A 72089-nucleotide genomic window follows, 5' to 3' on the forward strand; every position below is an offset into this window, starting at 1 on the left:
AGACATTCTGATTTTAGGCATCCAAGGCTCAATCTCATTCTCTTTTATTTCAGTTGTATTTCTCTCCGTTTGGGATTGTATCTTAGGTTCCAGCATCTCCAGATTGATATGCTCAGAGCTCCAAGTATAACAGAATGAAGGAATGTCTTTTTCCCCCAAAAGAGTGACTTTTCACCACAGAAAACATCTCCGCTAAAATGTAAGCTCCATGAGTACAGGGCCTCTTTCTGTTTGTTTTCACTACTGTTCCTGAGAACCTATGGTTCCTGTCACTGAGTGGAGTTGCTCAATGTTGATTGAATGAATAACTGAGCTCAGATTGAGCTAATTAGGTAACTTGCCTTCCTTGAACCAATCACTGAGGCCAGAGGGATGGAAAAATACTGTGTGGTTCACATGACCACCCTATTGGACCATCCCAAATCTCCCAGAGAGGAGCTAGCATAGACAGTTGTGCTGTTATCAGAATAAGGAGCTACGGATGCTGGAAGACTAGAGAAGAATGGATATTCATCTGCATAAGTTTTCCATTTCTCAAGATCATCCTGGAAGCTCAGAACTATTCCTTAGTATTATTTTCTGAATTACAAAAATGCAAACACTTCTAAGATGAAATGAAAGAACATTAATGGATGAGCAATTAAGACTTTATCCCAATGCAATTACATAAGGGATTTAGATAGATAAAATGTAATTATCTGAGTAGTAAATTGGCAAGATATCAGATTTTTAGAGATCTTATCACAAGGATACTGATTTGTTGCTAAATTAGCAAAAGGGGGCTCACCTGTAGGATTAGTAGTGCCGTCTATACAATACTCTTCCATTTGTCAAAACTGAAATAACTAGAAGGTGAAAATCACCAGGATGGTCTTTGTACACAGTACAATGTAGCTATTTTCATAAATACACATCTGAATCATCGAAAGGGTCTGAGGCTATTCTGAGGCAGAAGAGACATTACATTCTATTCAAATCTCTTAAAATTGTTTTGGCCAATGAATGCTCTAAAGACAGAAACTTAAATTAGCCAATACTTTTCAATCAATGCTTTTGTTTGCTGTGCATGGTTTTATTTAATATTACATTTTAGAGATGCATTTTGTTATATATAATTTATGTACATAGTTTATATATTTATATATGATATCTATATGTTTTATGCAACAAGAAATAAGTAAAATTATAGGATTTAGTATACATCTTTATCATATGTAATCATATATCCTCTATTATTTCTAAGTAGATTACAAACAATGTGAAGTCCAGGACCAGTCAATAAATTATGCCTCCATAGCACTTTAATACTATACAAAGAACACATTATATAGTTACTATGTACATTCTGAACTGAACAGATATTTTCACCACTAAAAACCCTTTTAATACATTTAGCCTAAACAATCGTTTGAAAGTTGTAGTTTCAGGACAAATAAATTATTATATAATTTGTTTTCCCATTTTTAATTGCTCAAATATATTTATATTTGACAGAAGCTTTCTTGCTACACCCATCTCATACCTTCACCGCTCCCCCATACTGATCAGTGGGAGAAGAAATGGTTTAATCTTTGCTTAAGTGTGCAAACGATTTCTTTTGGGGTTTTTGAAATACTGGGAAGTGCCCACTCTCTTGACCACCATTGAGAACCTAAGGTTGGAAACTGCTGATATAATAGGGCCTTCTCTTAGAGAAGGAAGGCAAATTTCCCTAATCAACATAATAGCTGGCCTAGCGTTTTTTAGTCAAGTGTGCTTTTTGGTGCTGATCCAGAGCTAGGAAGCTCAAGAAATATTCATTTCACAAGTATTTAGGTACCAGGCTCTGCTCTTGACTCTAGAGAACCAGACATATACAAAACACAAACAATCCTTGACCTTGTAGAGCCTACATTCAGATGAGAGAGACAGAAAAAAAACATGACCAGTCAATAAAAATATATGTTAGATGGTGATAATACATTGTAATTTTAAACAAATTATCTATTTTTTTCTCATCTGAAAAAGTAGTTTTATTTACACAGGGAATGTCAACTTGGCCAATATTTTTTAAAAATAGTACATTTAAAACAAATATTTTATTCTAGTCTATAAAATGTTTTTTTTTTCACTTTTAGTCAGTTGCCCAAGGAAAATCTAACTGAAATTATTACATTTTGATAAAGACTGAAAAATGTAAGGAAATCAGATATAAGGAAGAATAGCAAGTGCAAAAATGTGGAGGCAAAGGTATTCTACACACATGTGAGGAATAAGTAACAAGGCCAACACCATCCACTGGATTGCTCAAGTTTCAAGTTGAGGTTTAAGATGACTCTTAAAATCAAATTTTGTGAATTCTCTTTTTTTCTTACCAGTCATCACTGAATTATACAGTGGCCTTGGAGGGCAGGGCTAAAACCAATAAAATTCATTTGGACCCTCTGGATTAGATTACAATTTCGAGAATAATCTTGAAACCTAGACGCAAGCATAGTGCAAAGGAAAAAACAAATGTTTAATGAATTCTTTCTGGAAAAGGGGTTATGCAACATGATTGCATTTGATGCTTATGAATTAGAACGGCAAAGCAGCATAATTTTTAATCATCACATCAATTGTAAAATTATTTACTTTAACCAAAGAGCATGAGATAAATTTTGCCACAAAGAATTTGCTTAAATGTTGTTGGTAAATCTATATCTATAAGAATGTTGATTGCAGAATTATAATATCAAGAAAAAACAATTCTGTAGGAAAAGAAAATAACCAAAGAAAAGACACAGTCTTTAAAAGGGCATGTACAATGAGAATATATAAACATAGAGATAAATAGACACATATACATACACATTTATACAATATATATTTCCACCTGCTTGTGAAATTAGAAAAATAGTACTTTCTTCTTAATATAGTAACATGGTTTGGTTACCAGTTTCCTTATTTCATTTTTAGAAATTTTCAAAATAAAAAAGGATGGAGATATAGTCAGGACATAGAATTTTACATAATAGCCTATTTAAACTAGAGAAGTAACAGTTAGTGGTCTTAGCAGAAACAAGGGTAGAAAAGATTTATCCATTTGACACTATTGAAGGTCCAGAGTGGAAGAATCTGATTCCGAAGAGATAAAATGTAGAAGTAAATTATGGTGTATAATGGGCTAGACTCATAAAACAGAGATAGCTCTGGGAGATGGGGAAACCTGAGGGCTCCCAGCCTAACAAAACAGGCCTTGGAGTATGAAATTCTGGTGACAGAGCTCAGAAATAGTTGGCCCTTGAAGGAAGGTAAAAATGAAAGGAATGTTTCAAGGGAGGGGAGGCCTCAGCACTGGAAAGTTTCAAAGGTGATTTCAGCCAATATCACCTTTTTTTTTTTTTAACCAAGACTGTTCTGGTCAAATTCCATAGAACATTTATATAGACATTTGAAAAATCATTGGCAGTCTCTATTCATGAAAAAGCTCACAAAGTTTACCACCTTAATGTCAATGCCTTTATTGTGAAATTGCCCCACCCTCTAACAAAGAACCTTTTATTACAAATGTGTTCTTCATTCACCGAATAGGTAAGACGCTTACAGACATGCCTTTTGGGTTTGGAAAGAGAAGAAACCAACAGGTAGAGGAACACAATGAACAGACAATTTCATTTTATCGTAAGACAAAGCCCGAAGGGAGTTTAAAAATTTAAACAATTATTCAGACAGGCATTTCCCACTTTTAGGAGCCAAGTATATTTTGGCAAAAGGGAATTTCCATATTGTTTTAACATGTTACAGTTATTCCAATTCTCTTTTAATTAGGATCTCTAATGAGCAAAAATTTTTTTTCTTTTTCTTTTTCTTCATTGGCATTATCCATGCCCCAATAATAAGACATCTCTTACAGGTAAACACATATATTCTTAATTGTTTTAAAATTTGAATTTAATTTTTTTATTTCTTAGATCAGATAAAACCTCATGAAGCAAAACTAGGTGAAGTGCTAAATTTCAAACTTGCAATGTCTCTATTTCCACTTGTTATTGTCATTTGAAAAGTCACATTTTTAATAAGGGCTGGAAATAATACTGATTAAGTTAACGTTATTTTCTGAAAACCCCCAGAAAGAAAGCAAAGAAACGGGGAGGGAGGGAATGTAGATATTACTTTGTTAATGTAAGTATTATAGGAAAAAATCACTCCTCAGTGGAAAACTATGCATTGTCTATGGGAGCTATTTTACAACTCCGTAAGTTGTACAAAACATTCACATTAGTGGACAAATTTTAACTTTGGTGAAATTTTCACATCTATTTACTTAATACTACTCATATTATCAAGACCAAAATTGGCTCTTTTTATCTTGGTATCCAAATTCCAAAAACATCTAGATTAAACCTGGGATACCATTAAAGGAAAAACCTAAGTGGGTAATTGCCCAGAGGCCAGGAATACTGTAATTCAGATTGAAAAAGACAGTGATATAGTCTCTCAAGTGAACTAATAAATTCTATCAGTCTAAGAAATAACATCATCTACCAAAACTCCTTTTGCTTGGAAAAAGATGGATAATGTGGATGAATGGAAGCTCTATAATCAGTTCCTCCAGAGTGGGATTTTTAATACCTCTTATCTTTATTCTAAGTGAATTAACAGAGTATCACAATCACTCACACATAAATCCAAGTAGAAAAATATCTGACAAATACACCATTAATCTAAGGTTATCATACAGATCATCTGAAAGCTATTTTTTTTTTAGCTTATTTAATGTGAATGTCTAAGAACCAAACCCTTAACAACAATAACAACAAAATACAGTGGCAATGCTAACAGATACATTCAAAGGTTATTAAAGATAAAGACCTTTTTGGAGTGTACCAAAGTACTCTCACTAGGCTTGTCTGAGCACAGATTTTCACTTGGAGTGCAAAATATTACAATGTGAAGGGAAATCCAATTGCTTGTAGAAAATATGATTGAGATCAGAATTTTTAGTTAACTCACTAAAAACTAGAATGGAATCCATGTGCATTGAATGCTATACAATTTGTGTAGCAAAAATCAAATCACGAAAACCTGGGAGCAAAAAATGTATTAAACGTAAGTCGAAATATGGAATTCTTAGGGACCAAAGCTAATTGTGAATCAGACCTGTCTTTCTACTAATAATTTATTATTACAAGTATTGCCATCCACTTTTTGCCATCACTGTATTAGACATTATGGAGGATTCAACTTAAAAAAAAATGTTACATGAATTTTCTATAAGTACTATAGCACTTAAAAGTTAGCAGTGTGCTCAGTAGCTAACTTTTTGTTTACTGGGATTTAAGAGTATAGAGCAGACTTGTAAACCAATGCCCAAAAAAGCCAGGCAAGGGGAAGTAGATTAATAAACACGATAAATATATATAATTTTATCTTTCAATTTAAAAGAAAAGAAAAAGAAATAAAAAGGAAATCTAAGCAAGATGGGGGAAGAAAGCAAACTGGGTATGAAGCTGTAGGTAATTGGTGGAGTATGTAGTTAAATGGAGGCTCTATAATCTCTCTAAAGGTGCTCAGTGGATATTGATCCTAGCTGGTTATTGCCACATAGGGATGCAGAACCGGTGTTGCTTGACTTGATTTTTCAAAAGAAGTTTGCATTCCAAGTTTCATGTAAAATCTCCAAATGTTGATGAGTGGTTCAAAAAACAATTTTGAGCCTGTTTAGGCCAAATCTGGCCATAAGACTAAAGTTTATAACCTCTGGTTAAGAAACCAGAGCGAATCCAAGGAAAGCACAAAAACATAATAGTACAGTAGATGGAAAATTAAGTGAATTAAGAAATCCAGGACCAGTTTGACACTCTTATGAAATATGGGATCAAATTTTCAGGCTTCAGAATCCCTTTTTGTCTTGTTCCTCACTGTATTTCCAGCAACTCGCCAGAATGTCTGTAGTTAATGGTTTATATATTTAATTAATTAGTAGTTTAGACTACATGATTTCTAAGTTTTCTTCTTGCTCCTAAAGTCCCTAAAACAATATGAATGCCTTCTATGAGGAAATATGGTAGAAATTGGTATGCATTTGACATTAAGAAGGGAAGTCAAAGGGTGACTTGGATCCTTAAATATTTTTGAAAAGCTGATGCAGAAGGAGCCAAGCACATTTTTTTTGTGTGTATGTGCATGTTCTTGTGTGTGTCTGTGTGTGTGTGTGTCCTGAGAAAGTTCAAAATAGAAGAATGGGGCTTAAATTACAATAGAATATTTGTTTAGCAAAGTAGAAGATTTTTTTGGCTCATAAGAGTAGGTCTGCTAAAAGATGGTAAAATTAGTGATCTTTAAAAGGATTTACACTAACGGGTACAATGTACACTATCTGAGTGATGGATACACTTACAACTTTGACTCAAACTGCACAGAAGTAATTGATGCAACCAAAACGTTTGTACCCCTGTAATATTCTGAAATAAAAAATAATATATCAACAAACATCTTCATTTGGCATTTAGCCATCAAATCAACCAATATGGTCTTGTTCTTCTTTAGAAATCTATAGTGGTTTTCAAACAATACTCCACTGTTAAATTGTATGCATCAAATCATATCAGCTAAAAAGTCATAGAATTATGGTATCTTGCAGGGGTGGCAATAGTGTGAAGGGAGGAACCACGAGGTTACAGAGATGGCTGAAAGGGAACAAGGAAAAGAAGCAGGGACTAGCAGATTAGGGAAATCGGTTACAGATAGGGATTGAGCAAATAAACCACCATATGGAGAAACCAACTTTCTCACGGTTGGCGCAAGGGTTTATAAATATGCAGGGGGAAAAGACCTTAGAGAAGTGACTGATCCGAAAGTTGAAGTATTAACAGGAAAAATGAAAGATGAGCCTGGAGTATCTAGTGCCAGAAATTTGTTAAATGCTCAGAGAATTAAATGTCAAATTGGCCCAGGAGTCAGCTTGTAGGGGCTTCCACTGAGCATAAACTGGGACTATTTGAGCATCAGAATAAATAATGATGGTAATCTATTACCATTGAATGAAAGAAAAGTTGATTCAAGGGTTCATATTTATATAACAAATTAAAAATAAGTAGGGGAGAAGAGAAATCTTTTATGGGAGAATGCCAAGTAATTAATGTAGAGGAAACAATAGAAATAGAAAACCATCATTTCATACCCAGCATTGTGGAGAGTATCCTTGGTTTGGTGAAATGCACACTGAAATTTTTAGATGTTATGGGGCATCCTATCTACAATTTGCTCTTGAAGTTCTTGTAACTTTTTGGTAAGTATGAAACTATTTAAATTAAATAAAAATTGCAGAACTAGAAGGTACTTCTAATGTACGAGAACATGAGATGGCATTAAGGGAAGGAAGTCTGTACTTCTATAAATTTAAATGTTTTCAAAGACAAAGAAGACAAATTTTTGTAATTTGACTTGGTATTTTTAGTTGTAACTATGTTGTTCCATTTATTATAGTAGAAAATATTCTGACTATTCATTCCCAAAATAGATCAACTAAGTGCAAAGCAGAAATGCCAAGATTGAGTTAACTTCAGCCTTTGTGAAAATTTTCCTCAACAAATTAAAATTTTCCATAGATACAGAATGCTCAGTCAGGACCACCTAAATGCAGCTTATGGAGACAAAAGTGTACGCACAAATATTCCTAAAGTAAATGATAAACACATGAATTTTACCAAGGGATATTTTCATGATGCTGTAACTTTAAGCTTCTTCATGTGTTGAGAAAATATCTTTTAAAAATAACTCTGGAACTGTTTAACATTGAAAAATGAGTGTGTTTATGTGCAGCATTTATGGAATGCTGGCCACCAAAGAGATATTTACAGCAATTGTAAATTGACTTCTGAGTGGATCTTCCATGACCCTGATATATTTTTATCCTTTGCTAGTTACCTTTTTTCTTTCTTAAATAATCTTGCCTTCTTTATATCACTTTACTATTATTGCATGTTTTTTTTCACCAAATGCAAAATTTTAAGTCCATTTTAAAAGGCAAAGAGACCGAGTAACTCTTACTTTGAACTTATATATGCTTTCCCACTATCTATTTATGTTCATTTTTGTCAGATTTTTCCCTACCTGATAGTTACTCTATTTAATTTAATTTAGGCAAATATCATGGGCTAGAAAGTCAAGATTATACCAGACGTGGGAATTGTCATAATTTAAGGTTTTGAGGCCACTAATGCCATGCTATTTTCAAGAATAACTAGACAAGACACAAAAGAATATCATTCTCACTGTTTCAGATGTCATCTCATGAAATTCCTACATTTGGTTCATTGGCCAGAATAATCTCAGGAATTTCTCAGTTGAGACTTAATTATGAATGAGACATGTCAGTGAGGCATTGACAGGAAATGAAATATTCCACTGATGTGAGTATCTAAATTAACTAAAATGTTTCCTCACTTAAGCTGAATTTTAAGAAATTTTTAGAAATTCAAGTATTATATTCCTAAATTGTACTCCTTGTCATTTATTTATATAATTTAGAATTATAATTATGAGTATCAGTGTGATGGACATTGCAAGTGTATCCCCTAAGATTGGTTTCTGCTTCTGTTGGTAAAGAGTCCATGTTTTGAGAGTTGTGTCTCCTAACCCTCTCTTCCTCAGCACTAGAGATTGGGGAGAGGATGTCTAAGGTATTGTGTATTATGCCTTGCTATAACCACACTTACCGGTTCATAGGTGGGCTTCTACTCCATTTGGGCCCATGAAACTGCAGAAGTTATTCACTTGGGACTTCTAAGAAAAAGCATCCTAAATCTTTCTGGATATGGTTGATGATGTCCCATGAGTTATCTACTAGGATATAGTAGCCACAGTTGAACCACAAGAGTAGCTAGATGAAACAGCCTTCGTACAGTGCCTACTGCAAAACTATAGAATAGAGCAAAGTGAAGATAACCAGCCTGTGATGACACCACTGAGTAGCTGAATCAAAAAATCCATGCAGTTTTTCCTTTCTCTGGGTTTCCAACTTGTGTCAGACAATATTGTTTGAGCTAAGTTATCTATCTTTCACTTGTAACTAAATGTATCCTATCAAGACAATAATTTATTCTATTTTATCGGTGATGCCTGCAGGGCCAATAACAGCATTTGCTTCATTACATAAGATGATTCAGAACTTTCTATGTTTTCTTGTTCATGTGTATATTTTATTTCTTCTGTTGTTAGTTATCACTCTATGGGCTAAGAAATTAATTACTAATAGGTGAGAATTGTCCACTAGTTTCCACACCTAATGTCCCAGAGCTAAACTAAATTATGCCTTTGGAAAAAAACAGGTGTGTGTGCGCACACACCCACACACACACACTCACATGAACATGCATACACAACAGTATAGAAAAGAAGAGAACTATTATGATTTTTCCTAAATATCTTTCCCAGATTAACTATTCTTAAGTTTCAAATCAAAATCTTTCATTATCCATATAGTTGTATCCTGGATATGGTTCAGTTGAAATCTCATACTATTTTACTCAGAAATGACAATATTCCAATCCTTGGTTTATTGGTACAAAAAAGAATACACTTCTCTCCTAACTTGTTCTGGTCACCCTACTTTTCCTAATGTAACAGAGGATACATTAAGGTAGATTTAAATGGGCACTAAGTAGGCTTCTCTGGCAGGAATGATAACTGAGGAATACAGACATAATCAGATATTAAAGTTGAGTATAAGATACAATTGAGAGCCACATATAGCCTGGGAAAAGTGCTCATATCTACAAAATAATCTGAGACTTCCAACTTCTCCAGGCAAGTAAATCTACCTTCTTTCAGATACATCATTGTTTTGACATTACTAAGTGTAATAACCAGGTGATGTAGTATGAGAAAGGAAACGAACAAACAAACAAACAAAAAAAAACATTGACTTCTTAAAGGATTTTATTCCCCCCAAAATTATGAATTTTTAGGATCTGATTCTCTCCAGATACACTTGTGGGAATGAAAGGCCAGCATTCACTTTCTAAAGGTCCCCAAAAGAGATAGTCAGTAAGAAGACAGGATGGGGAAGAAAGATCTGCTAATGAGCAGATAAACAAGCAATAGGTCCGGAACTGTGGGATGGAAGAAGAGTTCCCTAAATACAATAGTGATAAAGGTCTGTGAGTTTCTTGAGTGGTGGGGACCTATCCATATCTTTCCTGATAGCTACATCCAGCAATGGTCATAATATCTGAGTGTGATCTGTTTGATATTGATAGCTTAGGGCAATTTTAGCTATTAAACTATCTGGGCACAATGCAGCCTGAGGAGATAGCAGAACCTCAGGGAGCATGACAGTGCCATGCCTTGGGGGTAGCCAGACCAAAAGTTCCAGGGCTCCTAGCCAAGGCAAAACTCCTACACCTACTTCCATCCCCAAAGAAGCAGAGCCACTATCTTCAAAGGCTAAGCCAGCTTGGACGATGAGCATTTTGTCTTCGACTGCTGTGGGTAAAGACAGAGCTCCTCCATGAATGCCCTGGATTATTAAGAACTCTAGGTTTTCTAATAACCTTGGAGGATGAGAAGGTGGGGATACCCAATAATGGTGGTGGTTGAATTTCCTACCTGCTTAGTAGGAGGGAGGTATTAAAACAAATTAAATTTTATCTGGTGGAATAAAGAAATGGCATTCCTTACACCCCATATTGTATAGTAAAATTCAAATCTGATACATATTCTTAGAGGCAAGAATAAAGAAACTAGCGAGCAATTTTCTTGTAAGGAAGTTAGTTTGCTTACCCAAGATAATTAGGTGAGTAAAGCTGGGACTAGAATCCAGCTCCTGATGCCTGATGCAGTACTCTCCATCCTTTCTAATTATATTTGTTCTTAATTTTGACACTGGATTTTTAAAATTATTTTTAATGAATCAATGTTGAGGCTCAAAAAGTGGAGCTTGCCTAGCTCTCTGGGAGGCCGAGGCGGGCGGATTGTTTGAGCTCAGGAGTTCGAAACCAGCCTGAGGAAGAGCGAGACCCCGTCTCTACTAAAAATAGAAAGAAATTAATTGGACAACGAAAAATATATAGAAAATATTAGCTGGGCGTGGTGGCGCATGCCTGTAGTCCCAGCTACTCGCGAGGCTGAGGCAGGAGGATCGCTTGAGCCCAAGAGTTTGAGGTTGCTGTGAGCTAGGATGACGCCATGGCACTCACTCTAGCCCGGGCAAAAGAGTGAGACTCTGCCTCAAAAAAAAAAAAAAGTGGAGCTTGCTAGTGGTAAATGATTCAGTATTTTTATTGGATAAAATGTACACGTGATAGAAAATTGTATTCTGACAAAGAAAACAGATATATTCATAAAGACACTAAATAAATATTAATTTCAAAAACAAGTACTTATGCACAGGAACTTATACTAGGTTCTCTTACTAGGCACTGCTTGAAACAAAAAGATGAATAAGTTTCTATCTTTAAAATGTGTTTAAAATATGGAATGCCTGGGGCAAAAGAAAAAAAAGAAACAGAGAATAATTAATGGAAAGATATGTATCTTTAAACATTTAGTTCCAACATCAATATGCTAGGTTACACCAAGTGTGTATCTCCATGATAAAGATGCATGCATTTCTAAACTTACTCAATCACAAACCTCTTTTTCACAAATTTTCCACTAGGACTAATGTAGATGTATAATGAGTTGTCAAAATTCTCTTACATTAATCTTGTTAAATAACTTAGGGCTGTTCTTTGACCCTCCAAAAGTAAAACAATATCTTCCTAAAATAAAACAATTTTTCAATAAAATAGTGACAGAAGTGAAATTGCTTTGTTTTAACTTTGAGATAATCCATGATCACTTGACATGGTGAATTTAAATAAAATACCTCTTTAATATTGGTATTTTATCAATGTTAATAAATGTTAATAAAGAAACAAGAACAATTAGCTATAATTAAAATCTTATTATTTCAGTTATGTCAATAATAATTATTGACTGAACTGAGCTGCCCACTTTCATTAGTTATCAGTGCACATTAGTGATTCTGTTGCATTTGAATTTCCAAAAATATGTTTGAATTTGTATATTTGGACTTTCTAACATAGCCAAAATCTCTCAACAATATTACATGCTGACTGTTCATTCAAACAAACCTTCAACAAGTTGTTATTCAGTTCTTACTGAATGCAAAGTGGTTTTTTAAAGAAAATCATTTGCCCATTTAAACATAGAGCAATTATTTTTAGAAATAAAAATTCCCCAGATAAAATTTAAGAATATTAATGACACAGTGGTAGAATATAAGTCATTTTCTTATTTTTCTTGAACTGTCTCTAGAGGATGATGAGATCACCTGATCTCAACCACCCCAGAGCCTAGAATTAATCTCCCTTCGTACCCTAGACTGACATATTTAGAGTAATGAACGTAGTAATGAACCAGTGCAGATTGTCCTTGCAGCAGAAGCTAGAGGGTTGGAAAGGTGAGCAATTTTCTTGTAATCTGGTGGCTGATCTAAGAAGATAGAAGTTTGGTGGCAATTGGTGTCATTTGCTGGCAGTTGCCAACCAACTGTGCATTGTCTTGTGGAGGGAACAGTTCAGGATACTGGGAGAAGGGAGTGGCTTATATATAAAGCAAACTCTTATAACCCCAGGAGATCAAAGCCCGAACCACACAGGCGAGAATTGTTCTTAGAGGGTCGTCTATGGAAGAGCTATCAAGGGGAGTTACAAAGCTTGCTAATTCCATTTGAGATTCAACACTAACCAAGAAAAAAAAAATATAGAAACCAAGAGGTCTATTTTCAAACAGTTTAAGGGAATGTGTCACATTTGTCTTCCTTCTGCAGCAAGTACCACTATGTGACCACATTGCTTGATGAGACAGGCCTCTTGGCATTTTGTTTTATCAAAGAGGATGAGTTTCTAAGTAGAATGGAGGTAACGATAATTCGGAAAGGAAGTCAGGGAACCATGATTCTGATTGTGCAGTCAAGACTCCAAACCATTACAAAAAGACACTCAATAGAAGAATGTGATAAAGAATAAAAAAAGAAGGAGAAACCCAGTTTTCCTGTGGCAACTCAGAAGGTGTGCACAGAAGAGGGAGAAGACAAAGAAGTGGCCCCATTGGAGAGTCACTGGCAAATAAAGCATAACCAGAAGGAATAAATCTGACAACTCTCTTACAAAATCTACATGCAAAGTCACTCAAGGAACATTTGTTGAATTAATAAATGATTGGATTGATGAAGAAGAACCCTCCCTAAATTCTAAGAAACCTAGTATTCATCTGGGAAGAGTAACTATACTGAAGGTAGTTAATCCTGGCAATGAATGACCCGTAACTGAGATGTGGTCTGTTTGTGAAGCACATTTCCAGAATGTAACAGCCCCCAGAGACCACTGTTCACTCCTGATTTGACTGAGAAACAACAAAACCAACAGAAGAGGTCAGGGAGAAAATTTTAAAAATATTTAAAAGTATCCATTAACACATATAAGAAATAATGAATTTGGAAGAAGATTAGAAAGAACACAGATACTTATAATTTCAGATCTTTGTAAATCAATGCACACAGCACGGAAAGACAAAGTGACTTTGAGATTTATGATGCAGGATAATAAATGCTGGCTGGTAGGTAAGTCATTAGGATAAAACTTAAAATTAATCTAAGGTAATATTTTAAAAAGTGTGTATTCTTGAGTATCAACAGATCTTTTGGGGGAATAAAGAGAAAGAGAAAGAAGCAGACTGGTGCTAAATGTCTAAGATATTAATATATCTTATCTTATTTCTGATAAGATATTATACGAGGGATAAATGATGTCTAACATATGGTGGTGACTAATATATATTTGCTAAAAAGGTAAATGAGAAAAGAAAAGAATCAATAAAACAAGTGAAATTTTAAAATAAATGTAGAAAAGCCAGCTAGAGAAAAGTAGACAAAGATGAATGCAAAATGCAAAATGTTACATTAAAGATTAAATGAGAAAAACTTGGCAAAAAGTGACAAAATATTAAAAGTCAATGTAATTGGATATTGAAGAGAAACAAGAAACATTGACATACTATTAAGAAATACGATATCACCCAAAAGAAAATAAGTTTAAAAATATAGGATAATAGAAATTAAGAATTAAAAAAAAAGGACAGAAAAAAATAGCTAGCCACAGACAAGTCATGTGGGTCCACAGGGAATTTCTAGGGACAGTCAAACTTCCTGGACTAATAGTTTGCAGCTGAAGCAGCTGGCATGCATTCTTCCATGACAGGGAACAAAGGGGGAAAGAGCCATGTGTTATCCTTATGGTCTTCACCTTTATATTGGAGTATAAAATCTCACATCCCATCCATCACATTTCTGGCGACTTCATCCCTCTCTAGGAACCATTGCAGAAGACCTGGGGGTATTCTTCATTCCTACACTGGCACTGCTAAACAACAGGACAGCTGAGCCACCACCACCACTGCCATCATCATCATGACTGTCACGTCATGTCCTCCGAAAACTTCTCTGGTCTCTCAGATCTCTAAAAAAAATTAATACCCGCTATGTAGAAATTCATGACCAGGAAAGCTAAATTATATAGAAGGCCATCGAATAAAAAGAACAATAGGATTGATACACACTATATGACCACATAAAGGAAACTGATGCTATACTCGCTATAATATACAAGGTGCAGATTCTAACATTGGTACGGAGGAAAGAACCCGCAGCAATGGAGAACTCCAACTCAAGTTAAAATCAGCGTATCTAACAGGTTCTTATTATGCTTTCTTTTACCAGGGAAGGTACAAGGAGTAACAAGGAAACATGAAGCTGCTGTGCAAAAGGGAGTTTGTTTTAAAACTGAATGAGAAAAAGTGATCATGGTAGCATGACAGCATGGTAGCATGACAGCATGGTAGCATGACAGGAGTAGGGAAAAGGGACATAGATAGTTGATTGCAAAAACTTTGAAAAAAAATAAGCATGACTATATACCTAGAGATGCTAAAATGAAAGACAACTCAAGTAATGTTTAGAATTTTTACAGTGCAATAATAAATTATCTACAAGAGGAAGAAATCAGATGGGTACCTAAGAAAAAAATAATTTTAAAAAATAAGTTCAGAAATAAAAAATATATACAAAGATGAATTTTAGAAAATGCTCCTAACTTTAATAACTGAGTCACAAAAGCTGTGGATAATGGGGATAATGGCAAGATTTCCCCAATCTTGATACAATTAAGAAAAAGGCAGAATAATGAATGAGATAAGCCATTTGCAGGAAAAGCTCACTCTAATTGATAATTTGTAAATGGAACTGCTGACCTGAGTGCCCTTCAAGAAGGTGTGTCTGGAATGTGATCATAAGCAACAAAAGTTTAAACCTAATCAACTGTATACACTCTGGAGGAAAAAATGTGCTAACAGAAGGTGATGGTTGGTCTGCACAGAGCCTAAAATTTATAGACTTACATACCAAATGCTTTCCAATACATTCCTACTACTATCCTGCTATTATACAATGCCCTGCTCAGATCCAAGCATTCCATCTTCTTCATTTAATATTTCTTTCCAAGTCCCTTACCGTTTGTGTTCATGACTATTGCCAACCTGAATGTTCTTCTGAAATTTTGTATTTTGTAATTTAGTTGATGTAAAAATATCACCACCCTCAACATATGAGGATGCATAAATCCTTACTCTGCTAATTACCAACTTTGTGTCCCAGTGTTATGTTACTTAATCAACTGAAGGAATATGCATGAAAACATTTTGAAAACGCTAAAACATTATTCAGATGTCAAGCATTGTTGCTTAAATCTTTGTAACCTTCTGAGTTGGGTATCTATTACTTTAAAGGATTTTTTTTTTAACCCTTCACAGATGAAGTAGCTGAGAAACATGTTCCTGTGGTGTGAGCTATCCTCACAATGCATAATAACGGAGCTTTGCAGACTGAGTCATGCAAGGTGTGGTTGTCTGGCTGCTGCAACAAGGTGCTTTTGTGCCCATGTCTAAAAGGAACCTACCTGCAACACAGGTTGTCCTTCTCCAAAAATACCTCATCACTGAAAACTGGTACAAGCTGCTGAAATGGCTCTGTTTCATGAAAGACACACAGAACATAAGCTTACCTAATTAATAATTTTCAGGGTTGTTTTCCTTTTCCTCTTTGCAGCTGCTGAACAGAGTGGCTCTGATTAAGCCATACCACATTGTGAGAAACGTCGCTTTGCAAGGGTGCCACATTCTGTATTTCCCCCTACTTTGATCCCTGTTCATTGGCCCCTTTGATCTCTGAACAGGATGTACAAGGTTCACTAATCAATGCTTTCCCTTATTTTTGGTTCTTTGTCTGTGAAGTGTTTATATTTAAATCATTGACTAGAATAGGCGAATATGTATGACCTGTGTCTTTTTCTGTTTGGTGTTTGTGTTTTCAAAAGACAGAGGAAGAGAATGGTCTTCTAATTTTCAACCAAGTTTTCATTAAAAGCAGAGTTAAGTAGCAAATTATTTTTGGAGGATTGCAAATGGTGCTAATTTCTTCCTCTTTAAAAATTCGTATCACTTTTGGGGAGAATGAGAAGATGGTGGAATGGAAGAATCAGGCCCATTGTTGCCCATCCCAAACCCATGCAAAGTAGAACACAAGTCCCTTTAATCTCAGATGCCAAAGGAGACATATACCTACAGCAGGTTTAATGCCACCTTTTCTAAGCACTAAAGGGTCTCTTCCTCTCAACGATTCACTATACATGGAATGGTAAGAAGGCCACTGCTGAGAAAAGGACCAATGAAACAAAAAACTAAATACTATTTGACAAATGAGTAGTGCTAACAATAAGTACTTTTAAAGTTTAGAGAAAGGAGAGAAAACTTGAGAGTTGTGTAATCAGGAGAGACTTCTTAAAGAAAATAGGTTTTGTTAGGTCAAATTCATCCCACAGTGTGGGAACCGGGTGCAAAGTTGGAGAAATGGAAATGCATGAGGAGCAAGTCTTTGGCCTGGTTGGCCAGAGCAACTAATGAATTAGGAAAAGATTGGTACTGTCCAGCAGGTACTCCTAGAAATTGAATAATCAAATAATTAGAACTACTTTGGGTTCTACCCTTTAATTTCATTTTATTTTTAGCTAGTTATGGCAAAATAAACAAATTATTTTAACCACTGGGAGCTACAATTTTATTATGTCTAAGAATGGTGCTATTACCACAGACCTCTCAAAATTGTATATAGTAAATAAAACAATATAAGCTGTTACTTTTTTTCTCTCTCTCTCCTTTTTTTACTGAACTTAATTGTTTCAATAGTAATGATCTAGACCATGGCCCCCAACCTCGGCCATGGATTGGTACCAGTCCATGGCCTGTTAGGAACTGGGCCGCACAGCTGGAGGCGAGCAAGCAAAGCTTCATCTGTATTTACAGCTGCTCCCCATCACTCGCATCACCACATAAGCTCCACCTCCTGTCAGGACAGTGGTGGCATTAGATTTTCATAGGAACATGAACCCTAGTGTAAACTGTGCATGCGAGGTTGCGTGCTCCTTGTGAGAAACTATGCCCGATGCTCTGACATGGCGCTGAGGCCATGATGCTAGCCTTGGGAAACAGCTGCAAATACAGATTATCATTAGCAGAGAGGTTTGCACAACAAATGTAATGTACTTGAATCATACTGAAACCATCCCCCCACCCTGCACTTGTCCATGGAAAAAATTGTCTTCCATGACGTTGTTCCCTGGTGACAAAAATGTTGGGGACTGCTGGTCTAGACAATTGTCAAAAAAAAAGTCCAATATGTGCCGATATTTTTATACTACTCCTACCTCTTATGAACATGTAATGAATCAACCCTTGTTTGAAGGGGCTATATCTGTTGCTACCCATCAATCCTTTCATCCTCCAGTGTTTATTAGAAGAGAGAAAATGAGGGTAGATATCAATAGTACTGAATTATTCTATGAAGTGTCTGTTTCCCATATTACCCCAAAATCAGTATCTCATGCTCATACTAAGCCGTTTTCCCTCCAAGACAGCATAGCCACTTCGAAGGCAGTCTAAGGCATTAAGACTTGACCGAAGGGAAAAATAAATTCATATTTCAAATTCCAAAGTTCCATATGAAGTTTCTGTATCCAAAACTACTTAAATTTTTCACTTTCATAGAATCACAAAATTATAGGTTGTTGGATCTTAGAATATGACAACTAAATGACACATGAAACTGAGTGTGGTTAATTACATTAATTTTCAGATGAAGAGACTGGGTCTCAGAATGGGTACATGATTTGCTCAGAACTTCATGGCTAATTAAATCTTAGACATTTCATCCTGTGCTTTCCCCTGAATCAAGTTTTCTTCATTTATAGAAGAAATGAATTATATCTCTGAGGTTCTACCCACATCTAAATTCTATGATCTCCTTCTTTACAAATCTTGGAAAAAATCAAAGCCTCATAGGCAGATTACAACACTCTAATTTTGGTTCATGAAGGACCACACTAGACTGGCCTGCTGTGGTTCAAATGTTAAGTGCTAAATGGCAAAGCAAGTTAATGTCCTGGTTGTTTGCCGTTGGAGGTAAAAATATATCTGTAAGTCTCAGCCAAGTTCCTGTGGAGATTTGTCCACATCCCCAAAATACCACACATGCTTGGCAAGAATGGCAGATTATGGCCAAGCAAGGCCCAGATCTTGAATAGCAACAGTATTTCGAGTAAAGAACAACATAGCTCTCATTCTTAGGTATGCCGTTTATCTCCCTGAGGTTGTGTAATATTCTTTTCCTCTTTCCTTCTTTTGCCTCTCCCCACTCTGTTCCAAACTACAAAATTGCAAGAATGATTTTTATCTTAGGTTATACTTGAGATAGGATGATAATTACAATTAAACAGTTCATCCACTCATTGCTTTTTCTTCTTTCTCCTTTTCTATATTTTCCAATTTTTCTTTAGTGACAATATGTATTAATTATAGAATAAAAATAAACCTTATTATGCATAATTTATTCTAGATTAATAAGGGACTCACAGCTAGAATTTCAAAATTATCTCTCACAAGGCATTCACAATTTGTTTTCTTTTTTGTGTTTTATAGCCACTGCATTGCTATTTGTTTTCCTTACAAGTGGACTTGAATGAGATGCATGGCTTTGTTGTTGGCAGGGTTCTTTTGGAGAGAGGGGCATATTTTTGGAAGCAGGGAATACAACTTTAACATATTGATGAAAACAGAGACTGGATATTGCAGCTATCTGAGAAACATATTATCCTAAAAGGTTTAAATAAAACTTATTAAAATTGAACAAATCAGGGCCACCAGATATACTTATTGACTTGGATTGATGCCATTAACTCAGGATAAAAATTGAGTTGATATATAAATGTTTTCATTAAATTGATTGGCAAGATAGAATTGAAGACCAAATCCATTAAGAATTTCAGTGTCTTGAAGACATTCTCTAAAACTCATCAATGTTATAAGATTTTGATTGGTAAATTCTTTTTTAAAATTAAGAACACTGTGAACATATGTTGTTTAGCCTGCTTACTTATTTTAAAGATGAGCTGAATTAAGATTGTCAAATACCATTTAGCATGCATCAATATTTACCCTATTTCCAGGATTACTGGAGGTGCATCTCAGTAGTCATATTATGACTCTTGTGCCCTTAAAGAATGATGACAAGCGGGAAGATGTAAAGCATTTTAAAAGAATTCTTCAAATTTGATGAGAGTAGTCTAAAGACTCAAAATGACTCTGGTTTCTCTTCAAAGCGTATAAATTTTTCACCTTTTAAAGACTCAAAATTAAAGTGAAATTTATCAGATTAAAACCTTGGATCCTTTTCGCTTAAAAATCCCCATCACTTCTTATGATGAGGGTTGAATCATCAGTCACAAGAGACCTGTGCACCTCTCTTACTCCGTTGTATTCTATTTCCTATTAAATGGAAACCCGGCTTGTTTCTCATGCACTGCACTCTGCTCCCCCAAGATGTAACTCAAGTGAAAATAGCATTTGTAACATAAGCTAGCATTTATTAAGCACATTGTGCTGTGCTAGACCCTAGGCTAGATGCTTTCAGACCCTGTTTTCCTAAGTCCTCATGGTGAATGACCATCCTCACTTTACAGATAGTCCAACGAATATGCAGAGAGATTATTTACTAGGTATATGCAGAGAGATTATGCAGCGAGATTATTTACTAGGTATATTTACTAGGTATAAGTGCTTGATACACAGCTATGTAATGATAGAGTTATAAAGGGAATCTTTTAACCCTCTGTAGCTGCAGCCATAGTCTCTCCAATCTATCAGTGCCAATATTCTGGCTGTGAGAGTTATTGAACAGATTTGTTATCATCCTAGCTAGGCTAGAGAGAAAAGTCTGATCAAAAGTCTCCATACTGAAAATCCCTTTCTAGATTCCTTGATTGGCTTTTTGCCCTTCAAGTAGGAGAGGAAATGCTTTTGAGTTTCATTCACAGAGAAAAAAAGCACTTACTTTGAGATTTATTGACAACTCCTTATTATATGTGCTGATGTCCAAGAGACCTTGTTGGTAGCCTGAAACACTGGATTTAAAAAGGTGCAATCTCCCTTCCTCCCTTCATTTCTCCTTTCTTCCCTTCCTTTATTTCTGTCTCTCTTTCTTCCCCACGTTGCCTCTGTATGTGTGTGAGCATGCTTATGTGTGCCTGTGGGTATCTGTTTGGGTTTATGGAATTGACTATGTAAATATCTTAGTCTAACACAAGCATGCATCCAGAGAAGCAAATTGTAAAGAAGAAAACATGTGTGCCTGGTGCCATCACTCATCTCCTAGAACCTCATAATACCTACTCTCTCCATCTGACGCTGCACCTGCCTAATGAGCAGAGCCTTTGTCATGCCTCCTCAGCGGCCTTCATTTGGTAATTGGGTATTTAATTCACACTCTGTGCCAGTCTTGTGCTGCACTGGCATTCTTCAGAAACTATTCTTTGCTCCATATTCTGGATTTGTAGATGTATTCAACCAATCACTCACCCTGGGAGATTCTTTTTTGGAGGAAGAGAGAGTTTGGGTGTCAATTAAGTTTGGAATCAAAGGTAGCAGCTGAACCCAGGCTGGTTCCTGGTTCAAAACAAAACAGAAACACCCATCAAAGATATTCTTGATACAAAAAGGGGAAATTTCAATATAAGTTGGGTATTACATCATGTTAGGAATGATTGTTATGCTTTTGAGGTATATATTGTAATATAGTTATATAGAAAAATGTCCTTATTTTTAGGAGATGTATGCTATGTTTAAGAGTGAAGTCTTTCAAGAATTATGATGCCTGAAACTTGCTTTCAAATAGTTTTAATAATTATAATAAATACATTTATCCAGTTTATCTAAAACTAATATATTTACATAAAAAATGTATGGTTAATGGAAAAATGCTTATAATTATATTAGATATTGTATAAATATTTATTATATAATACATATGTTTATTATAAATACATAACATATTTACATATCATTTATTAATGTAAAACATGTACATAAAATTGTTTATTATGCATAAATAAATGTATATTTATATGCTATATAAATATATATTTATGCATAATACATGTTTATAATTATATATGTATGTCTACCGTATAATAAATATATGAATATTTAAATACTTAATATAGTATTTTTACTTAACCATATGTTGTTTATGTGAAGATATTAGTAAATACCTAATATAAACATAAATCATTACTGTGAGGATTAAGTAAATACATTTTTATTGTACAAAACATGTTTATTTATTTTTTGCTGAAGTATTTGAAAGTAGGTTGCATGCTTGATTCTGAACAACTTTGATCACCTAGCATTTTGGAGTACTGGGAAATCATTTGGATGGTATGAAGAAGAGAATGAAGCTAATTAACAGGAGAAATTCTGTTTGTGGATAATTAAGAGTTGACTTTCAAGGAAAGAAAATGCCCCTACACACTAGACTTTTTGAAGCAAGACAGGCCAATTTGTTCCAGGGGTGCATGCTACTCCTAGACCAATTTGGGGACTTCTAGACCTCCACAGGAAGTATCTTACTTCTTACCGCACCCCTTAAACTACTGCTTACAGAGAACGCACTGCTAATTGCAGAGTGGTAAAGGTTGGGAGGATGAAAAGGTTTGTTTTTGGAAAGAAACGTCCCTATTTCACTTAGGTTCCTGTGAAAGATGTTTCTGATGAGGGCAACTGAGCTAGCAAAGGCTTCAAACACCTAGTATAAAAAGCAGAATTCAAGTATTAGATGGTCACCCTGAAGACATAAATACCCACAAAAGTGACTCTGTAATATGACTGTGATAAGTGGGGTCTTGGTATTTTATTTTACCTCTTTTTTAGGAGAAAAGGCTGAGATCATATCTCCTTTTGGAAAACTGATGACTCTGAGGTAGTTCTTTCTTGGAGTCTTAGACAAATTACATGACGACTTAACTACCTTTGTTTCCCCATTTATGAGATGGAGATAACAATATCAATTTAGCTCAGAGTCTTTGTAAATTATAAATTACTGCTAAAAGTAATTATAAACTACTTTGTAAATACAAAGTGCCATATAAATGCTTAATAATAGTCCTTTGCACAACATGGCACCCCCTAATGGGAGCTTATTAAGGAGTTCCTTTTTAAATTGGATTAATCCGGCCAGGCGCGGTGGCTCACGCCTGTAATCCTAGCTCTCTGGGAGGCCGAGGCGGGCGGATTGTTTGAGCTCTAGGAGTTCGAGACCAGCCTGAGCAAGAGCGAGACCCCGTCTCTACTAAAAATAGAAAGAAATTAATCGGACAACTAAAAATACATAGAATGGCGCATGCCTGTAGTCCCAGCTAACCGGGAGGCTGAGGCAGGAGGATCGCTTGAGCCCAGGAGTGTGAGGTTGCTGTGAGCTAGGATGACGCCACGGCACTCACTCTAGCCTGGGCAACACAGTGAGATTCTGTCTCAAAAAAAAAAAAAAAAGAATTGGATTAATCCTTTTAATTTTTTTTCCTCCTTAAATGAAGCAAGGTGCTATGACTGGGAAAACAGCAAGCAGATTCACAGAATTTTTTCATAATTCAGGAAACATGAAATCCAGGGCTTTTGTTCCATCCTTCTTTTTGATATCTGCTTTTTCTAAAACAGAACTGAAATTAACTTCAAAAGGTGTCCTGAAGTCTGAGGAGAAACAAGTTGATTGGAAGCCTGAGCACAGAATCTCCTTGTCATCTCTTAGAACTAGGAAAAGGAGGGTGATTTAATGGGATGGAAAAAAAGTACCCTACTGAGCTGGCACAGAGAAAGGGGCCCAAACATTAATATAAACAAGCATATAAATTTTCTGTTCATGGCAGAGGTATCAGGAATTATGTTAAGCACCCTTTGTAAGTTATAGTTTTCATCCTCACACCTATCTTTGGAGGAAGACATTATATTTCCCAAACTATAGATGAGAAAACTGAGTAGTAAAGTAATGTGCTCAAGTTCACATGGTTGGTATATATCACAGAGCTAGGATTTGATTACAGGTATTTTTTTTTCTGCCCAGAATTTCCTTGGATGAGAACATAAATTAAAAACTAAACCCCATAAATTAAAAATTTACAAACTAAATACTTTTCGTTTGCGCATTTTTCATAATGAAATACTTTACATTCTTACCTTTCCAAAAAGTCTCTTGTGGGTACACAATAAATTTTTCTTGTTGAATATGATATTGGCATATTTGCCAACTTAGTGGAAAATTCATTATGTTATCTAAATGCTTGCATTTCTTTCCTAGAAGTAAACATTTCTTATGATTTTTATTCCTTTTTAAAAATTTTAATAGATTTAGGGGGTACAAGCTGAATTCTGTTACATGAGTATATTGTATAGTGGTGAAGTCTAGGCTTTTAGTGTACCTATCCCCCGAATAGTGTACATTGTACCCCATAGTTAATTAGTAAACATTAATTGAGCTTTATATTCACCGTATATTATACTATTTTGTATTACACAATAACGAGCATTTTATGAAAAATTAAAGAATACAGACAAGATATGGTATTTGCTCTCTAGAGATGTTCACAATCTACAAGATGTGTCAGACAAGAGTAAAAATATCAAGCTCTGGGTCAAACTATAATACCAGTTAATAATAAACTTACTCAATTCCCAGAAAAAAACCTCTGAAACAGGTAACTTCATGGCCTGTAAAAGCTCACTAGGAGCAGGCATGGATTCACTAAACATATATAATGCAAGGCATTGTTTATTATTATTCATTATTCATTATGATCATCAGATCTGTAAATTAAGGAAATGGTGTTAGTATAATGAATCTTGATTTCAAAATACAACGATCAAAGCCTAACATTGTTTCTCTGGAATGCTGAAGCTATATCGTGACTGAGGAACCTGAGTATATGATCTCTTGGCCCTCTGTTCACAATCTCTGGGCAGGAGTACAGGTGTGAAAGAGGGAGAGGAGTTAGTATGCCCTGTGTGGGAACCATCCCTGCCCCCTACCTCAAAGGCTTAGAAAAGTGTCCTTTCCTTGAGGTACTTCACTGCCATCTTCAGGAAAATAGATTAAGTGTAGTTATCTTTGATGACCACGTCATGAAGGATGCCCCCCTGGAGTTGTGCAAAGCCTGTTATACGCAACCATAAGCTATAACTGTTATGTGAACCTTCAATCTGAAAATTCTACAGACTGAATGCCAGGCATTGTGTATTTATCTCACTCCTTCAAACTATTTACTAAATGAAAACATTCATTTGTTTCTTTATCTAGCTCAGCGGAATCCAAACTTTATTCATTTCCTACCCTTTTTAATATGCCTGTATTTATTTATAAATGGAAATAGGCTACTGTACTAACAGTATGCACAGTATATAAATTAAAAATGCAAATTTGAAATAATGAAAAAATAAACATAAATAGAAGTTCTAGTGTTTTCTTCCCACACTCTAAAGACTACTAATTTAGATCCCCTACGGTCCAAATGACAGGATGAGGGTGGTCCTTGTTTCTTGTCAGAAAAAGGCATATTTTTTTACTGTGGCCCTGTCTGAATGTGTGTGTGTCTGAGCACGCACACACATGTGTAGTCACCCACATGAGAGTGCATTAGAGAGGTGAGCATTCAGGAGCTATAATAGATGTTTTCCTTAGAATATCGTATAGGTGCAATCTTATATAAGCAATCTCTACGTGCTTCTAAAATGGGGAGTCATACTGATAAACCACAGGGCTGAAAGTTTCATTCATTCATGCTCAGTTTTTCAGAGATGGCCTGGCTTCTAAAACCACGCTATTCCCTGTAGATGAAATCAGCAGCCTAGCCCAAGTTTTGAGTTCATTGCATCATTGGTCTCAGAGATGATTTTCTACTCTAAGGGGCCCACAGAAAACCAGGATCTGTCACTTCTGATCCATTTCTCTCTTCTGTACTGCATAAGGATGGTCTGAAAAGTATTCTGAAGATAATGAAAGCTCTGGTTCCCTAACATCCTGTTCTCTCTCACATATAAGGAGTGCAGGAAAAAGAGCCCTCTGATTCATTCCAATCTCTCAAATGCAGTACAAAATGCAGGCCACATTTATTATCACTCTCTAAATCACTGGGTATACACAAGAGAGAACAGTTTTATATTTTATCTGGGCCGTTGTTTGAATAATGGTATGGTTAACACGTGTACTATGGAGTCAGAGAGCCTAGGATTGAATCCTTCCTCTGTCATTTAACAAGCTGTGTGACCTTGAACATTAAAGTTATTTAAATTCCCAAAGCTTCACTTTCCTTTTTCTATAAATTGATAAATGTTAATACTACCAAACTAACCCTACAGGGTTGTTGCAATTACTAAATGTGATAATGACTATAATGTACTTTCTACAGTGACTAGCACCATAGTTAATCTCAATAAATATTTGCTATTCTTATTAGCATAATTATAGGAGCATAATCACTTATCCAAAACCCTTGGGACCAGATGTTTTCCTGAATTCAATATTTTACAGATTTTAGAAAGGCAATACTGTATAGCAAATGTGGTATATAGTACACAATACCCCTAGCAAAGTCTGTAGCAGATCAGGTTTTGCTATTAAATCAAGAGCTTTGTGAATTTTGGAATTGTGGGAAGAAATTGCAGATCTGTATTGCTATCCATTTAAAATTTTACTCAGAATAGAACCATGAGAATAAATACCCACACTCTTCTTTTTTCAATTTGCTCATAGCACCCTTAAACTCTTTTTTAAACATTCTGGTACCTTTGCGTCCAGCAGTTGTTTCCATTACTTGTCTGATAAGAGTCATCTGGGTCACTTATTAAAAATATTGATTCTGAGACTTGTCTTAAAAGAGTTTGCAATTCAGTAGATGTGAAAGCGAGGCCCACAATTTTGATTTTTAAACTGATACTCCTAGACATTCCTTATCGTTGGTTACATTTGGAATGCCCTGCATTATCACACGTCCTGTTGGTAACCCACCTGCCAGCCCCTTTCACATGGAGTCTAGAGTCTGAGGATGTGTGGCTCCAAGACGATTCCGTAAATACTAGACATTCTCTCCTCTGTCTTCTCCTTTCTGCACCACCGTACCTGGCCTGCCTGAGTGCTAGTCCTTCCTTTTCATCTGAAATCTGCTTTGCCTGATTCTAGTTTGTTTCTCCAGGCCTTGACTTTATTCCCTTCTTTGGCTTTTTGTCACTGGCAGGTTCTTTGTAGATTCTCTGTCCTCTCCTCTCTAGCCAGTCTCATGTCTTCTTTTTCATGGATGAACTCAAGAAATGTGAGCTCTCTAAGTCTACACACTGTTTCTGAAGCTGTTAGGTGAGATGCAACAATAGGAAAATTTATAATAGCTTTCAGCAAGGCTCTGATGTTGAACTTGCCCCTTTCCAGTCAACTTAGATGAAGATGTGGGAATATGTTTTAAACGTGTGGATGACACAGATCTTGGGGACACAATGAGTAATGATACATGAGAAAGTTGTTCAAAATGCCCTCACAGACTGGAACACTGTACAATGTCCACAACATAAAACTGATTAGGAGTGAATAAAAATCTCTACAAGAATTAGAGTAAAAAAATCAAACAAGAAACAGATAGGGAAGACCCACCTTGAGATTCATTCATTTATGCATTCAAACAAATAAATATTTAATGGGTAACTACTATAGGCCAGAAAGATAGATCTCAAATTACTTTCTAATTAAAGGAGAGATAATTCTGCAGACTGTAATTCAAACAGAATTATTCCATAAATAATATATAGACATATATGCATATGTGTTTTTAATGTGCTAAATATTAAAAAACTTATAAAACTGAATCACATTTCAAAAAACAATTATTTTGAAACAATTTCAGACTTATAAAAAAGTTTCAAAAATAATGCAGAGAATTCCCATATTCTCTCTCCATATCTACATAAATATTACATACATATATATTGTATACGTGTATAATAAATTCTATATTTTATATCAGATATCATAAAATACATACTAATATATTATATATGATATGTTACATATCATATGTTATATAACTATATAAATTATTTAGATTTGGCTATATATCTCTATATTTATATAATATATATGCAATATACATTTTTCCTGATTTTTAAGATAACACATTGTATATATCATGCTTCTTCCCTTTTTAATACTTCAGTATGTATTTTCTGAGAACATAGATTTTTCTCTTTTGTAACCGGAATAGTTATTAAATCCAAAATGTAGCATTTATACAACACTTTTTAAAAATCTAATCTGCTGTCCATTGCAAATTTTGTCAATTGTTCCAATATTGTACTTAAGAGCCTCCCCTCAAACCTTTAGTCTAGGACTATGTAATGCATTTAGTTGTCATGTCCTTTAGTTTCCTTTAATTTGGAAGTGTTCCTCAGCTTTATTAATAGTAGTAATATTTGACTTTCATGACACTGGCATTTTTAGAACACACATCAGTCATTTTATAAGCTGTTCCTTCCCTTGGGTTTGTGTGTTTCCTCATAAGATTTGGTGTAGGCATCCCTTCAGGAACATAGTGTGCCTCCAAATTATTATTCCTGGTGATATTTATTTTGATCATGTAGTCAGAGTGTTGTTCTGTTTCTCAACTGTATAGTTACTATTTTTCCCCCTTGCAACTCATAAGAAATTTGTGGGAGTCATGTTAAGATCATGCATATAGCCTGCTTCTCATCAATCTTTTCTCTGTAGATTTAGCATCCATTGATGATTCATGCCCAAGCGAATCTTCACTATGAAGATAAAAAATATGGTGATTTTCCAACTCCACCACATCTTTCACAATTATAGGTTAACTTTATACCAAAAAAGCTTCCTTTCTCTTTCATTTTTCTGCTTATCTAGCTAGTTATCTAACTATTTATTATCACTATCTATTATCAGGGTGAACCTATGAATTACCATTCCTTTTCCAAAGAGTTATAATTCCTATTGTCCTTAATTATATTTGTTTAATTTTAATGGTAGGTATTCCTTTTTTCCTTCAGCTTTATATACATAACAATAATCACATCTTACATATGTTGGCCATTCCATTCTTTCGCAGCATTTCCATATAATTATCTAATTTGATCCTCTACAAAAAATGTAAAATTCAGTGGGACCAGGGTTTGAATTCTTGGAAATGTCTCAGAACAAACAACTTTTAGGTTCTAAATTAGTTTAAAAATTCTTAAGATTCAGCATTGATTGCTTTTGGAGCTGTCACAAAAGAGAGAAATAAGGAAATACCCTTATAGCTCACAATAGTGTATGGACCTTCAAAAGCCTCTTTCCAAATATAGATATTTGAAGGAAACTGAAAGCGACTGACTATAATGAATTTTAAAGGAAACTTACAAGTTGTCATAAAATTATGAAAGTTAAAAAATAAATATATGGGTCAAAAATCATAAAAGCATGGAAATAAATAAAGGAAATAGAGAATAATTGATCAATACTTAAATGTCTATGATGCTGATAAAATTCCCATGGTGGCCAACCCCAAGAAGAAGGCACTTCTCTCAGTCAAATTTAATGCAACTGGTATGATTTAGAGATAAGTGGGTAATGAAACTCCTGCTTTAGTAGAGTTTACACAATATCATGTAGTGGTCTTGTGTGCTATTTTTAGGGAGCTTCAAGTCTGTTTCAAGATTCGATTGAAAGGCAGATTTTTAGCCCGCTGAAAAAAACAATCCATCACAGTTCATTCACTCACCAGAGAAACTTGATTTTTTTCATGATCTATACATTCTATTTGTTCACCAAGATTCCTACTGCAATCATTCCACACTAAACATTCCTAGTGTCCTAGATTATAATATTGCAAACAAAAGGATTATGACCTCTTTCAGCAGCCTTCTTGCTAGATCGAAGCAGTAAGAGGAGATGGATTATATGGGGAAAAGGCCTTGTTTGAAAACATTAATCTTCAGTAATTAGTAACTGAGGAAGGAAATACAACCAATAAATTAAAGTTACATTCACTTCTGCAAAAAACAATTTCTAAAGCTGATTGAGTCTGACGATTTATCTCCTAAAATAAAACAACTAAAAATTATAAACATGAAATCCTAACGATTGTTCAGTCAGCCTCACATGAAAAAATCCGAATTAGAAGATTAATTTAGAAAACAAATGCATGGATTGTGTGTGTAGGAGATTGTTTATTTTCCAGCTAAAATAGAATTAATATTTCATCCAGTGCCAGGAGAACAGAAAAGTAAAGCTATCTGAACCCAGGTTATTGCATATTTTAAATATTGTGGCTAAACTTTCCTTCCTTATTTTCAATGCTGTCTCTTTTCAAAATGTATTTCCATATATCACAAATGCCTCATATTTATTCCTCTTACCTTTTATTTCTGTATGTTTTATAAACACATATTCTGTGTTTGGGGGAAGATGTCCAATTGAACCTGTTAAAAACTGAATGCCACAAGCTTTAAAGTACTTAACAATAAGCTCATTAAAAATAAAAACCCAGACTTTACCACGTGCAATATACACATGTAACGGAATTCAATTTGTACTCTCTAAATCTATTAAAATAAAAAGGGGGGGAGAGAAAGAAAAGAAAGGAAAAAAAGAAAAAATAGTCTCTTCAAAATGTGGAAATGTAGGCACTGAAAAAGATAAAACCACTAGCTGCTAAATTTGCAATTCAAAAAAAAAAGCAAATTCAAGATGTGTCAGATTTAACAAAGCTACTGCTGGGTGACCAATTTCAAAGATAAAAGATGAAAGGCCAGCAATCTACTTTACCCTCAGCAATTCAATGAAAGTTGTGTGATTCCTATTGCTTCATCAGGTAACTACAAAGTCATTTCCTTCCAGTGAATTCCGTTTTTTTGTGGATTCTAAAATATCTGACTGTGGAATGAGAAAGGTTTGTTTGAGTATGATAAAAGGTATCTAAAAACCCTTATGCTCTGTTCTGATACATAGCCACTGACAAACTACAACTAGTAACATCTGAACCCAAACATACATATATACCAAGCATAAGGGAAAGCAGTTGAGAATTTGCATTACTCATACAAATTTGCCACGTTTTCTGCCCCTCCCTTCATTTTTGACAAATTCTCCTTCCTCATTGTTTGTTTCAATTTACAATCTGATTATTGTAGTGCTTCAATTTTTATTTCCGTCTGGGTATGTTTAAGATTCTGAGCCACAGTAAGATATGCAAAACTAAATGATGCTTCTAATGATTTTTCTGGCAACCAAGAATTATCTTTGCAGATCACATTAATTATTCAATTGTCAAAGCCAGACATGTCCATGACTTGCTTAGTTAACTTTTATTTTCTAGGGAAGACTCAGAAATTCTTACCAAGATACTCATTAAAATTGTGGGTCAGAATGAAATCTTGTTCCTTTTGACAAAATGAGCTCCGTGTTCAAACAACAGATGTAATGTCCAAAGTTTGCATTGTCAGAGATAGTCTAGGAGACAGATGGAACTCTTGTAAACAGGCCTGCAAATTGCTTTGGTGAACACAGATTTACTTTGAAGATTTTACTGAATCTTTTAGACTTGCAAGCACCTCATGGCACAAGAAAGCAAGTTTACCATGCAAACCTTAACTAGATACTAGCTACAATGGAGGAACTTCAACAAATTTAGATGTGCGGTTAACATAATTCCCTTGAAAGTTCAGATAATTGCCTAAAGCTTATTTAACTCTATGGAAAGACTTTACCCATATCATCTTTTCTTCTTTCTTCCATAATCCTCCCCAACTCCCCTCTGATCCTTTTGTCATTCTCCAGATCACCCTACTTTAAATCTCCCTGTTTTATCCTGAATTTCTATCTCACTTTTGAAGACTCTCCCATGCTGGCAAATCCCTGAAGTCAGAATGTAGTAAGTTTCCTTGCCAGGTTGTCTTCTTATGCCCCCAGTGTTCTCAAGCATCAAAACAAATCTTTTTTTTTTTTTTTTTTCTCCTCTGCTCTTTGGAAACTTTATTAGCAGGTTTCTAGAAAAAAAAAATCTTTGCAAACACAGATTCTAATGAAAAGGTGTGAGTCAGAGTGCCTACGTTTCAAATGTTGCTATGAAAAGAAAAATATATTGACTAGCCAATGGAAACATTCACAACTACCTGCAAATCTAATACATTTGTCTTGCCACTGTTTCAAAATGTCAAATGAGTAACTGTGAATAATGTTCAGGATTCACGTTGAAATAATTCACATTAGAATACAATATTCCTCACATTGAACTTTCTGAAATATGTTACAATTGGTTGCGGGGTTGGGGGGGGGGACCCTTTGATCTTTATGTTTAAAAACACCAGCAAACCCTTGGAAAACAACAGATAAGAGTCTCACCCTTCTGATAAAAGAAAAAACATTTTAATCAGACTCGGTAACTCTCTCCTGAAGAATTAGCAAATCTTTGTGGGACTTAAGCAAGCAAAGTTCCTGGGATCTGGATTTAGATAGTGCAGTCTGTATGACTACCAGCAAATACCTTTCCAGTAAACCTATAAAGGCAGTTATATGTAATATTATTCATTCAGTCGTTCAATCAAAAAATAGTGATTGAGGATCAATTAAACACAGATCAAACCCTCTCTTCAAAGAACTTTTAACCTTATCATGGAGATAAGGCATTTTCAGAAATATTTATAATGCACTGTAGAAAATGGTACCTACCTAAAAGAGGGACAGAGTGAGAGCCCTGGCCATACAAAAGAGAAAAGATCACATCTAGCAGGGAGAAAGGCTTCTTAGAAAAGGTGGCATTGAAGCGAGATTGTGAATGAATGGATAGGATTTAACCACCTAGGAATGAGGGAGAATAAGGTTGTAAACTAACTAGCTTGAACTGGAAAACATAACACATGCTAGAAATCAAATAATTTAGGTTAATTGGTAAAGAGAGTAATGCAAAGTAAATAGTGAAAGATAACACTGGGTGTGACTAAACTGTGATGTAGCCCTGATGTTGGGAGTGGGAGAGCCTTAATGTCACGCTGGAGAGTTTAAGTGCCTTCAGCAGGCAGTATGGAATCATCAAAATCTTTTAATTTTCAATCAATTTTCAACAAATGAGGCAGGATTTTCTTTTCTGCAAATGGTGCTGGAACAATTGGATATCCACATGCAAAGAGATAAATGTAAACCTTTATCTCATTCCATACACAAAAAAGTTAGTTCAAAATGGATAATAGCTCTATACATAAAGGCTAAAACTATAAATTTTCTAGAAGAAAACAGGAGAAAATCTTCATGACCTTGGGTTAGGTGAAGAATTAAGATAGAACACAAAATGTATGACACTTAATTTTTTTAATTGCTATATTTGACAAAATCAAAATTTAAATTTAAAATATAGCATTAAAAATATCAGTAGAGACATGAAATCCTAAGACATGGATTGGGAGAAAATATTTGCAAATCACAAATCCAACAAAGGACTTGTATCCAGAATAAATAATGTGCTTTTACAACTCAATAAAAAGCAGGCAACCCATTTTTTCAAAAGAGAAGGAAACATTTGAATAGACATTTCATATACAAATGGCTAACAAACACAGGAAAAGATGCTCAGCAGCATTAGTCATTAGGGAAATGCAAATTAAAACCATGAGATGCAACTTCACATCTACTAGAATGGCCATAATTAAAAGACAGTAACATGCATTGGTGAGGATGTGGAGAAACTAGAACTCTCATATATTGTTGAAAGGGGTGTAAAATGGTGCAGCCGCGTTAGAAAACAGTCTGGCAGCTCTTCAAATGGTTAATGATAGAGTGATCACATGATCCAGCAGTTCCACTTCCAGATATATATCCAAGAAAAAAATGAAAACATACGTCTACCCCAAAACTTGTAAGTGTATTTTCACAGCAGCATTATTCATAATAGAACTAAACTGGAAATGATTCAGATGTCTGTCAACTTTTGAATGAATAATAAACAAAATGTGTTATATCCATAGAGTGGCATACTATTAACTATTAATACATTCTACAACAGGAATACATCTCAAAAATATTATGTGATGTGAAAGAAGCTAGATTGAAATGACCACATATAGTATGGTTCCACCTACATGAAATGTCCAGAAAAGGCAAATCTATAGAGACAGAATGCAGATTAGTGGTTGGCAGGGGTTGATGGCAGGGAGTGGAGATTGAAAACAAACATGCATGAGAGGGTAAGGACAATGGGAATGTTCTGAAACTGGACGTGTTGATGGTTGCACAACTCTGTAAATTAGTAAAAATGATTGGATTATACCCTTCAAACAGGTGGATTTTATGGTATGTAAATTATACCTCAATGAAACTTTTTAAAATTTTATTAGAGAAATAGGTAACAGAGGTAGAGCTATGTTTTAGGAAAACTAATTTGGCTGTAAATATGTATCATTGATGAAAGCAGAGAAAATCCAGAGTCATAGAGACCTATGAGATAGCTCCTATAGCCATTCAAGTAAGAGGATTGGAGATCTGAACTGGGAGAGTGGCAGTGGAAATGAAGAGGAGACATCAGATAGAAGAATCATTCAAGGAGGTAGAATTGGGAAGACATTTCAACCAGTTGGATGCGTAGAGTCTGAGAAAGAGAGTAGTGAAAAATGATGCTACAGTTTTAAGACTAGATAATTTGGAATAATCAATTCCTTGGGGAGAGAAGCAGCAGAAAATTATGTGTTCTGTGTTATTAGTGCTTTTCATAAGCACTTTTGCTCACTGAAAGAGATGCTAGGTTAATAATAACTCAGTTCTTTGTATATAGCTTGCTTCAAATTTTCTTTACAATATCTACTCTTCCTCCCAAATACAATTTTCTTGAACCAGTTATTCACCAAATTATTATTCTCTGGGAGATGGTAGAGGTTTCACTAGGTGGATGGGGAGAGAGGTGTCTAACTTCTTTTTATATAATTTATTTTCAACAAATATGGATTACTTTTATAGTCAAAAATTATTTTTATCTATCATTATGTAGCAAGAAAAGGACAATGTTGGACACTCTAAGGAAACTCTAAAATATCTTTCAGATCTTCATTAGTAATAATTACCTTGTCTCTTCATCAAGGCAGAAACATTTTCTTCTATGGAAGAGCTCCATCAAAACGGCTTGTTCATAGAACTTCCACTTGTTGTGTAGGCTTTGTCACCATTACTAAAAGGACATAATTTCTTCTCAGCTCTAGTCTGCTTCTCTGCTCACTGCCATATGCCTGGAATGTTCTAGTTTAGGGATCATTAATAGAGCATTGTATATGTTCTCATTCACAAGCCAAATGACAACTATAAAATAACTCTTGAAAATGAAAGGCCTTGTATGGGCTATACTCAGACTGTGGCTCCAGGGGATGACATTTAAGATAGAAGAAATCATATTTAGACAATCTATACCCAGCCATGAGATATTATAAAAAGTTGAAATTAATCCTACACAAAGGTACAATTAGTTTCTTGTTTTTAAGACTTATGTTTTGATTTATATTTCTATGTCTGTATTTGAGGCTAGAGAGAATGTAACCAAAGGAAGTCTATGTTACTTATTTACTGTTCCCTGAATGGTAAAATTGAAAAGGTATTGAAGTGAAAAGGTAGGGAGTGATGTGCTCCTGAAAAGTGTTTTGTTCAGGACATCAATATCAATTTTGACAAACAATATCAATTTTAGCTATCTTTTTGTTTTATTTTAAAGGATAACATGGAAAAAGGAACACAACAATACCAAAAGGCAGGAGGATGGACTAGGAAGGGGATTAATTAACAGATACTGCAATATAACCTTGAGAACCAATGTTAGCTGGGATAATCCTGCTACTAATAGCATCTGTTACAGATAGAAGCAAAAGAAGATAGCAAAATACGTTACCAAGATTTTAGAAATGTGATCATGAGGTAGACAGAAGTTAGGACAAAACACAGATGAATAACCCAGATTTCTCCCTCATCTCTAAATTTTAGACATGCAAGATCCTATGGGTCTTGACAGATACAGCATCTGCTGTAGCTTCCCAGCTCCCTTCAAGGTAACACAGGTGAAGAGACAATGCAATAAATAAAATTAGTTAATTTTTTTTTAATGTGGAGATTCATACTATCATCATACTAGTACCAGCTAACTTATTAGAAATGCCTTATTTCTAGGTGGAACCATTTTGCCACAGTCAATCAATTTAAATAAAAGTGGTATGGTGATTTCTTCAGAATTTCAAAGTAAGAAACATTTTTTTCTGTGGTATCTCCCAAGTGCAGTTGGGAAATGCCTTTGCTTAGCACACCTTAGACGTTGCCTCTTTGTTCTATTTGCTGTAATTACAACGGAGATCATGATGATTATATCAAGCTTCAAATTAAATCACAAGTGATTGAGTCAAAGGTTTGGAGTTGAGCATCCAAGTAGAGAGAAATGCTAGGTCACGGTTCTTTCCCAGTCCTTCTAGGCCACTGTCATGCCTCCTCCCATCACCACCGCCCCTTCTGCTGGTCTAACCCTCACCCGTTCGTTCATTCAGACTTTCCTTCCATTTGTCTCCTGCGCTCTGCCCAGTCTGGTTGAGTGGCCTCACTCATTTCTTCAACAAACACGTGTTGAGAGCCTGGCATGTGCCAGGCATTGTTCTAAAGACTGCCTGATAAAGCAGCATGGAACGACATGGGGAAATTCCATGCCTTTGGGGAGTTTGCAAGCAGACATTAAGCAAAATAATCACTCGAACAGTGCATGGTAAAAACCATGGGTTGTGCCCTCCTTTTTTGTCTGCATCTAGATATAGTTACAGAGTTATCTCCTCTGACAGATACTTGAATAGTGTACTGTGTGTCTTGTAGGAAAAGGGATATTGTTAGAGGTCAGTAGGGTTTACAACTTCATAATTTAGAATTCAGCTTTGCAATTGAGTGGGAAAACTTAACATTGGAGGGTGTATTTTCTCTTTTGGGGTTCATTCTTTTTTTTTTTCTGAGACAGAGTCTTGCTCTGTTGCCCGGGCTAGAGTGCCGTGGCGTCAGCCTAGCTCACAGCAACCTCAGACTCCTGGGCTCAAGTGATCCTTCTGCCTCAGCCTCCCGAGTAGCTGGGACTACAGGCATGCGCCACCGTGCCCGGCTAATTTTTCCTATATATTTTTAATTGTCCGATTAATTTCTTTCTATTTTTAGTAGAGACGGGATTTTGCTCTTGCTCAGGCTGGTCTCGAACTCCTGAGCTCAAACAATCCGCCCGCCTCGGCCTCCCAGAGAGCTAGGATTACAGGCGTGAGCCACCGCGCCCGGCCTTGGGGTTCATTCTGAACACAGGCTGGCTCAGTTAATAGAAACAGCACAGATAAAAATATTAAAACTCAAAATACTACTAGCATAAAACCAAAATTTATGAAGAAAAAACATGACAAGCTTCTTAAAGTACTTTGAGAACATAAGGTTTTGCTGGTGTTTTAGGTGAATTTTAACACTTTTCTCTACTACTGTCTTCTAAATGGGATTTTCACATTCTCTATAATTTTAGTAACATTTTTATTGACATCCTGGTATAAAAGCTCACAACATTTTGTCGGCCATTTAAATATACACGTTTTCCAAAGGACACACACCCCCCTTCAATTAATCTGTAGAACTAGATTAGACAAGAAATTTTAAATAGAAAAGAAAAGCCCATTCTGACTTTTTTTTTTCTTCACAATCCTATAGGCCAGCATGATCGTGCTGGAGTGTTAGATCTACCACATTTGGCAAATTTATTCATTTTCAGAACCTGTTTTCTTTTTGGTAAATAGTGGGTGTTAACACCTATCCTGCGGCATTGTGGTAAAAACTGTAGATAACTGAAATATTGAACTCATTGGAAATGTCTAATAACTGTCAGCCGTTACTGTTCTCTTTTGAACTAAAGAACTGAATCTTGGGTGACATACATTCTGTAATTAGTAAAATTGAGGTCATGTGACTTCCTGAGACAAAACCAAGGACCAAATTTTTGACTAAGATCAGGAATCAAATTGGAACTATTTCTCCCTGTCCTATCTATATATTTTTCCATATTCTTTATACCTATTTCTGGCAGGGAATAAAAGGGGTAATATCAGCACCGATTTCACCTCCAGTCAGGGTTTTCCACTCTGACGAGAGAGAATATGAATTGTGGATACATATCTCCTCGAGGAAAAATGTGTGCTTACAATGTTTTTAAAAAAACCTTTGTAATTTAAATGTTTTAATTTAATAAATGTGTAAGGTAGAGTTCCAACCACAGTGGCATAAAGAAAAAACATTAACTTTGATGTTGCACGGGGTTACCTTGGGTAAGATATGGGCATTTCTGATCCTTTGTTTCCTTTTCTGTAAAGTGGAGATAATAACACCTTCCTTCTAGGGGTGTTGATAGTATTGAATACATAAAGTTCTGAATACAAGGCTTGACACTTAGTCAAGTATATTCAGTAAACGTTGCTCCTTCCTTCTCCCTTGCCTCCCTTCCTCCTTAGGTAATAATAAAGAAAAGGGCATGTATGGCAGTACATGTTTCCTGAATTTTCTAAAACAATCCCAATTGCATTCTAAATTGTCCCTACACATGAACATTCATATTTGTCATTCTCTGTGACTCTATCTTTGATTCCTAAACTAGTCTTGCAATCTGATGTAGTAGGTTTTATTTCACTTTTAAAAATATTTCCCACTTTTTTCCATGTTGATGTCTTTCAGATTACAAAAGGAACTGATGCTTGGTGCAATGTGTGAAATAATGCATGCAGAGATGCATAAACACAACACTAATCTTTGACACACTCACCCCATCCAATTATGGCTTCTTGTGATAACTGGTGGTCAGCATTCCTCTTCCCATCCTCATACACACACAAACCTGCATTCATGTCATAGAGAGAAGTTTTATTTGCTTGTTTTTCTGGAAAGAGAATAATTCAAAACACATTGCTCTTTTAAGCTTAATATATTATAAATTTCTTTACAATCCTTATTTAACATATGTATATATATTAACATATATAGATATATATGTGTGTGTGTTTGTATGTGTGTGTGTGTATATATGGAATAAAATATATGGAGAGAGAGAGAGACACAGAGAGAAAGAGAGAGAGAAAGAGAGAGAGAGGGTCTCACTCTGTCACCCAGGCTGGAGTGCAGTGGTATGATCATAGCTCACAGCAACCTCAAATTCTGGGGCTCAAGAGATTTTCCTACCTCAGCCTCCCCAGTAGCTAGGACTATAGGTATGAGCCACCTGACTGGGCTAATTTTTTAACTTTCTTGTAGAGACAGGGTCTCGCTATGCTGCCCAAACAGGTCTTGAAGTCCTGGCCTCAAGCAATCCTCCCACCTCGGCTTCCCCAAGTGCTAGGATTATTAGCATGAGCCACTGTGCCCAGCCCTATTTAACATATTTTTAAGATGATTATTTAATATAAATCCATCTTTTTCTTTGCTTCTCTTATAGGATTGCCTTCCAGTTCACAGGTGTGTGTGTGTGTGTCTGTGTGTGTGTGTGTGAATTATTCCTAGATAGTCTTCTAAAGAAAAAAACTTTGACCAATCTACTTTTGGAGAATGGGGTTTGGGACAGGGTGCAGGACAAAAAAAAAAAAAATGTCTTTTATAATCGTTCACTAGAATTAGAACCCTGGGATCATTTTTCTACAGTAACTCCTTACCAGATAATATTATCGTCTTTCTCTTGTCCCCTTCTTAGTCTATAGATTTCTTGAGGTCGGGGATAACCTCTAATTCATCCTCTTATCCTCAGTGGTACATAGTAGATATATAAAAACCTTTAGAAAAAGCAATTTAAGGTAATGATTAAGAGCATGAACTTTTGAGGTCAGATTTGGAGTCAAATTCTCCTTATTTAGCTTTTACTAACAAGTGATCTTAGACAAATCACAACATCTCTCTAAGATTTATTTTTTACACATATTAAAAACATGTATTTATTGTCTATTTACTATAAAGATCAATGGAAAATGAAAGTATATCACTAGGGTCAATAAATCATCAAATTAAGTAATGAGAATGAAAAGGGACAAAGGGAGGAAATTTAGATAGAAGATCCAGGGGAGTGAAGAGACCTTCTGGAACTTTCTAAGCCATTTCTAAGGCTTTACCATGCTTGAATCTCTGCTATTTCTCAGGAGCCCAGTCAATTCCCTTCTTGTCTTAGATACTCTTTGGACCTGCCTTTTTAGACAACTTAAAATCTTTACTACTTTCTTTCGAACATTGCTTTATCTTAAATCCTACCTTCTGCCTCTAAATATAAGGGAACAATTAATGTGTACTAATGGAGGATAGAAAAAAATCCACTTTTAATGTCTAGCTGAGAAGTAAGGCAATGGTCATTTCCCTATAGTCCAAGCCCAGAGCTTTGCTGCAGGGGGGACTGAAACATTATTCTTCTAGGAACCATATACCAAGTCAACTCAGTTCTCTGAGGAAATCCTGGGGACAGGTTGGAGCCAGTACAAAGAGATTTATCCCACTACAAACAGAAGAAAGGCATGAGCAATGTCGAGATACAAGATGAGAGCCTATGTGATGTGGAGCAAAATGCAAGTAACTTAAATTATCTGTATTTGGTTCATTCAGTTGAAAAATGGGGGTAATATTTTCTTATTATCTGAATAGTTGCTGCGGTTAAATAAACTTACTTATATAAAAAGTGACTGGTATACAGTAGGCAATCGATAAATACAGGTAAAATTAATATTGTGTATTTTTAGATTCTAATATACATTTTAAAAATATGTAATAGCCTTCTTGAGAAATTAATAAGAAGATAACACGTGTACATCTCTATTTCTGCCACTGGGGCACAGCGGGGTGCTTTGTAGACAGTCGTTTTTAACTTCATTTAGAAGGAAATATTTTTTAATGCTTTGATGGAAATCCCAGCAAGGAAAGGTAATTCTAGCACTGAGGTGGCAGTTAGGGAAAGAAGATTCAAGAAGTTTAAAATAAACAAAAGAAAACATTAAGAGAAGCCCTAATCAGCATACGGTCTCAGACAAAGGAGACCAAAGAAGAGATATGGTTAAGAGACTGTTGGGGAAGAAGTCAAAGGATTTGGTGACAGCCTGGATAAGGAGGAAGAAAGGGATGTTGTGTGTTTAAAAGATATGGGTGATAACAAAGTCCTCAGTCATGACAGGGAAGCTGAGCCAAGTGATGCCTTCTTTAGAATGAAAATAAGTTTGATCTACATAAAGCTAACTTTGTAATTATTCAGTACATATTGACACTGCTCAAGGAGAGCAGATCACAAATTTTAGGGAACATTGGGAAGAGGAGAAAAATTTATTATTTGCATATCATTGGTGGGGAAAAATTACAGTCAGTGAATGAAGTATTCAGATTTAGCTCATTCATAGTAGTTTATATAGTTTTACTTGAATAATGGATTAATTAGTCTAAATGCCACCCTATGCTGACTCTAAATTTTTTTAATAGATACTACTTCCTTTAGCTCTTCCATAATTGTTAATGCTATCTTGGAGAAGCCACAGATGTGAAAGGAATGTGTGGCAAATGAAGCAAGGATTGAGTTGTAGAGTTCCATGTTCAGTGTTTAATCTGCCTTGTTTTATATTTTAAAATCCTATGTCATCGCAATTCAGCTAAAGATTAACTCAATTTACAACAGTAAAAAAATAGTAAAAGAAAACATTTTCAATATTAACTTCTTTTTTTCTAAATATCCAAGAAAGCCTTAAACTTTTTTTTGATTCATTTCTACAGAGTAATACTGATTTATAGATAATAAAGATATTATAAGATAAATGCTTACTGAATTTTTTTCTTATTTAAATGGCAAAATCTTTCCAAAGGGAAAGGCACTGTATCTAACCAGAAAGAAGCAGAGGATCCACTATGGGATCTTAGCACATGCCATATTTATGCATAGTTTTCACTCTTTATAAAAGGTAACATATAATAAAAATCAATTAAATCTCACTATTTATCACTCTACAAACATTAAACATTTTGTCAACTGTTTTATCTATATAATTACAAGTGTTTGATCTTGCTACCTTACTCCATACCCCCCCAGCATTTAATTATTAATGGGTCTAATTCCATTGACCTGCTAGCAGACAGAGCCTTGGTATGCAATTCTAAAGGATGCAGTAATATACTTATTGATTGGCAAGTTATTTGACTTATCTTTATTTGTGCTTTCTCATCTTGATTAGACCTGTCCTTGCATGTCTCCTGGACTGATTTAAAAAAAGAAAGAAAAGAGAAGTAGATAAAATATATAAACCCTGAAGAATTGCTTGAAAGTCCAGAGTAATGATAGTACTCCTTGCCTTGATGGAATAAAAAATATTATCTTAATCCACTAACAACTAATTACTGGGAAATAAGTGTCTAGTATATTGCCAGTCTCTTTTGCTAAGTAAAAGGAGAAAAAAGAAGGCATGCAAGGAAATCAGCACAACAAGAATCAAGATCCAGAAATGTAAGGCACTAAATACATTATCTAACCTGCTCGTAAGGTTATCAAGAGTATACCAAAGACTAGAAACGGAAGAGTTTAACTCCTTAATCAAGCATAGTGCAGTGTACTTTTAGAAAATATAATTGAATAGAAAGATGCAAGAAGTAATGTTAATGGTCCTTACCTGTAAAATCCCAAAACAAACCCTGATCCTATGTGGAATTTATTGCTGTTCTTTTTATGTTTAGGTCAAACTGTCCCCCTTATCTTTATGGTCTCATTTTTCTTGGTGTATTCTATTACTAGAATTCCTGTCCAGCTTTTTCCTGTGGTTAAAACCCAATATCAAAGGATTCATCAGCCTGTTTTCCATATTCTGTGGGCAATTCCATGCATTTATTTTAGGAGACAAATGCAGAGATGGGTCTGAAAAGCATGAAGAAGACACCCATATTTGACGTAAGGGAAGTGCCACTGACAAAATTTGAGACAGTTTCTACTTTCTATGCAGTAGAAAGTGAAATTCACTCACCCTCATTCTCTCCATCTAAAAGATTTTTTACCTCAGTGTGTGTATAACAAGATTCTGAGACTTAGAGATATTACACATAATGTCCCTGGTGCTGGAAGTTAATTATCACTCCTATTCTTTTTCTGAAGAATTGAAGTTACTCTTCCCGGCAAAATTTCTACTGATGTGATCTTTACTGACAAAAAAAAAACCTCAGGAGATACAGCAGGCAGTGTGGCCCAACTTCACCTCTAATTAGGTGAGTAGACTTGGGCAAATTTAAGACCTTTCTCAGGGGTAGTCTCTGATAGGTAAAAATGAGAGTGTTACTACCTGTCTCTTAGTACTTACATTGCCTGGGATTAGCATCTGCTTTGAGGCATTTAAACTGCAGGGCAGCGTAACTGGTAAAAACCAAACAGAAAATATAGTGTCACAAATTTTCCTTTTTATTTTTGCTTGCTGTATTTTTTTTTGTACACTTACCTGAGTAGCTCCTTGAGTCATTCATACTATTTTACAAGTGCTCACTAAGAAGAGAACAAAGTGTGAAGTCCTAAATAAAAGAACAAATTTTAGGAATCTGTAACCTCACTTAACAAAATTACAAATTTCTAAATATAGAAATAAGATCGTATTGACTGAGTGAAAAACAAAGGACTTCCACAGAATACTCAGTCAGAGCCTTCCTATTTACTAGCTCATCTCTCTTAATATGGGCTGTTGCAATGGCCCCCTAATCAGTCTCCTCTTTTGTTGTTTTTTTATGTAATCCCATCATTCCTCAGCCTCCTCCAGTTTCCTTCAGGATGAAATTCGACCTCCTAACCCTGTGACACAAAGCTCTTGGCCGTCATAAGCAGAGCACATGGCCAGCTTCATTTCTCAGCAGCCTCTTTTCTCCCTGTCTCTCCTTGAGCCCCCAAAATTCTAAATTATTTTGCAGAGCCCCTTTCAATCTGTCAGACACATACTACTAGTCTTTCTCTTACGTCTGGGCTTTTTCAATGTTTTCCTTGCACCTTTTTGATTTATTGTCAAATATTTCTCTTCTTTCTTTACCAAATTCTTTAAGATTTCCCTAATGAGTTACCTCCTCTGCAAAGCCTTCCTTGACACCTTCTTCCTCAATCACCGAGTGAGTTAGATGAATCCCTTCAAAGCTCTCATAGTGTCTTACGAGTTTGGTCTTGTTTTTTAAGTAAGCATATTATTCCTTCTAGCCTGAGAGCCTCTTGAAGGCAGCAATTACAGTTCTTTCATTTCTGGGCCTTGTGCAAAATAGATATTTGATAAATATTTGCTGACTGACATTGTTAGAGAGACAATGTCTTAAATTGATAACTATAATTTATAGAGTACTTATGAGGTACCAGAAACTATGTATGCACTTTCTTACTTAATCCTCTAAAAAAATTCTCAAAGGAATTTACTATTATCATCCCTATTTTACAGATGAGAAAATCTTAAAAACAGGGAAAAAAGGGGAAGAGTAGAATTCTGTTATGTCGTGCCTGAGTATATTTTCTTTAACAGACTGCTACTTAGAATATATTGAATATGATCTAATGATGATGTAATGATGTAATGAATGATTTACTGACATATATTACAATCAAAACCTATTGAATCATTTTCAATAGCTAAGCCTTATGCTGATGCTGAATGTTCATCATAGAAAGAGTTCAGTTTTCATCCTGAACCAAGGAGGCAGGAACAAAAGAGAGTGGGTAAAATAGAAGGTTACAGAGGAAACAATTCAACTCAGAAATCAAAGATGAAAGTGTTAGGGCCAAATAGGAAGGGAGCACTAATAAGTAAATCCTTGATTGGAGTTTTCCTAGTCCTTTTTAGGTTCAGCCTCATTGTGAAATCAAATGGGTTTCTCTTCTCATTTGCTCACTCCAAAATCCCTTTGTATTTGTTGACTGTCTAGGGTTTGGAATGTTGACTGTAGGCATCATGGAAATGTAATGATCTTAGAATTAATTTTGCTGGAAATGTACTCAGGTTAAGAAATGTCATCTTTTCTGAACTCCATTTCATTTGCCATGTTAGCATCAGATTCTGAGCCATAAATAGCTCACAGGTCAAACTTTCCCAATGAGAGCAGCCCTTCATACTGCCCAGTTCCATACTTGCATAATACAGGATGTGTCTATGACCAAACAGTCATGGACATCACTGTCTGTTTCCCCAACCTCCATCAACCAAAGTAGGATGGGTTCCACAACCAAAACATTGACACTGTTATTTGTGTCTTACTATGTTTAGTTTTGGATCACAAATTTTAGTACTTCAGCTCTCATGTTTTTAAAACAGAAACCAAGAAAATATTCAAGCAGGTTAGCATTTTGCTGACAGTTGGCAAGTGTTGGGTACTTATTTCCTGCTCTAATTTTTCAGCTACTTTAAAATTTGTTTGTTACTATGGTAGGTTCATAGTAACAGACATCGCTTGGTTATTTGTGCAGAAAAACCTCTAAGACTGCACAATGTGGTCATTCTTAGGGCAGTTGTAGGTGGCCTACCTATTGGTGGAAGAAAATTTTTCAAGTGATGATTTTTCTAGTCTTAAATCCAAGTAAACAATGATTGAGCCTCTGTCATTTATAAGGCATGTCTTATTTAATTATGTATTATAATTCATATTTCATTTAATATGGGTAATAATAATAGTTACTCATTCTTGTTCCAATTCTGGACTTTTCTCTTTACAAATTTTGTGCATTTTACTGTTACAATAACTCTCTAAGGTGTCACTCTTATCTTTCTCCCCCTTTCTCCCCTTTAGGCAAGTGTATGATTCTGTGAAGTTAGGATAGTTGCCTAAGGTCACATAGTAAGTGGATTGAGATTTATTGGGGCCTAAAGCCTATGTTCTTCATATTAAAGAAAAAGAGAGAGAGAGAGGGAGAGTGTGAACAAGTGTTATATTGGATCAAAGTGAGAATATCTTATGAATATGTAAAGACATGAGGAATGCATTAGAAATTAAAGGAAAGAGCAAAAGCAAAGGTAATAGATGGAAAATACTCAAAATATTCCTGAAGAACAGTGAATGGTCAGACTAATTGGACTAAAATGGTAAGATATGTGTGAAATACTGGGGTGAAGAATGAAAAGGCAAGTTGAAGCCATGTAGCCCTGCTTCATGGAGATTAAATCAGTAGCAGGTGTGAGATGCATTAGGTGAGAAAGAGACTGGAAATAGTTCAAATGATTATAAGGATTTTTGCCATAAAATTTCATACCAAAGATAATGGGCCTAGATGAGAATCAAGATGTAGTAAATATTCAGAATGTGTGTGAGGGATTTTAAAAAATATATATGTCTTTATTTGGCATTTGATAAGATATAGGTGTGAGATTTTAACATCTGGGGGTGAGGGAATGATAGTAACAGTATAACAGAAACTATTAGTAACTAATATCAAAATTAATGATTCCTGGGATAATATCTGGAAGTTGAAAATGTTGAGCTCTGGACATCCTGAATGTGTAGAATGGATAAGTGGATTAATCACAATCATATAGGTGGTTAAGTCTCTGATTCAGACTCCCATGCTCAATTCCATTCTGCTTTTCTACCAACGCCTGACACTGTCCTTTAAAAAAATAATACTAAAGAGGCTACACAACAACAATCCCTGAACTTGCATGTGGATGTCATACAGAGTAAGGCAAAAGGAACCATCCTTGACATTTAGTGGATCAAAGAGATGGTCAATTGCTAAGAAATTTACAGAAATACTCCATTTATATTCAGTGTGCAATTGACTTCTTATGTTAGAACCCAATGCATTAACAGTGTTTTGAAAATGGAATCAGGAAGTTCAGATGAATTTCTGTGATAGTAAAAGTTATAATAGCAACATAAATGCAATGGTTTGGGCTATATCCTTTTTTTCAATAATCATCAACATCTCTTAAGCATTTTTCATTAATATGTTCGAGGCACGATTCTAAATATGGAGTGTGTGATAACTCATTTAATTATCAGTGATCTCATAATATGGATAAAATTTTTATCGGGCTCCTTTTATAAATGAGGACTATGAGACTCAGGAAGACACAATAATGTACCTAGTTTCTCATAACAGGCAGGTTAGAGAAGGGTTCAAATTCAGATGGCCCTGAGCCCAATGCCTTTTCCATAACTCATAGCACATAAGCTGTATAATGCCCACAACTATTTTACCTGACATGACCTGGGAAAACAAGCATTGTTCTTTACTGGCATTTTATTATTGGCTAACTCCTCCTATAATCACAATTTTTTTTCTGAATATAGTGCTGATTTGTTTTCCAGAAGAAAATTACTTTCATTTAGCGACCACTGATGTAATTGAAAAAAGTGAAATGAGCAACATCCCTTTTTATTTTTCAAAAAGGATTCTGTTTAGAAGTATATAAAGATTCTTTTTATAGAATATGAAAGGAGATTTTTATAAAAACCACTATGGTTAACCCTATGCTTAGAAATATTACTTAAATAAATGATCACTGAAAGGGTGACTTAGATAGATATTATAACTAGATATGCACTGAAAGGAATCCTTAACAAAACAAATTCTATTTAACTTAAAAATATGCATAGATTTTAAAAATACATCCAATTGAATTAGATACACTCAATACTTTTTTAACGTCCAGCCCCAAGAACAAGACTAACGCTGTATCTACTCCTCACTGTGACCACCATAGTTATTCTCCCAAAGACTCTAAGTATTTCTTAACATGCGCTGAATCAGAATTCTACAGGCATTGGGACCTAAGCATAAATTAGTATGCACCAATAATATAAGTAGATACAAGTTATATAGAAGGATGTGATGAATTCATGATGATTTTCCCTTGTATATGAATCTGTTTAAGGAGTTTCAATAAAAAATAGAAACAAAAACCAAAAACTGGGCCTGAATTTTATCATCTCTAAAATGTGATGTCTTAGTCAGCTCAGGCTGCTATGACAAAATACCCTAGACTGGGTGTTTAAACAACAGACTTTTGTTTCTCACAGTTCTGGAGGCTGGGAAGTCCAAGATGAAGGTGGTGGCAGATTCCTTTGGTGGTGAGGGCCCACTTTCTAGCTTGCACATGGCTGTCTTCTTGCAGTGTTCTCACATGGTGGAATGAGAGAGAAACCTCTGGTGTCTCTTCCTCCTCTTACAAGGACATGAATAGTACTATGGGGGCCTCACTCTTATGACATCTTTTGAGCCTAACTACCTTCCAAAGGCCTCACCTCCAAATACCATCACATTGGGGGTTAGGGCTCCAACTTATAAATTTAAGGGAACACAAACATTCAGTCCATGACATGGAAGATGGGGATAAGCCCTTCAGCCCTTTTCTGTATGTGTCTACTCAGGCTGACTCTCCCTGTGAGAAGTATTTTAAGAATAATTCTTTAAAAATTTAAAAATTCTTACTTCATTCTACATTTAATGATGTAAAATTTCTTTCTAATTAAATAATTTCAAAAATTTATTAGAATAACTCAAGGATTATGGGTTTATGATAATGTTTTCCAAATATAACTGTTTACACCCTTGGGTAATTCTTAGGTCCATGCCTCTGGAGATTTCCTTTTGAATTTACATTTTAATATAAGGTAAAACTTATGATAAATTGAGTTTGGGAAATGACAAATTAACCCCAATAGGAAAAAAACTCTCTCCAATTTTCAGAACTAAAAGGTATCTTTATATTGAAATGAAGGGAGTGGGGTGAGGGGCGGTCATTTAATCTATAATCAAAAGCATACTTGACTATTTTGGGAATGTCTTCTAAGACTAGAGAATGTTTCTGTACTATTATCCATGGAAATATAATAACTACAATTACCTTTTATATTAAAATACATTTGATATTCTTGTTTTGTGGTTGAGAAAACAGAGGATGGTAAGTGCTTTGATCAAAGTTAGAATTAAATATATGAAGTAAAGAAGCACCCACCAAACCACTCTTATATCATCCAACAATTTCTGAGTGATGAATTATCTATCAACCAATGTTTCTTCCAAAATATACTGTATTATAAAACTTGCTTTCTCTTAAAGCTAGCTCCTCACTTACCTGTTCTTCTTAAAAACTTCCCTTCTCTGTCAATTTTAGCTCAGTTTTGCTCATCAGTAACAAAAAGTAGATGATCTCTAATCTCTGATTTTGCTTTTCCAACATCTTACCCTGGAGTCATTAAGAAGAAGGTCAGCTGGACCTGGTGGCTCATGCCGGTACTCCCAGCACTTTGGCAGGCTGAGGTGGGACAATTGCTTGAGGACAGAAGTTTTAGACCAGCCTGAGAAAATTTTTTCTTTATAAAAAATAAAAATAAAAATAAATTATCTAGACATGGTGTGTGCCTGTAGTCCCAGCTACTTACGAGGCTGAGGTGGAAGGACTGGTTGAGCCCAGGAAATCACGGTAAGCTATGATTGGGCCACTGTACTTCAGCCTGGATGACAGAGTGAGACCCTGTCTCTCTCTTTCTGAAAAAAAGAGAGAGAGAGAAGAAGGTGAAAGGTAAAATATTATTACTGGCTGTAGTCCCTAAAAGAAATGGTTAGAAGAAAAAATATATCAAAAAAAAAGATGAAAGAGTTCTCATTGGTGGACAAAATTGGAGAAAACTGGCCCAGATGTTTTACAATACTGCCCAACCCTACTATTATACTGGAGTCTCCTAAAGTAGCCGTACCTCCCAAAAGAATGAGGAATAGCAACATGGTTAATGCAACAAACTATGCACAGTTTGGGGTTCTGGAATACAAGGATGATTAAGGCAAAGCTCTTGGCCTTCAAAAAGCTCACAGTCTGACATGTGAACAAATAGATTATTATACAGTAATAACCTACATATATACATTATATTTATGTAAAATTTAGAAGGTGGTGGTGGAGTTAAAACAGCCGTGAATTCTTTTGACACTCCTCCCATTGAAGATGGGGATCTGTTTCTTTCCCTTTAAATCTGGGCTGGACTGTGACCACTTTGAGTGCAAAGGAAGTTTCACTACATCATTTGGAGTCTAGTGTTAAGAGATATGACAGCTTTCTTCCCTGGTCTCTTAGAGCCCTATGCTGCCATGTAAGAAGCCCTATTACCCTGCTGGGGAGATGACATGGAAAACCCTTGAGATTACAAGGGATAGAGTGGGGTCCATCTGAGCCCTGCCTTTTAGCCATCTCTACCAATGTCTTCAGCTTTTGAGTGAAACCATGTTAGACCCTTAAACCTACCGTTCACTTAAATTAGCCTGAGGCTGCCTCTGTACTTTAAGTTCCCACATAACAAACTGTAACCTAACTTAGTTAAATAAACAAATCAAAGTCTAACTTGAGTATATATTTTGTAACAAATATGTGGATTTCAACCAGTCACAAACAGCTGAGTTTCAGCCAGTCACAGGCAGCCCACTGATCAGCCCATACCCAAATAAGGCAGACGTCTCATCAAGCCATGCCCAAATACGGCAGATACCTAGCCATAGCCAATCAAATAATTTTTCTAGTTTGCTCCCATGTTCCTATACAGGCTCACTGCTCACCCTACTGGGTGGAGCTCTCTGAACCTCTTCAGGTTTGAAGGGCTGCTCGATTCCTTTTTTTTTTTACTCAAATTCTATTAAATTTATTTTGTCTAAAGTTTTTTCTTTAACATTGCCAAGTCTTCAGCTGAATATCACGAAACATCCACGTGTTGTATAAAGAATCAGCCAGTTCAGCCCTGTCCAAGTTCCTGACCCACAAAATCATGAAATATAATAAAATGATTGCCATTTTAAGCTACTAAATTTTGGGGTAGTTTGTTATACAGCAATATATAATCAGAACAAAGAGAAAGGTTAAGTTTGTCTGACTCAGCAAACATTCCTCAAATGGGGTAATCTGAGTATAGTTTTGAAGGGTAAACGGGGGCTTACTTAGGCAACTAATGGGGAAAAGACATTTTAGGCCAATGGAACAATGTAAAAGAAGGCAGAGGAACTTGAGAGCGTTTGGTGTAATGGATTATCTCAGTATTTTGGAGAATAAAATAAAATCGAGGAATGAATGGAGAGATGGGCTTAGATCCCCCAAAATAATCTGTATGTTAATCTCTTTAAATTAGTTGTATTTCTATATTTCTGTTGGAAATGAGTATCCATGTAAGAATTTAAAAGAAATAAAAACCTTAGCTAAAAATGATTCTGGATCTAGAGGGGGCAAAATTGGAATCGAGAACTGGAATTGCAAAGTTATTTCAAAAATCCAAAGAAAGATGACAAAGGCTTGAAATATAGCAGTAGAAATAAAGACAAAGAGGTAATTTAAAATCCAGTCATTAAGGAATTAATTGGATGAACGTTGAAGGGAGGATTAAGGAAAAGTATTGATTAAATCTCAATTTTGGGATTTGGTTGCTGAATGGATGCCATCAATTAAAAAATGAAATAATAAGAAGGGCCATTTAGAAAATTACATTTCAAGCTCAGTGTCGGATGTATAGACTTTGAACATCTACTGGATGAAAAGATTCTATAGTTTAAGGGTGACATTAGAGGATTCTCTTTTTTCATATACATACATGCATATGTATATATACACACAGACACATGCACACCCATACATATACAACATACATATGTATGTAAGTACATTTAGATATATGTATGTATACTGAATACACACACACACAGATATTGGAATTGTCAGTGCGTAAGTGTGGTTAAAACAAAGTGCAAAGATGAAATTATTCAAAGAAAGCAGGTAAAGTGAGAGTCAAGAAGACAGACAAGAATGAAACTCAGAGCAATACTAATGTGTAAAGGGTGGAGACAGGGAAAAAAATCCATATAAAGAAACTGAGATCAGTCAGTAAAATGTGTCATGGAGGCCATGTTGAGAACTAGATTGTTCAGTTAAGTTGCTTAAAATTCACTTCATACTATCCACCCAATAATCTAGACTTTATTTCAGTATACTTAGGATTGGGCTGCTAATAATATCTAAGTGTTATGTAAATCCAAATAACTAAGGATTTAGGTCTGGGGGTGGCAAGGCTATAAATAGATATAATTACATTTTTTCATATATGTGTATATTTATTCTATACTGTTCACATGAATGCTTTTTAAATAGATTCTTCACCACCATAATATGAAAAATGATTTACTTGCCTTCACATTGAATTATCAAATGATTCATTGCTTGTTTTCAATTCAGCATCATAGGCCAAAAGAAACACAAATAGTCAAAATTTGTTTTGTTTCACAAAGCAACGGCTATAGAAAAAGCTACAAAAGGAAGTTAGAAAATTATCAGATTAATACATATGGCATTGAGAATTGTTCACAAATAGAGCAGAAACTGAGAAAGAACTTGAAATGAATTTTATTTTATTAAGAACTATTTGTTTCTATCATTCTCAATAAGATGTGAATGCTTTAGTTGAAACACCATTACTAATATGCAATTTGTTTGCTTTACTCTCCAGAACTAGGAAAATACTAAGCCATTTTGAAAAGAGAAAATTCTAAGACATGATTTAAGATTTCATATTTTTCTTTTAGACTAGAAATATGATTTTTTGCTTATTTTTCTAGAGATCAGGATTTAGGAAGAAAAATTCCACTTCATTTCTTATTTTTTTCTGAGACCTTCAATCTCCTTTAAACGGAATAGGGTCAATTCCTAGTTGTGGAATAACCACAAGACAATTAGAAGTTAAATTGTTGAGCAGCCCGCATCTAATTGAAGTCTCCATTTTAACTATTTTATTTTTAGCATCTGAAGCAGTCTGTAGCTCTTCTAGGCTATAATCATGTTTATTTAAGAGTAGTGCAGTCCTCAGTGAGAAAATAAAAACCTACAAGAACTTCTATACTAAATAGAAGAAAATAGGAAGACAGATGGCATGTTTGGTACACTTTTCAGCTTTAGGATTTCTTTCAGTGTACTGTGAAAATATCTCAGCCTGGGTTATAAGACTCCATCTAGGAATGGGTTTGCTTTGTATAATGTCAGGGACATGTGTATCTATCTTTATTTAAGAAGTTATTGAAACTTTTTACCATTCAAAAAGTTAGAGCCCATAAATTTCTGAAGATGTCCAGTAAGTTTTATTCTGCAAGTCATTCTCGGGAGTCACCACATCTAAAACTCTCAGTTTTGTGAAATATACAGGTAAAACAAAAACAAAATTGAAAGTTTTTCACCACTTTTTTCACAGAGAATAAAGTCTACAACTTAGAATTGTTTGCCTCTTCAGAAGGAAGACCTCTAGGGAATATCATCATCATCATCATCATCATCATCATCATTCTATCAGTAAACACTCCTTAATTGCCTATTGTGTGCAGGCCTCTAACCTAAATTCTTCATATGGATTTTTCTCTTTAATTGTCGGAACAACTTTATGTGTTAGTTAATATTACAATCCTTTTTCCTGTTTAATAATAAATGAAGTGGGTTTCAATTGACTAAAATTTTAGTTATTAAATGGTAGAACAGTGTTTTGAAATCACTCAAACTTTGTAATTTTATACTCTTAGCCACTCCTCCCATTATTTTTAATATATAGACAATTTTTTAAAAATACATATTATTACAAGAAAGATTTAAAGAAAAGAAAAACTCGTTGCCAGTAGCTTTGTTGAAATGGAAGTAGGGTAGGAAAACAGTTAATTTCTCTGTCTCTGGAGTTAATTTCAAAGCAGTAGGCACTGTTACCTTAGACAAGTCTCATCTTTCTATTTCATCATCTGTCAAATGAGGATATCATGAGTACTTTCTTTTTTGGTTGTTGTGAGCATTAAATAAAACACAAAGTACAATTAAGTTCTTGGCATACCACCCAGAGCATAGAAAGTTCTTAACTAAACTTTCAATTGCTCTTATTTTGTGCTGATGTTATTATTACCATCATTACATATTTTCAAATGTAACCTAATACTATAATTTAATTTCGTTCAGCAATATTGTGTGATCAAAAGTATTCTAGTTCTAGTGGAAAATATCAAACAAATGTAAATGTACTTTTCTAGTTAAGAAAAGACAAATAAATCGATATTTAAAGAAACAATAAAAGAACATTCAAAAGATGGTATTTGGGAAACTGCTAAATAGAACATAAACTAAATATAGCTAAGGTGGTGAGTGATCAAGAATGAGACAGTTATCACGAAAGGTGTTATTGAAGTGATCAAGCTTGTGTTGAGATGGAAAATGCTGCTAACCTCTGGAGTGACAATCAGGTGATGGACTTAAAAATGCACTTGTTTTATCATAAAGAATAACAAATAAAAATAATTTAAAATACTGTAAGTATTGGCTTCAAAGAGTTGGTGAATAGTGACTGCAGATAACTCAGGCAGAAGAGTGGTATGAGGAGATTGGTGGCAGAGAGGCAGGCTACATAGGACAGGGAGTGCCTGGAGTGCCAAACATCCGCTTGAGAGGATTTTGAAAAGTTAGGTCTGATTTGATGAGAGCTTGGGACTGTGTTAGTGACAGAAGGAATTAAGATGTGTTGGATTTCAGTTTGACCTAGAGGAATAACTCCACTGACTAAAGTTCAGGCCAGAAGAAGGCAAAGCCAGGTAAGTTGTGGAGCTATTTTGATGTGCATATTGTTTCCTCAAATCTTAATGGGTAGGTGGTCACTTGGACCAGTTCTCGAGATTACATACAGATATTTTTATATGGTTGTTTTGTTTTTCTGCTATCAACTCTCTCTCACATCCCTGTGAGGTTTTGCATGCAAAAATCCTTCTCCCTCACTAATACACTACAACATAGTGAAGACATTACAAGCCTGGGTTCACCTGCATCAGAATTATTTAGGATGTTTACAAAAATGCAGATTTCTGGGCTCTACTCCATGCCTGCTACATCAGAATCTCTGAGAATGGTCCCTGAGAAACCAAAATTTTAACATGCTTCCCAAATTATTCTTATTCTTGCTAAAGTTTGAGAACCATTGCTTTTTGGAGATGAGTTTAGGAGAAGAGAATAAAACGGTGCCCATATACCTACATTAGCCTGTGTGCTTCTCAAATGATAATCTATCAGCTTCCTCTAACTACAATAATTTTGTGTTGCTTTAAAGAACACATCATTCATTTTCATCTTCCCAGGTCTATAGGTGGAGTGGAGTTTGGCAAACCTTGGCTGGTCTGGGTCGGGCAGGATTTCTGGTTTCTGGTCCAGTTCAGTGTGCTCTGTGTGTCTCATTCTGAAGCATTTTTTATGGCAATGGCAGAGATGTAAGCACATTTCAAGCCTCCAGTTTCCTCAAGTCCACTAACATCCCAATGGCCAACATAAGTCACAAGCCCAAAGTCAAAGAGTAAGGAATTATATGCCACCTGCCATGAAGCCATAGCAAGGGTGTGAATTTATATTCTACTACAGGGGATTGAGGAATTTGAGCCTATACATCAACCTACCACAAATGGGGCTTTTGTTTCAATCATGCTTGTATTCATACTTTGCAAGTGATTTCTTGGCACAGAGAAGTGGTTTTCAAAAGCACTTTTTGAACTGAGCAGTGTAGCTGTTATTTCCTTCAACAATGTGGTTAAAAGGAAATGATGAGTAACACGGAAATGACATGCGAGCTGGAGATATTCACTGCAAACTGTACATGTTGATACCCAGTCTGGCCCTTAGAATATGTAAAATATTAAGTTCTTTATTTTTTTAAGTTCTTTATTTTAATGTAGTAATACACACATACCCTGAAATTCACCATCTTAATCATTTTTCATGCATACAGTTCAGCAGAGCTAAGTACATTCACATTATTATGTAACCAATCTTCAGAATTCTTTTCATCTTGTAAAACTAAAACTCTATACCCATTAAACATCAACTCCCCGTTTTCTCTTCCCTCCAGCCCCTGGCAACCACCATTCCACTTTCTATCTCTATAAATTTAACTACTCCAGGTACCTTTCATAAGTGGAATTATACAGTATTTGTCTTTTTATGATTGGCTTATTTCATTTAGCATAATGCCTTATTTCTGACAATCACACTGTATACTGTAGTCAGACTGTGTCATTTGCTGCCATTTAGGCAGTCTCTCTTCCTATAATTAAAAACTAATACATTGTAAAGCAGGAGTTGGCAAACTATAACCTGCAGGTCAGATCCAACCCACCACCTGTTTTTGTACAGCCTATAAGCAAAGAGTTGCTTTCACGTTTTTAAATGGTTGAAACAGAGCAAAAGAAGAAGAATATTGCATGACACATGAAAATTAGATAAAATTCAAGCTTCATTGCCCATAAAGTTTTATTGGAATAAAGCTAAACTTCAATATGAATGAGCTAAACTCATTCACTTATGCATTGTCTATGGCTGCTTTTGCACTACAACAGCAGAGTTAAGTAGTTGCAACAGAGGCAGTATGGCCTGCAAAGCCTAAATATTTATCTGTCCCTTTATAGAAAAAGTTTTCTAACTCTTGTTTTAGAACATAACAGGCAGCAAAGGGCAGCTTAGAGCATATCAGCAAAATACTATTTTGACAGATTTAGTTATTGTGAATCTGAGAAAAGGTAGTTCTGATTCTCCATGACATTTCATTTCATTGGAGCCATTTAAGCTAGGTTAGCTGTGCAAGTGCTAATTTCAATAAACTAAATGGTCTTGTGGCAGAATGCCCTCTTGAAAATATTATACAACCATCACCCTGGAACATCCATCTAGCTGGATCTGGTACAATGGATATAGTACTAGGGCAGCCCGAGAGGAGGATGGAGGCCGGAGAGGAGACAGAACAAGCTTAGGCTGAGCTGAGCCTGGAGCCTGGAGCCCTGAACATGATCTGGATCTGTGGAAAGAAGTACTACAGCTGTAGTTCTCCTTTTTTTTTTTTTCAGCAGTCACACTGGAAATTTTCAATTACGAAATATACCATTCACAATACCTTTGGCTCTTTAGAAAATAATTATAACAATTACTAATCCTTAACTATGTGCCAAGAATTGTGCTAAACCCCTTGCATTTAGGTATTGTCTTATTTTATCCTGTCCTTAAACCCTGTGAAGACACATACTATCTGTTATTATTCTTATTTACCAATGAGGAAACTAGTATATGGAGAGGTCACACGGCCAGCAAAAGGTTGAGTTGGAATGTGAATCCTGGCAGGCAGACTGCATGCTAGCGCTTTAACTACAACAAGGGCCAGGATCTACATGTTAGCCAAGCTCTTTAGGTGATTCTGAAAAAGCCCAACCTTCAATAAGAGCAGAAAATACTGAAGCAGCCCCTAGAAATGCCAAGCAGCTGAATCAATTGAAAACAACAAGCTTGTTTTACCCAGAGATTTCTCCAAACAGTAATAAAAATTAATTTGTGCTTATGAACAAACTATGGTACATCAAAAACCAAAGCAGTGAAGGGAAGATACTAGAATTGGGGAAGGCGGAGAGTTTGGCATTCAATCTCAGTGTGCCTCAATTTGAGGGGATTAGACTAGGGACCTTGAAGGTCTTTCATTTTTTATTTATTTTTTTATTTTTTTTTTGAGACAAAGTCTTGCTCTGTTGCCCAGGCTAGAGTGTCATGGCGTCAGCCTAGTTCACAGCAACCTCAAACTCCTGGGCTCAAGCAATCCTTCTGCCTCAGCCTCCCAAGTAGCTGGGACTACAGGCATGCGCCACCATGTCTGGCTAATTTTTTATATATATATTTTTAGTTGTCCAGATCATTTCTTTCTATTTTTTTAGTAGAGACAGGGTCTCGCTCTTGCTCAGGCTGGTCTCAAACTCCTGACCTTGAGCGATCCACCCACCTCGGCCTCCGAGAGTGCTAGGATTACAGACGTGAGCCACTGCTCCCGGCCCTTGAAGGTCTTTTAATGTCATCATTCCATGATTGTCAGCCTTCCCACTCCCTACCCATCTATTCTTTTGTTTTTCTCCTTCCACCAAGGTCTACTGCACCAGGAATTTGCTTCACACAATTCCCAGCAATCTTCGATTGTTCTCCAATCATTTCACGTGTTCCAATCTCTGCCCATTGAGTTTCTTCAATGAAATGTTAAGCCCTGTGAAGGACAAGAACCTTATTTTCTAAGTTTTCAGCATCTCTCTCTCCATTCTTCTCCTCCCTCCTTGCACTTTAGCCTCCTTACTTGCACTCTCCAATTTATGTTATATTGACGGGTACAAGTACTTAAATAAAAAATGCCCAGTGGACTTAAACACCCATCCTCACCAGTCGTCTGTCATAGTCAGCCAATCAACTCTAAGACAATACATGTTTCAGTAAAATTTCTCTAAAATCACTTCCCCCCTACCTCAGACACTCTCCTCCCAGCAACTGCAATGGCCTCCTAAATGATCTTTCACCTCTTCGATAATTTTCATTCTAATCCACGCATCCTACACACTACTGTGAGAGTACCTTCTGAAGTTTGTCACTCAATCAAGTTCTCCCTTAGCTGCTGTGTTAAGTACAAGCTGTGATCTTCGCAACAGCACGAGAGAGGCAGTGTAGCTTAACTCAAGGGCACGGGCTTTGGACTGACAGTGCTTACAATTAAATCCTGTTGCTAGCACTTACATGCTGTGGGACTTGAGTAAGTTGCTTGGTATCTCTGAGCTTCAATTTCCTCATCTATACAACTATAGTACTACTATATAGTACCTTAGTTATAGGAAACCTTTAATGATTATTGCTCATCATATCAGCATGATCATGACTCTAACATAGTCACCAGATTTATATTCAAATTACCTCATTCTTATGTATTCCATGCAGCAATCATGCAAGGTAGTCCCCCCACCTCTTTTTTATAGCTACTAAAATGCTGCAAAAGGTACTATAAGTAGAGCCAAGATTTGAATGTAGGTTTCTGTAACATCCAAGAGGATGTTCTTTCTGCTGCACCACATACAAGGATTCTCCAGGTACATCATCACCCTTTAAATTCTTTTAAATTCAAATTTTTATTTTTCTTCAATTTAGCAAAATGGAGTAGTCCAAAAAGAGTTAATTACAGTTATACTTCTTTATATCATTTTTAATTTATATCATGTTTTAATTTATATCATTTATATCATTATATCATTTTTTCATTTATTATATAACAAAGAATTATCCATAAACCCTCTTTTGTTTTAGTATAAGAGAATTGTTTTTCACAACAATTTGGAATTAGTATGAGCTTTTATAAAGTAAAAATTATAGTGAGAATTAACAAACAATTTAAAGAGTTGGTAGTCCTGGTTTAGACTTTAAATCCAGGAATAGGTAGCATCCATTAAAATGCTTTTAACTTGGAGGCATTTGAAGGCAATTTAGCAGCATTTATTTTATAAACTTGATAATGAAAACCAAATAACAATCAAGATTACAGCCTATAATTAGCCTATAATTTAAGGTTATCATTAAGCATACTTACATCATTGAAATTCAAAATATGGCAATAGAATCAATACATATTTTGGAGACACTCTTTTAGCTGTGAAATGATAAATGCATGCAATTAGAATCAGTGAACTTCCTTGAGTTTATATGCATACATGTGGCCTGACCCACAAGATCCCTTCACTAAAATATAGGAGTGTTTTATCGTGATGTTCCTCAAAAAGGCCTGAGAAATTGTAAGCTCTTTTTTTGTCTTTTTTTCCAGCAATATTCTGCAACCTTCTTCTAACCATACTTTTAGTATCCTACATCATATCTAGGAGCTGTTGATTCCTGTTGTGGAAGAGAGATAGAAACTTCAAAATGATATATAGATATGAGAATCAGCATATTATTTATATAAGTTCCAGTTATTTAAAAAATACTGATTTTAACAATTAAAACCTTCTGAAAGTTTATATAATGCCTTAAAGTTGGAGACTTAACACTTCTTTCAATAGAATCAGCACATATTTTCTATTGAATACATTCAGGATATTTATCATCATACCTGGGTCATTGGGAAATTCATATTAAAGTATTATAATAATGGCTAGGAAATGAAGACTACTTTAAGATTATGACAGCGTCGATGGTGAAGCATTAATCAGAAGCCATTCTTATTACAAAAGCTTGCTCATACTTTTTAAATTTTCAGAGTTTAATTTCTAGGATAATTAATAGAGTAAAAGCATCAGTAATAATAAAAATAGCTTACTGAGAGGTCGCACATACCATCACCCAAGAAATGGAACAAAAATACAAATGAATGTCAGGCAATACCAAAATGTTAGTCAAATTTCTCAGAAGTCAATCACAATGAAGGACCAGCCCATAAATACAAAATTATTTACCTAGGAACTATTTAACATTAATTACGGAAATGTTTGATGTGTTATTAATGTGTCTTCCTTACCACTTCTTTTCCCCCATCCCAGTTTGTTTGTTTGAAGTTTTTTTTAATGGCATTTTTTTAGTCTTTCCTGCTTTACTCTCTTGCCCCTGACCTCTCCCTCTGGCTCTTGTTCCTCAGTGATGTCTCAGTGAGGCAGATATGTACCCCAGCCCTCCTTTCTTGTCTGTCTGGGCCAGAGCATGTCACCCCATCACAGGCTTGGATTTATATCTCAGTGCCCCTTTCTCATTTCCATAGATGGGAATCCTGCTAGCAGTTAGCATGCTGCGCTTTGAAAAAAGAAAGATCATCTGTAAGATTAGAATGTTCTTGTTAATCATGGAAACAAATAGCAACTCCTTGAGTGCTCTTGCAGGAGGTAAGCTATTGTAACATTTTAAAATGTTATTAAATTTTGCCATAATTTTTAGGAACTAGAAGAAATTGGCTATGGGTGATTATTTAAAAAATCCATTTTATTATTTTTCAAGTGTATTTTAGAAACTAAAATATAAATATTAATAAATAAAATGAGGCATGTTTAACAGAAAAGTTAGTCCATGGAAAGCCTATATAATAATGTATCATTATCAGAAAGAGAATTTTTGCCTACTGGAATTATTAATGAAATGCTTGCCTGTAGATATGAGATAAAAAGGGAATCTTCAACTATGAAAATACTATACTTCATTGGGATTTTATGACTGCCTGTTAAATTTTCTTTCCTTCAATTTGGTTTCTATTGGAATAATGTTGTTTATACAATAACTACTCTAGAGGAATAACTCAGCCTAGAATTCTCGTGTCATTAAAAATTTTAAAAATAATGATTTTAGTCTGAATATTTCTCACTTTAAGAAATTCTGCAGATTAAAAATATCACTTCAAATGCAGTAAAAAATATCTGTACCATTTCAGAACTACAAGGTCTGAATCAATAAAACCTGGATTTATAGTTTCATATTACTCGCATCATTATTCCTAATTGAAGATTTGATTTTAAGTCACTACTCATTCTCAGGATAGAGGCAAGCTTTTTCTCTTATTATACATTCAATCGTGGTTTACTTGTTCTTTAGATTCAGAATCAGAAATACATACAGTTCTCTCTGGGTATGCTTAATGTTACACTTAAAAATGCATTTGTGTAACTGGATAAGCAGTTGTCAGATTATATTCTGGTATTTCCTGCACTCTATGGATTATACATATCCTGCAATATTTCTATTACACAAGCCCCAAACCCAGTCTGTCTATATTAAAAGTAAGTATTAATACAATCAGTTGATATAACACACTCAACAGGTTGACCAAGTTGGCAATTCCCTCCTACTATGTACTCTCATTGAGAAGCAAAACCGACCAGATATTCATGAATCCTAGGTCAAAGACAGAAAAGGTCAGCACTGGATATGGAAACCAGGATCAGATTCCATGTCCCAGAATAGAAGTTCTCAAACTTTGCAGCAAGTTAAAATTACCTGGAGATCTTTAAAAACTCTCAATGCCTAGGCTGCACTTCACACCAATTACATCAAAATCTCTGTGGGTGGGACATGAGCATCAGTAGCTTTTAGAGCAGCCCAAATGATCCAATAAGCAGCAAAGATTGAGAACCAGGGTCCTAGAGAACATTAAAGGTTTCAAAGCAGCAGTATCAGCCACAGCAAATTATAACAGCCAAAGGAGTTAGTATAAGCGACAGTGCAAGGTAAAAGGAGCCATAGGCATTACTTTGGATTAACAGGGCAGTTGGTGCTTTGTTTAAAAGAAAAAAAAAATAACAAGACTTAGTGCACTAAATGAAGGACCAGAATCTTTAAGACTTTGACACCTGTGCCTTTCATTGAGAATGAAATAATTAGAAGTTAGGCCACCTGTGTGTATTTTCCTCACCTCAAATGAGATCAAGGTTCAATTATTTAGAGACTAAAGTCCAAAGAATTAGAAAACACTAGAGATCAGCTTAAGCAGGTGGTTTACTGTTTTTCTTTCTTCAGTACTTAAACGACTTTCTACATATTGTATGTGCTTTCTGCAACAAGCCTGTGTCACCTGGCAGTCACTGCACAAGGCTTTCATGGTGATGGAATATGTGTCTGCTCATTCATTTAAGAAAGAAAAAAACAACAAAGAAAGAAGAGAAAGAAAGAAAGAGAAAAAGAAACAGAAAAAGAAAGAAAGAAAGAGAGAAAGAAAAAGAGAAAGAAAGAAAGAGATTGATTTATGGCCACAATAGGTGTTTGCGTATGTGCCCTGAGAACACTGATTTCAGCCATTTTTAAGACCACAAGCTTTTCAAAAGTTCAATGGCTTTTCAATGTCCATTTAGGCACAGAAACCACTGGTTTTGAATTGCATTCTATGCTCTGAGAATTTTGTGAAGTTGGCAGACTGTAATATTAATCATGGTGTTAACGTGAGTATTCCCTCTCAGATCATAAATGTCTTTGTTACAAGAGCTTTAACTGGTACGTGACTAGACCTTGTCATGATGAGTCCCTTCAGCATGTTAAAATCATTTTAAACCCCACCTCTTAACTGATACAGAGTTATAATCATCCTGTTCAACTCAGCAGTTTTGGAAGGTAGGGGTGTGAGAGATTTTTTAAAGGCTATAAATTATTTTTATTCCTTTTCATTTTCCCATCCAGTGGTAAACTTGCTATCAAAACTTCCTCTGTCTTAGTCTTTGGCGCATAGGTTATGAAAGACTCCCAAGTTAAGGCACACCTTGAGCACTCCCATTCCTAACTGCAGTCTTTGCAGACAAGTTCAGGAAAATCAAGGTCTAAATTCCAGTTTCAGAGTCAACATGGCATTCCACAAATCCATTCTAAGATTAAGACAGAAGCATCAATACTTTTGATACATTGTCTGAGGAAGACAGAAACTAATGACAGTGTTCCCAAATTTGTCTCTATTATTAATAGAATAACCTGTTAATCTTTTAAAAATTCCAAAGCCTAGGCCATATCCCAAATCAATAAATCATAATTTCTGGGCACAGGTCACAGACTTCTTTAGTTTTCTGGGGTGTTTATAATTTTTAATTATTATGGGTGCATAATAGTTGTATATCTTTATAGGGTACATGTGATGTTTTGATACAGACATACAATATGAATTAATCAAATCAGAATAATTGAGGTATCCATCACCTCAGGCATTTATCATTTCTTTGGGTTAGGAACATTCCGGTTCCACTCTTTTAGTTATTTTAAAGTATACACTAATTTAATGTTGATTATAGTCACTTTGTTGTGGCTATCAAATATTGTTCATTCTATCTATCTATATTTTTGCAACCATTAACAGACCCAATCCCAAGAGATTTTGATTCAGTAAGTCTTGAAAGAGTCCTAGGAATCTGTGTTATAAAGAGTTTCCCGGATGTTTCAGATGATGAGCTGAGTTTGGGAACCACTTGTCTAAGACAGGTATATGTTGATCACCTCTTTAGAAATATAATTGGGAACATATATGGAAATACCTTGACTTCTTCCGGATCCTAAACTGGCATGTAAAATCCCTTCCTAACATCACAAGACACATCTCCACTGCTGGGTAATTATAGCATCCCAAATTAACAAGTAGACTGAAATAGTGTTCACAGTAGGGTACACTGAAAGTTCATCCACAGTGGAGTTAATAATGGTTGTAGCAAAATGACCACTTATTAAAGAGACCTCGCTTTGTGTCAGACACTATCCCAAAACCTGTGACTATGCAAAAATTCAACACTGACTCCAAGTTCTACCTCAAAGCTGTGAGTTCATCACCAATTTTGTGCTCTTAGAAAAGCAATCACTTAAGAAACACTGAATTTAGGTATCTTTCTTGTGTGTGTGTCCACTATTTTTGTCTCTTTAGGATGAATCCATGATATAATTATACCAGGTTTTTTCCTTCTTCCTCTGGAAGTTGAAACCACTCAGCCCTCATTTTTTAATAAATAGAAAATTATAACCATAAATGTAGTTGTGCCCACACAAGGTATAATTTGAAGGATAGCCTTAAAGAAAAAAGCAACTATAAACAGAATACAAAAACAACATTTGCGAAACACAGACACAGTACACATTGTGTATAGGTAACTCAGTTACTGATTTAAAATGCAAGGATTTTATCATAATGTAGTTTGTAATATAACATTACTGTGCAGAAAGCATCCTCTTAGATGAGAGAAATAGCATAATAAACTAACAGGTAAAGCTTTCTGGTAGTTAATTCAGTAAAGTCTCTCTCTAATCAAGAAAGAAACTATACTATTTTTAGCTTTGAAACAGTTTACTTTCACAGTTTTATTAATCTTAATCTTTTACTTCTCTTTCTTTTCATTTAAACACACAATAAAGACCATAGTGTGTGTATGTGTGTATTTACATTTCGAATACATACATGCATGTGTGCACACACACATATATTTTTAATCTTCAAAGTTTTCTTTTCTATTTTTTCAATTTCAAAATATTAATTAAGGGGGTACAGGTGTTTTTGTTAAGTGGGTATATTGTATAATATAATGCTTAAGTCTGGGATTTTGGTGTGCCCATCACCAGAATAGTGTTCATTATACCCAACAGATAAGTTTTGATCCCATATCCACCCTCCTACTCTCTTTCCTTCTTGGTTTCTCATGTCCTCTATACAGCTTTGTGCTCATGTGTACCTGTCTATTAGCTCCCATTTATTATTGAGAACATGTGGTGTTTGGATTTCCATTCCTGAGATACTTCACTTAGGATGATAGTCATCTAAGTTGCTGCAAATAACATCATTTCATTCCTTCTTAGGGCTGAGTAGTATTTCATGGTATATATACAGTGTGTCTCAAAAGTCTCCATGTAAGAAAAAATTGTGTATAATTTTGTAATGAATGTGTTGTATTTAGCTACAATTTTCCATTTTCCCTATATATGGTGACTTTTGGGACACCCTGCTATATACCAGATTATTTTTAATGGAATTTCATGAAAAGAGGTTTCACAATTCAGAAACTAGAGATGCTGCATTTGTTCAAGATAGCAGATAAATCTTTAGCCTGTATTTGATATAACTATTAAGTAACTTAAAGGGTACAGAAAGCTTTAGATGGTTGGAAACCCTGCCCTATTAATAGTGGTTAAGAGCCTGGACTTTGGAGCAAATAATCCAGTTCCAAATTCTGGTTCTGTCACTTAGTAGCTACACAACCTCAAGTAAACACCTTAAACTTTCTTTGCCTCAGTTCCCTCATCTAGAAAACAGGAATAATAAATATACATACTTCATAGAGTTATTGTGAAAATACAACAGGTAAATACATGTAGAACACTTAATATAGTCTCTGGTGCCTGAAATGTGCTCTGAAAAGTTGTAGTTATTATCATTTCCTGCCAATTGTATCACTTGGTTGAGAGGAGGTTTGATTTGAAAAAATTCCAAATATGAAAAATAAAAATATTAATTGAGTTCTTACTGTGTGTCAAACACAATGATGCATACTTTTACATTTTCACATAAATGTCAACAATGTGACTTCAATTGTACCCCATAATTTCATGTCCTTACTGATTATTAGATCATCTAGTTTTTCCAATGTTAGACCTCTGATATAGGCACACGGGGTAGAATTTGGGAGGAAAATGAAGGGAAGAAAGGAGAAAGGTAAAGCTGGTAAATCTCAATGACTTATCAAGTTTATTTCTTGCTCATATAAGAAGGTTGGCACAGGGGGAATCTGTTCATGCTATTATTTAGAAACCAAGGCTGAGAAAGCCTCTGCCTCTTAATCACAGGTTTGTCATTATCTCCCTCAATATCTGCAGATGAAGGAGCAGTAGGAATGGAGGTGCCTATTGGAGGGTCTCCAGGAAAACACCCCATTGGCCAAGCTCAGTCATGTGACCACACCTAACTACAAGGGAGGCTGGGAAATGTGCTCTGGAGGAAAGGACGCCTGTTTGGTGAAAAGCTAACAGTTTCTGACACAAGGTATTTGACTAAAAGGACAGATCTGAGAGGGTGTTACTGCAAAAGTCTAGGCAGCTGGAGTAAAAAGTAAAATAAAATATTAAAAGTCTATGGCAGGAGTAAAAAAAAATAGATGAGAAGGAATGAATGAAAATTATGAAAATAGGAATAGAGTTCCCTAAAGGGAAAGAGATGGTGTGAGCAGCAAGGAGAATGTTGTTGAAGGAAGTGTTAATATGAGCAAAAAATTTGCCAGTTTCTCAATTTTGCCAAAAATGGACCTCAGCCTTGGAGAAGTAGAAGTCCTGGCTTATTTGTTTATTTGTTTTAAGCATTTTCTGCAATATGGCACCTAAGGGTCAGGACATAACAACACTTGGCACTACTTGATCAAGAAGATAATTGAGACAGCTGATAAAACTGCAAAATATGCAGAGCTTCCAGAATAAATAATTTCTAACTTCTTTCTTGTCTCTAGCTTTCTGCTTAAATTATCTATGAAATTCAATCTTCCTGCCTGCAAGATTATAAGCCAAGCTGTCTGACAGTGTTAACTGTGTTGTCAGGAAGAGAAAGGTGAGATTTTTCTCACCAATAAAAGTGTTGAAACTAAAGGCCATGTCCTCCTAAAGTGACTTATGTATTCGTGTGACTTATATACCAGGTTAGTTGATCACAACACATAGTTATTGACATAGTAAATATTGTCAGTGAGCAGCAATATTTCAAAAGGAATCTTTTTTCCTGAACAGTAGGTCTTAACAGTGGGCTTAAAATATTCAGTAAGCTGTGCTATAAACAGATTTATTTTTTCATCCATTTATAGAACACAGGCAGAGTAGATTTAAAATAATTCTTAAGGGCCCTAGAACTTTTTTTTTTTTTTTTATTTATAACGTGGCTAACCATTTGGACCAAGAGGCCTACACTTTGGCCTATCTTAACTTACTATGTCTTCTTCACTAAGCTTAATCATTTCCAGTTTTTGATTTAAAGTGAGAGATGTGTGACTCTTCCTTTCACTTGAAGAGTTAGAGGCCATTGTAAGGCTATTAATTGGCCTAATTTTGTGTCTCAGAGAATAGGGAGGCCCAAGCAGAGGAGGAGAGATGGGGGAAAGACTGGTTGGTGGAGCAGTTAGAACACATACAACATTTATTGTTTGCTGTCTTATGCAGGCATAGCTCATGGCACCTGAAAACAATTACAATTACGATAGTAACATTAAAGCTACTGATAGTAGATCACCATAACAGATATAATAATAATTAGAAACTTTAAAATATTGCAAGAATTGCCAAAATGTGACCAAAAAACACGAACTGAACACATGCTGTTGGAAAAATGGGGCCAACAGACTCACTTGATGCAAGGTTGCCACAGACCTTCAATTTATAAAAAATACAGTATCTGCAAAGTGCAATGAAGAGAAGCACAGTAAAAATGATGTATGTTTGAATCATTGTCTGTTTTTAATTTGAACTTCAGTGTATCACACATACATGAAAAGCTTCAATATAGGACTCCTTCTTTTTTTTTTTTTTTTTTTTTGAGACAGGGTCTCTTTCTGTTGCCTTAGCTAGAGTGTAGTGGCATCATCATAGCTTACTGCACCCAAAAAACCCCTGGGCTGAAGTGATCCTCCTGCCTAAGCCTCCTCGGTAGCTGGGACTATAAGTGTGTACCACCACACCTGGCTAAGTTTTCTGTTTTTTTGTAAATATGGGGTCTCATTATGTTGCTCAGGCTAGTCTTGAACTCCTGGCTTTGAGCAATCCTTCCACCTTGGCCTCCCAGAGTACTAGGATTACAGACATGAGCCACGACCCCTGGCCTAATATAAGATTCTTTTTAAAAGTACTTTTTGCTCATCAGGAGAAAGTTATTGTGAAATATTATAACATATAATATGAATTTATCATGTTCAGCCATGTTTCATGTCTTCTGCCAGTTTTACTTTTTGCTATAGAATTTGTTCAATAGTTTGTAATAGAGAGTTTCTATTATAATAAGGTAATTTTACATTTACTAATATTTAGAGACCACATTATTTTATTTTAATTTATAAAATTTTTTGGTCCAAAAAAGTGGAAGATGATTTGTGAAAGATGTGTATTAATTACATTAGTCAAAAACAGAATTGCCTCAGCATAATTTCTTTAAAGCCAACTCTACCTAATATGACAACTCTTGCTGGAAATGAAGTAATATTCATATTTTTATAACTTTTTTGGTAAAAAAAAAATTCTATGGTTTGTAAAGACCGTCTAGTAATATTTTGAGAAAAAAGAATGTCTCAAAATTACCTTCTTCAACTCCATTGCCTGCTAATACAATAACTGTTGCTGAAAATGAAGAGTTTTTAATCTGTTTTTCCTGGACAACAAACATATTATCAAAAGTGGGAAAAGTCTTCCTCTCAGGTACCCTCCCCTCTAGCCACAGTGAAATATTGCCTCTTTTCTCAACATAGTATGTATTTTTATTTTTATGACTCCATAATTTTGCTCACATTGCTTTCTCTGCCTCCAATACACTTTCTTTTCTTTTCTACCTTGTGAGTTCCTTCTCATCGTTCAAAAACTAACTTGTCATAGACATGATATGTGAGACTTGTGCCTACACACTCACTATTAAAGGTGGACTGGATGTAGTCAATTGTTTTTCTACGTTAGGACCTAGGTAGCCACACTAGCCAATTAGACCTGAGGAGAACCCATGATCAAAGCTAAACCAGTCAGAACATTCAACCAGGAATTTGTTTTTGTTTTATCTTGGGGGTGGTTTTTATTTTTTTTGTCTTTTTTTTTTTTTTGGTCTGTTTGTGCAAGACCTGAAGCTGTTGAAATCAACCTTGCTGTTAATTAAACCATGTTTGCTACAACCAGAAAAAAAAAACAAAAACAAAAAACACAGAATTTGGAGTAGGGTCTCTAAGAGGTTAAGCAATTAGTTGAGCAGAACTGAGCTAGAAGGTAATTTCTATTGGGGACAGAATTACAATGGAGCAGAAATCATAAGCAAAGCTAATGAAGCCACTCTGCAGATTGTTTTCCACATTGATTTTCATATGAGCTATCATTCCAACCTATGTCTCCTGTTTTGCTTTTTCTAGTGTTAGTGATTTTATTCCTTAAATTAAAAGGGCATTAAGAAGATGATGGTTCAAATGTCACCTCTTCTCTGTAGCCTTTTGTGAGCAGCTACAAGCTGATTTAATTAATTTTAATCCATTGTCAGGTATTTATATGTAATATATGTTTTATTGTTCACAAATAAAGACCTAAAATTGAGTGCCTGCTGTGATCTAGACACAATGGTAAGTATTATTATGATGTATGCATTCTAAAGTCTATATTCTATCCATATTATCAGTGAGGTTATAGCCTTTGCCCACCATGCAGTTAGAAACCGAGGAACATCTGCTACCCCAAGTCTATCTGATTCCAGAGATTCTGTTTCTAACCACTATACTAAACCAACTCCCAGCTCTAATGTTTGTTTATCGTCTGCCTTGCTAAACAGTGAGCTCCTTGAAGTTAGAGACCAATATAGTATACATCTTTTCAAATGCTAGCACAGTGCCTACTGGGAATGGCAGGCTAAATAAATGTTTATTGAATTAAAATTCCCTAGTTTTACCTACATTATAGTCCTAGATTATTGATGCAATTGACTAATTCTAAGAAGTCGCCATTACTCCAAACATTTAAAGGCCCACGTATGTACACACACACATACATTAGATGCTTAAATTATGTAGATTCCTTCTTTTCTGCTTCCTTAATGTAGAAATAATATATTTATTTTATATTTTGATATTGTACTCAGAGTAGTATTTTAGAAGATACGGAAATTGTAATCATAGAACTCAATTGATGAAATCTTATAAACCTAATAGTAGCACTATTTTTTAAAAAACTATAAAAGAAAGTAGCATGATAGAGTTACATAATACAGCCAATGTAAAAATGAAGGAAAATTTAATAATTTCACTTGCAGTTTTCATAGGTGGCAGTGAATGCTGATTTGACTATGCATTTAGAAATACTGAAAATGATAAAAATTTATAACTATATTTTGTTTAATGTAACTAAAATTTGTTACTAACTTTATGGAATTAGTGCAACTTGATTTACCATGGGGAAAAATCCATAAATAATTTTGACCTGATGAAATATGAATAGTCATATTTAGGTTGTATATTTGTGATTTTTCTTTTAAATGTATATCCCAATTCTCACTCCTGTCAATAGATTTTAAAAAGTTTGAAATAGCCAATTTATCTAGAACAACAAGAAAAGGGAGTGGGGGAAAGACTTGTGATTTTATTTAATAATTATTTTAAAATCAAAGTAATTAGAGCAAATCTACCTTCAACTGAATGCCAGAGATTACTGATGTGAAATTGTTAGGATAAGCCTGTATTTCCCTTTTCCTCCCTTGCTAAATTCAGCAAGAACTTAATCATCACTAGATCAGTGATAAGTAGGCATCTTGACATTTTGCCCACGCAGACCATATTAGTAGCTACAGAAAACACACTTTTTGATTTTGGATTTTGCTTCAAAAATAAGTCATTATCCTATGACTATACCAGCATATGAACACAAAATTTCTATGCCCATGACACCTATTTCTTGGAGTAAAAACTCTGGAAACAACAATGTCTATCAAAAAGCATTGGCTTAATAAATTATGGTATGGCCATTCCAAAATATTACAAATTTAATACAACCATTAAAAAAAATGAGTCACCTCTTTATGTAGTATACAGAATGATCTGTAAGACACATAGAGTAAAAAAAGCAAGGTGCAGGGCAGTGTGTAAAGTATACTAACATTTGATAAAATACCTCGTGAAATTTTCCACGTGCATGTATTTTCCATTCAAATAAACTGTTTAAAAGTTAAAAAACAACAGAACATTTTAAGCAGCCATTATCTAAAATGTTCCATATTCCTTAAATAATCCTCTTTTGAATTTGTGTTGATTCAGATTTCCATCTTCCAGCCTCCAGTGCCAGGTAATGAAATATCTATAGTTTTTTTTATTTTTTTCTCAACTTTATAAATACATAGAATTTCTTTTTTACGAAAATCCCTCCCTAACTTCTCACTTGGATAGGAAGAAGAGGCATCCCTCCTTGGTTGGTTTCATATCCTCCCCCCAACTCTCCCCATCTCCCATCTAGAAATAAGCAAGAAGCCTAGTTCGACCCTAAAATTAGGGTAGATGTATTGAGATGTGCAGAGATTGAGAGTCTCTGGCCACAGTCAGTTCCTGTGGAAAGGAAGGGATCCAATAATCAGGGCCCTTTAAACATTTGCTCTTTTCCCCCTTTTAAACAGAAGACTCTTCTTTTTGAAGAAAGGGTTTCCTGTTACCTTTCCTCTATTGTGTTTTATTGGAGACGGCAGGCCTTAGAATTGGCCTTCCTGCACTTCAGAAAACAAGCACATGGAGAAAAAGGTTTCTTCTCCTGGGTGAGGAAGCTGAGACTTCCAGACAAAAGGAATGTAACAACAGACATCCTGCCAGTTCCCCTCTTAGTGAAGAACCAATGGCCTTGTGTCCCACTGGCTGAGCCCCTTGAAATTGAACCACTTCCAGGAACACAAAAACAACAAACATTCTAGGACATGTGCGTTATTTAAGGAAACTTTTGGCACAATGGATCAGTCACTACTATCCTTCAAATGCCTTAAACCCAGCATTTTGTGTTTTCAACACGAACTTTTACAATACTACAGAATAAATATAAATTGGAAAGGTTGCTTTCCTCTTTCCCCACTATGAACTATATCAAATCTGCAAAACTATATCAAATATGTAAACTATATCAAATCTGTAAAACTGCATAGACAGCTTAGATGTCATTTCTGTGGGTTCTCTTTTAAACACTATATCCCTATTCTCCTTCCAATCAATAGATTTCAATTTAAACAAAACTTGAAATATTCAACTAACCTAGCAAGAGAAGAAAAGAGTGGCATGAGGGAGGATTTGTGATTTTTATTTAATAATTATTTTAAAATCAAAGTAATTAGAATAAGTCTTTGAATGTAATAGTGTTTAAGATATTTCAAATTAACTTATTTGGTACAAAATCTGCATGTATTAACTGTATTTACACACACACATCCTCTTCCTACCAAATACAAAATACTTTGGCATTAATTATGTGGACAGTTTCCTTCCTTGTCCAATATGTATTGACCACTTAAGGAGATATGACTAATTTATTGGAAATTATTTTTGAAAGTAGTAATGTAAGATTCAATCTCATACTATTATGATCATTTGAGTTTCTCATCAAAGAACACATTTTTCTTTAAAGTTATGCTAGAACTGATCAATATTGCCTTACATTTAGACAATGTA

General features: G+C 35.2%; 1 protein-coding gene across 1 annotated transcript in view; it reads right to left on the reverse strand.

Moving 5' to 3' along the window:
• Positions 1–71934: 71934 nt before the first annotated feature.
• Positions 71935–72089, reverse strand: part of DKK1 (dickkopf WNT signaling pathway inhibitor 1) — a 3418-nt gene continuing 3263 nt past the window's right edge. The window contains exon 4 of the mRNA XM_012659682.1: positions 71935–72089. This exon is cut by the window's right edge and continues 940 nt beyond it. The gene's annotated coding sequence lies outside the window, so the exon portion shown is untranslated.

The sequence above is a fragment of the Propithecus coquereli genome, unplaced genomic scaffold (assembly GCF_000956105.1).
Source record: "Propithecus coquereli isolate 6110/MARCELLA unplaced genomic scaffold, Pcoq_1.0 Scaffold63, whole genome shotgun sequence".
Taxonomy (NCBI): domain Eukaryota; kingdom Metazoa; phylum Chordata; class Mammalia; order Primates; family Indriidae; genus Propithecus; species Propithecus coquereli.